This window comes from Rhinopithecus bieti, unplaced genomic scaffold (assembly GCF_001698545.2).
Source record: "Rhinopithecus bieti isolate Rb0 unplaced genomic scaffold, ASM169854v2 scaffold_19722, whole genome shotgun sequence".
In the NCBI taxonomy this organism is placed as follows: Eukaryota; Metazoa; Chordata; class Mammalia; order Primates; family Cercopithecidae; genus Rhinopithecus; species Rhinopithecus bieti.
The window spans coordinates 1,453,543-1,525,631 of record NW_016809905.1 but is presented as its reverse complement, the minus strand read 5'-3'; the positions used below and the strand labels follow the sequence as shown (position 1 = coordinate 1,525,631).

General features: G+C 41.3%; 2 protein-coding genes across 4 annotated transcripts in view; one reads left to right on the top strand and one right to left on the bottom strand.

Moving 5' to 3' along the window:
* GLYAT (glycine-N-acyltransferase) overlaps positions 1 to 9,906 on the bottom strand; it is a 24,937-nt gene extending 15,031 nt beyond the window's left edge. Inside the window, exons 1-3 of one of the 3 annotated variants that reach the window (XM_017890850.1) lie at positions 9,366 to 9,906; positions 8,169 to 8,307; positions 1,183 to 1,297 (exon numbers count right to left, since the gene is read on the bottom strand). In XM_017890850.1, the coding sequence (XP_017746339.1) occupies positions 1,183 to 1,260 (78 nt within the window). In that variant the 5' untranslated portion in view covers positions 1,261 to 1,297; positions 8,169 to 8,307; positions 9,366 to 9,906. Of the gene's footprint in view, positions 1 to 1,182; positions 1,298 to 1,678; positions 1,773 to 8,168; positions 8,308 to 9,365 lie in introns of those variants that run through there. The other 2 variants (XM_017890849.1, XM_017890851.1) reach the window with 2 other exon arrangements.
* A 26,765-nt stretch (positions 9,907 to 36,671) lies between these two features.
* Positions 36,672 to 52,201, top strand: LOC108541347 (glycine N-acyltransferase-like protein 1). Its single transcript, XM_017890848.1, has 6 exons — positions 36,672 to 36,840; positions 43,236 to 43,355; positions 44,041 to 44,148; positions 50,576 to 50,702; positions 50,980 to 51,157; positions 51,412 to 52,201. The coding sequence occupies exons 2-6, from the start codon at positions 43,278 to 43,280 to the stop codon at positions 51,827 to 51,829; spliced, it is 909 nt and encodes a 302-aa protein (XP_017746337.1). The 5' UTR covers positions 36,672 to 36,840; positions 43,236 to 43,277; the 3' UTR covers positions 51,830 to 52,201.
* Positions 52,202 to 72,089: the final 19,888 nt, after the last annotated feature.

The window sequence follows — 72,089 nt, the reverse complement described above, 5'->3', positions numbered from 1 at the left end:
CCTTCCAAGAAAAATATTCTGTCTCTCTGGGAGGTTGTTTGGATCGTAAAGATTGTCATGTGAAGGCACTTAAATATTAGGTAATTTTGATTAATGTTAGTAGGAGCTGAAAGGTGGGTAACTTTAGATTTGGATTAGTTTACTTGAAGCCATATTGTGTTGTTAATAAATAAAGAATAAGGCTTGTTGTCTCATTAATTCATCTCTAATGAATGAAAATCAAACTATATAATCACAAAAGAATACTAATATTTTCTCCTTTATACTGAAAAGGGAATAGCAAATCATTTAGGGAATGGGTAATTTGAATGTATTTATCTGAAATGTATGCACTATATAGGAATGTCTTCCAAAACAATACAAATGTAAAAATAATTGTCCACTAAAGAGATACACACACACATACACATGAACAATTGTACTTGAGTTCCATTGGAGTAAGCCATATCCATTTGGTTGCTAAATATATATATACACAGACAAGAATCTGACTCTGTCATTGGAACTGCTCTTGCATAGTTCTGGATGTAGGCATTTACATATATATAAAAAATATATGTAAAACATATATATATAACATAGATATGTTTTATTTAATTCTGAGACCTCTAATTATTAATACCAGGTTAAGAGGGATATTGGGAGCTAGCCCTAAAGTAACTCGACATGCCTTAAATTCAGAGCAATTGGGAAATTTACATTAAAATATAAATTGATCTGTTATTTCAAAGAAGACTCATTCTGGTTAACCTCTCACTGGCAAGTTTCCTTTTGTAATAAATAAGTTAAACATTAATATGCAGCCTCAGCCAACTTTGTAGAACTCTGAGCAAATTTCCAGTGTTATTATTAAATGCTTCTTGGACAGGAGCAAGGAAGTAATTTTTTGAGTCAGCACAGAGCAAAAGTAGTGTTTAGACTAAGGCATAACTATGTTCATATCATTGCATTGCAACTCAGTATTTGTGGTATACTGAGAAAATTCGTTAACTGTCTTCATTTTCTTATCAGCAACATGGACATGGTAGTAAACATCTTGTAGAGAGGTAAGGCAAACTAAATGAGAGAAAACATGAAATACTGCCTGGCTCAAAATAGGTGCATCATAAATGTCAATCCCTTTCCCTCCTCTTTCACGGCAAGTTTGTCTTCTTTACTCCTCTCAGAATTTTCCATTATCACCTTTAAGGATGCTGGGAGGCTCTTCCTCAAGGATTTCTCCAGCATCTGCAGCATCTGGGCACCTTGTAATGGTAACATCACGGAGTTACAGGAGTGAGAAGAGCTAGAGGAGATTCTGAAACAAGAGTAGCAAGTTCTGTATTAATGACCAGGTTTTTCTTTAGTGCCTTTCAACTGCGGTCCTCAGCAAATCCAAGAGAAGATGAGACTGGTGGAAAACTCAAGGATCTTTCTCTGAGTTTTTCAGGTCTTTTTTCTTACCCTTTGATGAATTCCAGCCATTAGTTTCACTTTAGGTTAAAAAGCACATTTTAAAATACACATAATATCTTTTGAATTTTAGTTGCTATCAGTGATTCTCCTGACTCCTCTGGGAATGAGTTGTGTAAACTTGGGAAAGTTATTTAGTCTCTCGGTACTTTGGTTTCCTCAAAGGTAGATGGGATAATAGCACTATATCACTCAGAATTTTTGTGAGGATTAAAGGAATGAATACCTGCAATGTGCTTAGTAGAGTGTCGGTCTTACAGTAAGCACTGAACATTTGTTATTTATTCGATTACTACCACCACTCCTCTTCTCCTCCTCTTCCTTTTCTTCTTTCTCTCCACTTGAACCAAAGTCCTATATATTGCATGATATTTTTATACAGGCATTTTAATAAAGGGCATTCTGACATGGTCTAAATATAAACAACCTTTCAAAAATTATTACTGGGTCATATTCAAAACTTGGACTCTCACCAAGCCTCACACTTTGAAGCTAATTCCATCTCTAAGCCTTAAACTAGGATCTGTGGTACATTTTGTAGAAATTACTAGGTAATATAAAATAGCATTTTACATATTTGACTAGCTGCGTCAAATTGGGATTACCTAAACATTCCAGAACATCACAACTACCTGAAAAATGAAGAAAGATGCTGTGTCACTGTGTTCTGTTTTAGAACTGCGATATTTGGAAGAGAGCAAAGTAGATTCCAAGTGAAGGTAGGGCTATGAGAGGGTGTTGCATTAAAACTGGTCTGGTGCGTGATTCTATAATCAGGTAACCTCGTGATTTTAGAACATCAGTGAAAAGACTGTTGCTGTTACTGGTGGTGCATCTGTACAGGTCTGCAGCAACCTCAATTCTTGTCTCCTCAACAGAAAGAATTTGACCGAGGGGCAGAAGGCAGAAAGAGAGACCAGGGCAAGTTTTGGAGCAGGAGTAAATGTTTATTAAAACGCATGAGAGCAGGAAGGAAAAGAAGTAAAGTGCATTTGGAAAGGGGCCAAGTGGACGAACTGAGAGATGAAGTGTGCAGTTGGACCTTTTGACTGGGTTTTATATGTAGGCATACTTCTGGAGTCTTGTGTCCATTCTGCCCCGATTCTTCCCATGGGGGTGGACTGTGCACATATGCAGAGGCCTGCTAGCATGTGAGAGGTGAGCATGTGTAGTGTGAGCATGGAGTTGTATGCATCCTAACTTGAGACATTCTCCCTTAGCAGTTGAATGTCCCTAGAAGTAAAACTCTGCTATTTTGCCTCTGCATGCACATGCTTAAGCCCACTTGCCCATCTCCTGAGGTCTTGTCAGGAAGCTGCTGATCACCGTTTTCAGGTTTTTTCTGTGTATCTGGAGACTGACTTTGGCTGGCACTTGCTGTCACCAATTTTTATTTTAGAGAGACAGTTAACCACTGGACCATCACCTGATGGTTGCCTGATATATCTGGGTGTGGGGTGTGGGATGTGGGGCCTTCTCCTGCCCTGTGTATGCCTGACTAGCTACCTAGTGTAACATTTCCCCCACCATGAGTTCAAGACCCCAATTCTTTGGGGAAAATAGACAAAAGTCAGTCTTCTATAACTGCTTCCTGCTGACAGAGGGGTAGCAGTGGTGGTTCTGTGGATTTGGCCTCTTGCTAGCCATCAGGGCAGTAGTATCCAGCCAGGTTCAAGGGGGACAGGGGCAGGATTTTGATTTTGTCATGTCTCACTGATGGGCAACCTAGGGGTCCCCTGTAGAAGGGTGACTCTTGAATATTGAGAGGACAATATCCTTGCCTCTGGTTCCTACATTTCTCCTTTTTCTTAGTCCTGTTCTCCTTATTCTGTTCTTGGTTATAAAAGACTGAGAAGGCTAATTTGAGAATTTCCTGCATAAGGGCACTGGGTTCCAAGACTGACTTTTGTAATTTTCTCTCATTTCATTTTAGGCCAAGTATTACAAAGAAAACTAGTTTTTTTGTTTTGTTTTGTTTTAAGGTTTTGGGGACTCAGACTTTTCCTAGTTTGGGGGTATATATCTGCGTGTCATAACCTGTTTTATGGAGATGATTACCCATCTATGAAGAGAAAACAGAAGAGAAAAAGAAAAGAAAAAGGGAAAGAATATGCCCCTTCTTACTTTCCTGTTATTCCTGAAAGGGGCATCCCCATCATCCTTAAGGTTCCAGATTAACTGGTCTTACCATGTACCCTTACCCTTGGTCCTATCTCGTTACGATTGCGCACTTGAGAACACAGGAGACACTGGAGTGTACAGTAGGCCTCCTGTTCATCCTTGGGGTTCTGGAAAGAACTGGTGTTACCCTGTACCTCTAACCTTATCTTTATCTCTGTTCTAATAGTAATCTGTTAGCCTGGGACCAACCTTCATCTCTGTCCTGTGGGTCTCTTGCACCTGCCGGGCTGGCCTATATCCTTGTCTCCATGACTTTATAGTGATTCTTGCTCAAAGCATTCAAGCCAAAAATAAAAATGATTATCTCTTTTCTCAGATTATCATTTTGTGTGTTCCTTAAGTAGAAGAGAAGCTTTTCAGTTAACTGCCATAAGAGGGCTGGACTTCCCTCCCTTTAAATATGACCTTGAAGGTCTTGATGCATATTGAGAAGGGAGTAGGAGTGATTAGAGAAATGGAGACTACAGGAGGAAGTAGGAGGAAGCGAGAAGAACACTCATGAAAAGCCTTCGTATGCTTACAGAAACAGCAACCCTTGGATTTGAGAGGGCAATGTTTTGTTGCCCTCAACACAAAGGAGGAACCTCTGGAGGACGTGGGACTTAGGGCAAGAACTTGCAAATGATAAAGGAAGAATTTTCCCTCCCCTAAAGAGGTGCTGACTTAAAAAAAAAAAAAGAAAAGTAAGTGAGATCCTTAAAGTGTCTGCCCTATGCAGGAAGGCAAACTGTTTCAAAACACCAGAAAACTTAGCTCTGGGTTGTAACAGGAACAAAAAGCATATGTTAAGTCATAAGGCACTGGCAGAACTGGGGTTTCAATTAGTGTCTCTTTTTTATTTTTGGCAATGTGCCAACAGATAGGGAGCGGGTTGGAGGTCATCCGAGCTTGTAGGATAAAAACATGTATAAATTTCAGGGGAGATCTGCAAGGGAGCTCATGCCTTTGCTGCTGCACGAATGCAGTAAGAGCCATGGGTGCATGAATAACAGGAAGTGTGTGTTTAAGAAGTCACGTGGCATGTGAAGTGAAAGAAGAGTCAGACTTGTCTTCAAGCCAGACAGTTTGGTAGGTGTGCAAGACAATTTCAGATCACACAGAGAAATCAGGAGATAGAGGGTGCAGCTTCTTGTGAAAGAGTCATTTTTAGTTGAAAAAGCAGAGGAAATCCCAGGCATTGCACTTTTAGGCTTTAGCCCTATCACTCTCACAAACCTCCTGTTCAGGAGGGCCATTAGTTCCTCACTTCTACTCAGTGCAGGCCCGAAGGTCCTTCCCACTCCCATGAGCCACCTATCAGGGTGAACCGAGAGATCAATCACGGGGAGCAGAGCCACTTGCGGCTGACAGGAATTGTTCCTGGGATTGGTTAGTAAGCAGGAGAGTGAAAAGGGAGAAGAAAATATCGTACAGGGGTTGAATGTCTCCATCTGAAGAAGGCGAGATGTAGAGGTGTCTTACCACTGGTGAACATATCCAAGTCATGCAGCACCAAAGTATGTTGGCAGCATAATGTACCCAAGTCATGAGGGCTCCACTCACCCCAAGAAATGTCAGGCAACCATCAGATGATGATCAGGTGGTTGTTAATTGACTTTCTAAAATAATAATTGGTTACAGCCAGTGCCAGCCAAAGGTAGTCTCTCAATAGATAGAGAACCTAAAACCGGTGATCAGCAGCTTCCTGATATCTCAGGATTTGGGCGAGTGGACTCAAGCATGTGCATTCAAGGATAAAATGGTGAAGTTTAATTGGTATGTGACCTTCTAGGGACATTTGATTGGTAAAGGAAGAACACCTTAAATGAGCACGCATACAGTTCCAGTAAACACACGGCACATGCTCACCTCGCAAGTGCTAGCAGGCCACTGCACATGTGGACAACCCACCACAAGGGAAGAATCAGGGGAGAATGGACCTAAGAGCCCAGAAATATGCCAACATGTAAAACTCCAAGGCAAAAGTTCAAACTACTCACCTGATCTCTCAGGTCACCCACTTTGCCCTCTTCCAAGTTCACTTTAGTTCTTTTCCTTCTTGCTCTAAAGCCTTTTTTTTTTTTTTTTTTTTTTTTTTTTTTTTTTTTTTTTTGAGATGGAGTCTCACTCTGTCACCCACACTGGAGTGCAGTGTGCAGTGGTGCAATCTCGGCTCACTGCAACCTCCAGTTCCCAGGTTCAAGCAAGTTTCCTGCCTCAGAGTAGCTGGGATTACAGGCACGCAACACCACACCTGGCTAATTTTTGTATTTTTAGTAGAGATGGGGTTTTACCATGTTTGTCAGGCTGGTCTCGAACCCCTGACCTCGTCATCCGCCCACCTCGGCCTCACAAAGTGCTGGGATTACAGGCGTGAGCCACCGCGCCCGGCTAAAGCTTTTTAAAAAATGTTCACTCTAGCTCTTAAAACTTGCCTTAGTCTCTCCTTCCACCTTATGCCCCTCAGCTGAATTCTTCTAAGGAGAGAATTGAGGTTGCTGCAGACCCATAAGAATTAACTACCAGTAACAGTGCTTTGCTTCCAGCCAAGAGAGGACAACAGAACTTGAATTTACCTGTCCACCTAAAACAATAACAATTTTCGTATGTTGAACATCAGGACATGCAGAAAGAACTATGATCTCTGAGAAAAGGAAAACAGAAAAGGTGAGTCCTAGAATTGCACCAGCTTATTATCTGATGGCAGTTTTCAGGTTGAAGTTTAGGAGATGGAATCTAATCAAAGCACAAGGACTCTCACTGATTGAGCTTACTGAGGTTTTGGAGCTTAAGGAGGCCAATGGGGAGCTTCATTGAGAGAGTAAACAGATGAGAGAGACAAAGAGAGAGCAAGAAAGAAAAAGAAAAAAAGGAAAGAAAGAGGAAAAGAAGAAGGAAGGAAGGAGAGAAGAAAAGAAAAGAAAAGTCCCTAGAGTCTGGCTAATTACCCATCTGAGCATATATAAAAAGAAACTACCTTAATACCTTAGCCCATGGATTCTCCCTTTACCGTCTGACTCTAGTCTACCCTTCTAGCCTCTTCTGTTGCTACTGTCCACCATGTAGGACCACAGTGCATTTCTTCAACACAGTGTCTGCTTAGCTCCTCTAGTCTCTCTACATTTATTCTCAGTTTGAAATTTCCTACTTCAGCTCTGCCTTCTAAATTAAGCTTCCACTTACCCCTTCAAGTTTACCTGTACAGCCTATTATCCCTAGTGCTCTTTTCACTGTCTCTTATGTCTGGCTGAATAAGTCACTCCCTTTTCTGTACTTTCATAAGTGTTTATGCATATTTCAATTATATAACTTGTTATTTGGGTTAAAGTTTTCTTCTTTCAATTGATAAATATCATATATATTTATGCTGTTCAATATGATGTTTTAAAGTCAAATTTCATTTTGTTTTCTAGATGTTGAATTCTTGTGAGGCAAGAAGCTCATATTACTTATTCTTTTATCAGTAATTCTTATCACAGTATTTGGCACATAGTAGGCCCTCAATACGTAAGTAACAAATGATTGAATACATGAAATGCTTGTATTAATTTGTCTGTCTAATCACTCCACTTTCCAAAAGTATAGAGACATTAATGTATTCATTCAGTAAACATATATATGTTAAATGCATAATATATCCTGGACATGAGAAAAGTTTCCAGCTATTTTGTACTACATTATATCTTAAAGAAAACTCCAGACCATATCTCTTATCTAAGGGTCTTAGGATGATAAAAGCATAACATTCCTAAAGGCTAATCTTGTCTTTTCTCTAGAGGCAACTCCTAAGGAAGTTATAAAGTAGAGTTAAAATAGAGTTTAATGCCAAGTCTGTGGGGTGTGATATTACAGTATTTTCTGAAGAGTAAAGTTTGGAACCGCCCTCTAAGGATGTACTTACAAACTAACAACCAAGTATGGCTCTCATGCTTGGTTGGGGCAAACTGAAAGCTACTGAGGCTGAGGTTCTTCCAGGAAATCTGACACAACCACGGCAGCTGGCAGCACTGGGCAATGAGTAGCATCCCTGGGCGTAAACTCCAGAATCTTTGATCCTGGTCCAGTTATTACAGAAGTGGAAATTCGTCCAAAGAAAACAATTTAAAAGAAGAAAACAACTCTAGGCTGAGCATGGTGGCTTATACCTGTCATTCCAGCACTTTCAGAGGCCAAGGAGGGAGGATTAATTGAGGGCAAAAGTTTGAGACCAGCCTGGTCAACACAGCAAGACCACAACCTCTACAAAAATAAAAATTACTTGGGTATGGTGGCACACACCTGTAGCCCTTAGCTACTCAGGAGGCTAAAGTGGGAAGATTCTAACAGCTTTCATCACTCCATGCAAGTAATTTGCTGTTTTGTGTAAGTAGGGAAAAAAATGTGTTCTGCAAATCAGACCTCATTCAGATCTTTCCCACTACCTTGCTTTTACTGCAGGTACTTGAATGGGAAGGAGAGTAAGAGAGTATTGCCTACATAATCTGACCACAGTCTCACAGGGTGAGTTTTGGTACAACTCTTCCAGAAATTTCTGAGTTGTAGCTTGTAATGCAGACCTTGTACTAAGTTGGCAAAAAATTCTGATGTCAGTTCCAGTGGAATCCAACCCTGGACTCAGTTGAGCCCACAGCAATTTCAATGTTCCAATGAGTTATGTTCATACTACTGCACTCCAGTCTGGGTAACAGAGGGTCTCTAAATACAAAACAAAACAAAAACTCTAAACAGAATTTTATAAAGTCACACAAACATAAGCAAGTCCTGAACAAAATCTCTATCTGCCTCAATAGGGGAAGATAGCATAAAATGATCCAACAGAGTGATGCAACCCTAAGACATTAACATAATGCATACAGACATAATATATAATACTTATAGACACATGGGAGAGTGTTCAAATAAAATGAGAAAATATAGGACACAAAACAGTTCACATACAACACATAAAGTTCAAATTTAAGAGAGAACAAAGGCAAATAGGAATCAATAAGTAAATGGTGGTAGTACAATTGTAGATTAAATCTTTAAAGTAAAATTTGTTTTCTGTATAATTTAAATAAATCTTGTCTGTGTTATTGTCTTATTGATCTACTTATTTCCTCTCTCACTTTCAGGGCAGCAACCTTCTCATCAGTAGTGTAAGGAAAAAACTGCCTCCCTTATAATGTGACCAGGATTAAATACAGTAATGTTTCCAGTGTCTCCACACACTCAGTATTCTGTTCATCTACCTGCTTTCAAGAAGCTCTCAAATCTTTCTTTATTCGTTTATTAGTTCAGAGCACAAACTTCTAAGGATTTTCATGGTAGCTAGCAAACTGCCTTTTACAAAATAGGTGTCAGATATGTGTTTCTTAAATGGAAGTTACTCCTTTTCCTTGAGCATAGTTGCCTGCGTATTTCTGAACATAACACAATATGCGCACTTTAATTTGCCTCACTTAAGTGAAAGAGGTGTCACAAAGCAATAATTACATTAAAAATAAATTTTATTGTGGATATTTAAAGTATATAATATGTTATGAGAACATATAGGTAGTGAAAACGTTACCGTTGTGAAGCAAATTGATATATCTATTACCTCACATAGTTACTTATTTTTGTTGTTTTTGTGGCAAGAGCAGCTATAACCCCACTCATGTAGCCTGAATCGCATATACAATGCAATTCTATTAACTATAGTTCTCATGCTGTACATTAGCTCTCTAGACTTGTTCATCCTATGTATCCGATACTTAGTAATGAGTCCTTACCTGAAAAGCAAGTCTCTGCAGATGTTTCCAGGAAGAAATGATGAGCCGCACGCACCCTTCTGGGAGATGAAATTTCTCCCTGATGCAGTCGGTTCAGCAGAGTCTCGCAGAGTAAGTTTTGATACACCTCCTCCAGAAATTTCTGAGCTTTGGTTTGTAATGTGGACCTTGTACTAGGCTGGCAAAAAATATCTGGTGTCAATTCTAGTGGAATTCAGCCCTGCACCTCAAAGGCCCGTGTTGAAGGAATTGGCTCTGCGTGGTTGAGAAGCTGGCTGTATGCCCCTGAGCTTCTCTTTTTAAAACATACAATGCTTTTTGTCCTCACAGGTCGTGGAATTACTATGAAAACCAAAGCTGTGTGAAACCAACAGGCCAGATACTGGAAGGAGGGTCAGATTATGTAGGCACTACCCTCACCTCTTTCCCATTCAAGTATCTGTAATAGAAGCAAGGCAGTGGGAAAGATATGAATGAGGTCTGATTTGCAGAATGCAATAAAACAGCAAATTACTTGCATGAAGTGACAAAAGCTGTTAGAATCTTCCCTTTGAAAGACAAGCTGTGTCCCCTCCCATGCCCATTTTGAAGCTGTAGCAAAACATTCTGACAATGATTCATTGTGGACACTTCTTAGTCTTACAGAGAAGGACCATTGAGCTCAGCATGGTTGAACTGGTTAGATGTTAAGCCCAGAGCTTTTGCACTCTGAAGTCCTCACTACTATACTTTCCACTTGCTCAGAAAAGAAGGGAGGGTTCATAGCAAAGATAATTTGAGTCTCAACTCCACTGTGTAAAACAGCCAACATGGGGAGTTTGACACTCTCCAGGTCCTTGTTCTCATCACCTCATTCCCAGGTTAGTCAATATCTTTATTGTAGAGGGAGGAACATACACGCTAATCAGAGGAGCAGGGACACAAGAGGCTAGGTTGAGATAGAGGGACGAAAATCGTGTGTGTTCCTTCATTCAATGGATCAGAACAGAGCAAGTTTGCACATATTTTTCTCTGTACTGTCTAGGAGCCCTGCCACTCTTAGAACATTAATTCTCCATCTTTTCTCCTGGGGTTGAAGTCATTATAGTCTTCCATTACTCTTTCTTCAAGGCCACTGAGACTGTTCTATCATTTATTAACCCAGTGGATCTCTTGACTCCAGTAGGGTTCATGTCTCACAAAGGATATATCTAACTGCAACAAAACACTCCTTTATTCCAAGCCCAGAAACCAGACCCCTCCTATTCTGTCTCCTTTAGCTCCTACACTCACACAGTCAGGCAACAGACCAGGATTCAGTGGTGTCTCTCATTCAGTCCATTTACATTTAAGGTTAATATTGTTATGTGTGAACTTGATCCTGCCATTATGATATTAACTGGTTATTTTGCTCGTTAGTTGATGCAGTTTCTTCCTAGCCTCGATGGTCTTTACATTTTGGCATGTTTTTGCAATGGCTGGTACCGGTTGTTCCTTTCCATGTTTAGGGCTTCCTTCAGGGTCTCTTGTAAGGCAGGCCTGGTGGTGACAAAATCTCTAAGCATTTGCTTATCTGTAAAGGATTTTATTTCTCCTTCACTTATGAAACTTAGTTTGGCTGGATATGAAATTCTGGGTTTAAAATTCTTTTCTTTAAGAACGTTGAATATTGGCCCCCACTCTCTTCTGGCTTGTAGAGTTTCTGCCGAGAGATCTGCTGTTAGTCTGATGGGCTTCCCTTTGTGGGTAACCCGACCTTTCTCTCTGGCTGCCCTTAAGATTTTTTCCTTCATTTCAACTTTGGTGAATCTGGCAATTATGTGTCTTGGAGTTGCTCTTCTGGAGGAGTATCTTTGTGGCGTTCTCTGTATTTCCTGAATTTGAATGTTGGCCTGCCCTACTAGGTTGGGGAAGTTCTCCTGGATGATATCCTGAAGAGTGTTTTCCAACTTGGTTCCATTTTCCCCCTCACTTTCAGGCACCCCAATCAGACGTAGATTTGGTCTTTTTACATAATCCCATACTTCTTGCAGGCTTTGTTCATTTCTTTTTCTTCTTTTTTCTTTTGGTTTCTCTTCTCGCTTCATTTCATTCATTTGATCCTCAATCGCTGATACTCTTTCTTCCAGTTGATCGAGTCGGTTACTGAAGCTTGTGCATTTGTCACGTATTTCTCGTGTCATGGTTTTCATCTCTGTCATTTCGTTTATGACCTTCTCTGCATTAATTAGTCTAGCTGTCAATTCTTCCACTCTTTTTTCAAGATTTTTAGTTTCTTTGTGCTGGGTACATAATTCCTCCTTTAGCTCTGAGAAGTTTGATGGACTGAAGCCTTCTTCTCTCATCTCGTCAAAGTCATTCTCCATCCAGCTATGATCATTTGCTGGCAATGAGCTGCGCTCCTTTGCAGGGGGAGATGCGCTCTTATTTTTTGAATTTCCAGCTTTTCTGCCCTGCTTTTTCCCCATCTTTGTGGTTTATCTGCCTCTGGTCTTTGATGATGGTGATGTACTGATGGGGTTTTGGTGTGGGTGTCCTTCCTGTTTGTTAGTTTTCCTTCTAACAGTCAGGACCCTCAGCTGTAGGTCTGTTAGAGATTGCTTGAGGTCCACTCCAGACCCTGTTTGCCTGGGTGTCAGTAGCAGAGGCTGCAGAAGATAGAATATTGCTGAACAGCGAGTGTACTTGTCTGATTCTTGCTTTGGAAGCTTCCTCTCAGGGGTGTACTCCACCCCTGAGGTGTGGGGTGTTGGTCTGCCCCTAGTGGGGGATGTCTCCCAGTTAGGCTACTCAGGGGTCAGGGACCCACTTGAGCAGGCAGTCTGTCCGTTCTCAGATCTCAACCTCCGTGTTGGGAGATCCACTGCTTTCTTCAAAGCTGTCAGACAGAATTGTTTGTGTCTGCAGAGGTTTCTGCTGCTCTGTTGTTGTTGTTTAGCTTTGCCCTGTCCCCAGTGGTGGAGTCTACAGAGACATGCAGGCCTCCTTGAGCTGCTATGAGCTCCACCCAGTTTGAGCTTCCCAGCAGCTTTGTTTACCTACTTAAGCCTCAGCAATGATGGGCGCCCCTCCTCCAGCCTCGCTGCTGCCTTGTTAGATCGCAGAGTGCTGTGCTAGCAATGAGGGAGGCTCCGTGGGTGTGGGACCCTCCCGGCCAGGTGTGGTATATAATCTCCTGGTGTGCCTGTTTGCTAAGACCCTTGGTAAAGCGCAGTATTGGGGTGGGAGTTACCCGATTTTCCAGGTGTTGTGTGTCTCAGTTCCCCTGGCTAGGAAAAGGGATTCCCTTCCCCTTGTGCTTCCCAGGTGAGGCGATGCCTCACCCTGCTTCAGCTCTCGCTGGTGGGGCTGCAGCAGCTGACCAGCACCGATTTTCCGGCACTCCCTAGTGAGATGAACCCAGTACCTCAGTTGAAAATGCAGAAATCACCTGTCTTCTGTGTCCCTCGCGCTGGGAGCTGGAGACTGGAGCTGTTCCTATTCGGCCATCTTGCTCCGCCCCCTCCAGTCTTAGTGTTCTAAGTGGTTTTCCTCTGGGATCTGAATTGAAGTGCTAGCAATGATGACAGAAGTAGCATAGCAGAGTGGCTTGCAGCAAGGATGACTGCTCCAAACTAATAGGCTGACATCTTGACTGTACGACTTACCTATTGTGTGACCTTGATCAAATGATTTCACCTTTTCTTGCCTCCGTTTCTATGTCAATAAAGGGAATTAAATAATTCCCCTTAGGAATCTTCGTAGGGTCTTGAAGAAAAATTAAGTGGTCCCCCTGTGTGCTTTCTTACCTAAGCAGGTCCTATACTTAATTGGAATTCAGGATACTTGATTATCCATGCCCTCAGATCCCTAATGAATTTCAGAACATGAATGATTTTGTAGTTTATTCAGATTTTTCTCATCACTAGTGTGGGAGCAATGCTTTTTCCAGCTTTGTAAATCCTAAGTAGAATCAGAACTAAGATTGTCTTTTCTTAATTTAGTTATGTATAGTTATAATTGCTTAGACAACTTCCCAATACATGGTAAGCACATAGAAATGCTTTACTTAATAAAGAATTATCTAATGCAGTGTATTATGCATATACACATGTGTGCATGAAATATTTAGTAAATATTTTTTCCCTAAGGTTCTAGGTCAAGTCAGTTTTCATAAGACTCACGACACAATGGAGAGACAAATTTCTATTGCAGAAATATATGTACGCTGCCCCACTGCCCCTTGCAAAAAGACTCTTAATAACTCCCTTAATTCATTACATGTCAAAAATCAATTTTGGACTTTTTAGACTAGTTTATTCTATATATTAGTGCACACATTCTTGCATCACAGTGTCGGATAAAGTTTGCCTCCATCTGGAACATCTGTCACTCAGAAATTATACCTGATAACACTATATTAAAATATAGTCAAATGAACCAGGCATGGTACAGTGGGGCATGCCTGTTAGTCCCAGCTACTCAGTATAGTAGGCAGAAGGATTGCTTGAGCCTGGGAGTTTGAGACCAGGCTGGGCAACATAGCAAGACCCTGTCTGTAAAAATAAAAAACAGGCCGGGCGCGGTGGCTCACGCCTGTAATCCCAGCACTTTGGGAGGCCGAGGTGGGCGGATCATGAGGTCAGGCGATCGAGACCATCCTGGCTAACACGTGAAACCCCATCTCTACTAAAAATACAAAAAAAAAAAAATTTGCTGGGCGTGGTGGCGGGTGCCTGTAGTCCCAGCTACTCGGGAGGCTGAGGCAGAAGAATGGCGTGAACCTGGGAGGCAGAGCTTGCAGTGAGCTGAGATGGCACCACTGCACTCCAGCCTGGGCGACAGAGTGAGACCGTGTCTCAAAAAAAAAAAAAACAACAACAAAAAATAAACATATAGCCACATAGCCAAATACTAATGCATAACTTGATAACTGATCAAAGGAATTGAAGTAAATCACCTCCATCTTCTCAGGAGCTGATTTTGGGGTGTAAAAGAAGAACTTCTGTTGTATGGGCCGGTAATCAACATGGAACTTTCAAGAGATGAGAAAATCCCACCAGACTTACTTCAAAATGTTCAAAAGTTGTACCCCTCTTACACTGGAGAGAAAGAGTTCTAAACTGTGAAAATAACAGCAATCCCAAAATACATTATTTCTTGAAGACTTGTTAAAGGAAGTGACTACAACTTAGTACCTAAAAGAGAAGCACATTACTTAGTGCTTTTCAGGCTGGTGGTGTGAAAGAAGGGAAAATTCTCTCTTGTCCTGGTTAAACAGGCCCTATATGCTTGAGGTGGGTCTTTCTAAGCATCCCTATTTCTCATCCCCATGAAAACCAATCTCAGCCTTGTCTCTATGGCAGATGTCACATAATAGTGTGTTATTTACCCATTTACACAATGCTTGTATAACCATTGCCTCTTGAACTAAATAATTTGTTTTTTGTTTCAAAAGTTCACAAACGGAAATAGCTTGCCTTGAATCTCAGATAAGACTTTAGATCTTTAGACTTTAGAGTTGGTTCTGGAACAAGTTAGGACTTTTGGAAACTATTGGGATGGAATGATTATATTTTGCAATGTGAAAAAGACATTTGACTTGGGAGGCCAGAGGAGGAATACTATGGATTAGATATGCTTTGTTTGTTCCTTCCAAATCTCACATTGAAATCTGATCCCCTTGTTGGAGGTGGGGCCTGGTGGGAGGTGTTTGATCGTGGAGCTGATCCTTCATGAATGGCTTGGTGCCATTTTTGTGGTAACAGGTGAGTTCTCACTCTATTAGTTCGCACGGAACTGATTGTTGAAAAGAGCCTGGCACCTCCCCCATCTCTCTCTTGCTTCCTCACTCCCATGTGATCTCTGCACACACCAATTCCCTTTCACCTTATGCCATATGTGGAAGTAGACTGATGCCCTCACCAGAAAAAAGGTGCTGGCACCATACTTCTTGTACAGACTGCATAACCATGAGACAAATAAATATCTTTTATTCCTAAATTATCCAGCCTCCAGCACTCCTTAATAGCAATGCAAATGGTCTAAGACACTACCATACCCCCAGTGGTAGCATACACTTACTAATGTTAGAATAGGATCCTGAGCTGAGGACAATTTCCTGCCCCTATAGAGGTAGAAAACCTTTATTTATTTTACCCATCTCTAGCAGTACTGGGTGTTTACTTGTGCCTTGAAGGTGGCAGGGTTTGTGGCCCATTCACCAGCAGATTAAGGGTTTTACCTTATAGGCGAAGAGAATCCAGGCAGGAGTTGGACTTCATGTCTTTTCCTCATGACATTCCCTCCAGAACCAAGGGAGGCACTTTCTGGTTTTCTGCTTGTCTCTAATATTTAACGTTGGCACCTGGGCACGGTCCATGCAAAAACACATGAGTAGGTGGAATTGCTCTTGTGTCTGAGGCTCCCAGAAGTTCTATATTGTCATAGTAGCTAAGATTTGGCCTTCAGCAATTGAGTACAATTTTAACTAATTTTTTAAATTAAATTGCATGGAAGCCACCTTATTCTTGTACTCTACCACAGTTGAGAAAGTACATGTATCTTTTCTTACCTCAGAAAATCCTGCCTTTTAAAAAAAAAAAAATTAGAAACTTGGTTACCCTGTACCTTCATATCCCTAAAGAGTTTCAGAATATGTGTGGTTTTTGTAGTTTGTCCAGCCTTGTCTTATCATTAGGGTGAAAACAATGCTTTTTTCCAGCTTTTAAATCCTAGGAGGAAACCGTATTAAGGCTGTATTTTCTTAATTGAGATATGCATTCTTCCGTCTTACTTGTGCCATTTATCCAGGTATGACATGAAGGATTAGCAACGATTGGAAAATATTGTTCAATTACTCGTAACTGGTTGGACTATATAATTTACACTGATTATTCTGATGGGTAAAATGGGTTATGGTCTTGGTTATTTATTTTGTCAACTAAATTAAAGGATAAAATTGCATGACCATCCTACATGGATGCTTTCTATGTGTAGGATCATTCTTTATCATGAATCCATTCTGCCAGGTATACTGCATACCTAAAGGTTTTTCACTTCTGGTTCTTTGTAAGGAGAAAAAAATCTACTAAGGATATTGAACAGCCAAACACTCAGAATGGTCTGAGATGCTCAGAGGACAAGTAGTCATTATCCATGATTGGCACAGAAGAGCCAGAGTCCCATGGTCGTAAAGAAGATCTCAGATGCTTCACAAGAGAGTAATCAACTTTGGTGGAGCTGCAAGATCATTTTCTCTGGGTTTTGATATGACCAACACTCTGTTATATCCCAGGATTATTTGTATCTCATTTTCTAGCACAAGAACGTTTCATGTACTTATATTGGTTACAAAAGGTGCATTGTTGGTAAGGTTAGTGTAATATACTATTGTCATAGTCTGTTCAGGCTGCTATGACAAAAATACTATCAACTGGGTGGCTTAGACAGCAAACATTTGTTTCTCACAGTTCTGGAAACTGAAAAGCTGAAAATCAAAAGGCCAGAATGTTGAGTGTCTGGTAAGGGCTTGCTTCCTGGTTCATAGACTGCCATCCTCTTGATGTGTTCTCCCTTGGCAGAAAGAGTGAGGGAGAGAGAGCTCTGGGGTCTCTTTAATAAGTCCACTAATTCCATTCACAAGGACTCCACCTTCATTACCTAATTACCTCCTAAAAGTCCCACCTCCTTATACCAGCTTATTGGGGTTTAGGATTACAACATATAAATTTTAAGAAAAACAAATATTCAGTCCATAACAGCCATTATTTCATTCTCAGGGTTTTCTATGCTTAATATGTTGCACTTCTGTTTATTTTGTTAAAATTATTAATGGTTCATATGTGTGAGTTTCTTCATTATTTGACTTACAGTATCTCTAAAAGAAAATATCATTAAAACTGATAAAATTTCTATTGAGGTTGAAGTGATTCATATGATGAAGTCGAGTCATGTAATTTGCATAAATAGAATTGTAGCAAAATACCCTAGATGTTTATCTATAGTTATATTAGGGCAGTTTTTGATTAGAATATTCTTAATCAAAATTTATTTTAGAAACATCAATGGCAAGTATGGCCATTAATTTTTTTTTCCCAATGTTGTCCTATTGAATAATTTTCTAAATTGGCTGTATTTGCAATAGTTTGGAATATCTAAATTATAGTCTGGTCATATTGAGGTTATTAATATTAGTATGTGTAACATTTTACAAAAAATGAAAATTGTATGACTTCAAATCAGTAAAAAGTTTAAAAGACTCAAGAAATTTAAAAAAAACAACAACAAAGTATGCAAAGGAGAGTGTGACAATCAGTGGTTCTGCACAACTGGGATAATCTGGTTCTGGGTGAAATCTGTCAGTTTCAATGAAGGTGTCTTTCTGCTGTTGGAAATCTTGGGTCTACAATAAATTTCTATTAACTATCCTCTTTCAGAAATTCTGTGGAGAACCTTATATTAAGATTTCTAGTTGATGTAACTTTCCAATTATTTTTCATTGAGGATAATGTCGTTTTAGTTGAGAAACATGTGTTTAGGGATTATTTAATTGCAGTTTAACAGCCACGCTTACAGAAAAAATTACCCTGATAAGGCCACTTCCATCAAAGCTCAAGGGCAGTCTTTTTCTAATGCATTTTCCACCTGGTTTCAGGTGATGTCAGGGCTAAATAAATGGTTAACAAGAAAATCCATCTCATACCTGTTGATGTTGGGGCTGAGTATATTGGACTAGTTATCTTACATCAGTTTATGTCATGGGAATTAAGTATGGTTAAAGATATTTCTAGATAAATTGGTTTCTGGTGACTAACTAATAGGTTGATACTATGTGACTTTGTGAAAGAGAGTAATGAAGTGCCATAGAGCTAAAGGTGGTAGTTTAGGTCAAGGAAATTTACAAATGTCTGATAGTTTAATTCCTGTTCTAATATTCGAGAATTCTAGATAAAATAATAATAGACCCCTAGCAACACATGAAATTATTTAATTAACATCATCAACATACAGATCCCAAGATATCAACAAATCTTAATCAGAATAAACACAAACCTAGAAATATGCTTTAATTAGCATGTTTATTTCTAAAAAACAAAGATAAAAGGAAAATCTTAATAACAGTCAGAGTTAGCAAGATAGCAGAATTAGATGCCTGGGTCCCCAACCCCATGGGTACCCAATGTCATAGCACCCAAATATGTGAAGTAAACACTGACAGAACTAAAGGGAGAAATAAATAGCAAAATAATAATAATGGGGGATTTCAATATCCCACTATCAATAATAAATAGAACATCCAGACAGAAGATTAATAAGAAAATGGAGAACTTCTGAAAACTCCTAGTTCCAAAATGGCAATGTAGAGGCAAGCTGACTTCTCTACCCTACACACACACACACACACACACACACACACACAAATATACAGCACCAGGAACTACACTAGCAACAACCTAGAGCTCAAGTATGAGGATGAGACCGTTCCTGGGGCAACAGAGAAGTAGAAAAACTTTGAGAAGATGTTAGGAGAATCAGACTTGCACATCTACAATGCCCCTCCCCACCATTCTGCCAGGCATGCAGAAAATCTCCTACCAACTCATGGTTTCAACACTGGAAAGATTAAAACTGAGATGGTAAACCAGCTTCCTCCCCTTCTTGGATTCCCTGGCAGCAGACCTGTCCTTGGCTTTAACCAACAAGTGGCACCATAACTTCCTGAAGGGAGAAATATCCATGAGGACAGGCAGAGATGAACAGGGGTTGTCTGGCCCTGGAAACTCTGATCTGTAAGTCAGCCAAAGGAGATGCCAAATCAGAGTGGCTGTAGGAGCTTTGTTCCACAAGTCTCCTGAGAGCAAAAGCCTAGCCAGCCTTCCCATACTGCCAGATAATCCCTTTGGAAGGTCTTCTATTTGGAACAGGCAGTGCTTGGGCCAGTTATTAATTCTAAGGCTGAGGTAAACCTGGACTTAAGGCACTATGTAGAGTTGAAAAGGAGGCAGAGACCTAGTAGTGGAGATTCTCTAAACAAATATATTCAATAAAAACCAAACCAAACTAGACAGAGAAAAACTAACAAATTACTAACCATTCAATGCAAAGACATAGACTTACAGCCACAATAAACAACAGCAAACAAGGAATCATGTGACTTTCCCAAAAGGGCAGAGCAAAAATCCAGTGACTGACTCTAAGAAAAACAGTGATTTGTGAACTCTTTGACCAAGAATTCAAAAGAGCAGTTTTAAAGAAACTCCGTGATCTCCAAGATAGTGATAGAGGCAGGAGGCAGACAAATGCCTAGGCAGATAAGCAGGGTTGCACAGAGAATCTCCAACCTGCCCCAAAAGTATTTACACGAGATGTTTTTGTGCAGATGAGGGAACCCGCACAGGGTCTTGCCTGAGCATTCCCACAAAGGACAGGAGGTCCATATGCAGTGGGGGAATGGGGTGGAGCCATCAGAAATTCACACCTTATGCAGAGGAGGAGCCTGGCTCCTTCAGCTGGTGTGTGATAGCCTGGTATTCAATTTGTGAGGTGGAAAGCTGCATGCAGGACCCCTCACTTTGCTGAGAGCTTTTCTTTCACTTCATTAATTCCACCCTCCTCACCTTTCAAGGTGTCCACATGCCTAATTTTTCCTAGTCATGAGACAGGAACCTGATTTTAGCTGAACTAATGAACAAAATCCTGCAACATTTTGTGGCCAGTACAGGAACACATCAGAAGGGTGAAAAAAATACAAACCCAAAATCTCTTTCACTTTGTTTTCTGAGCTTTCTTGTCATCAGACTTTTTCTGAGGGCAGGAGAAACTGCCCCCACCCCAACCTGTGGCTCTCAGGGTTCAGGAATGTCAGCCTCAGTGCAACCTAGTCTTTTCTAGGCATTTTCCTTCTCTTTTTTTCAGGACTTTAATGGCACCTATATTTTCTTTTACAATATTGGGAGCGTTCCACCCCAACCCCAATGGCTGCAGATGCACATGGGAAGGACTGGTAAATGGCAGCTTCCTGCCCCGCTTCCCTTCTGGCTGGGGCACATGGCCATGTCTGCTGAATGTGCATGTGACATCCAGCTGCTATGCAGGGCAGGACTGAGCCACAGCTGCTGCCAGGGCCCCAGAGTGGTCTCAGGGGCCAGAAGCCCTGAGCAACCAGCTGGCCATTATTCCCTGCCACATACCCACAGGAGTCTTCTCCTCCCTGGCTGAGGGGTCCAGCTCAGTTGAACTTTTAATTGAAAGCAATTAAAAGTTTCTCTCCCTGTGGAGAAATCCGTTTGCGTAAGAATAATAGGTTTCTTCCCCCAGGCATCTTATCTTTTCTCCAACCTATCAGCAGTTAACAGAACCCTGCATTTAAGATTTTTTCCTCCATTCTCTACCCTGCCAGCAGTTAACAGTTAACAGCCTTTTAATAAAGGTTTTTTTTTTTCTCCCTAGGGCAAGAGTTAATGTGGTGGTGTGAAGGTAGTTGCAGTTTTTGCCATTACTTAGAATGGTGGGGACCATGATTGCTTTTGCACCAACCTAGTAACAGAGCCCTGAGAGTACAGGGGTCTTCTCTATGCCAGTGGTTTTGTTTTGTTTTGTTTTTTGTTTGGAAGGTTTTTTACTAGGTGAGACCCCAATTCACAAGACACGCTTTTCTTTCCCTTGTTTGAGGAGGCACATTGCAGGTGAGCATGACTAATTTCTGCCAATTAAGCCAAGTTTCCTGTTTCATGGATAGAGGTCATGCTAGTATCCATGGCATAAATGAAGTCTAAGGACTCAAAGGCTATAGACAGCAAGGGGAAATGCAGTGCATGGGTAAGAGCCGATAATCCCACCTCCTAGGTTCCCTGTTAACATGGATGAAAGTCACATTGGCACCCATGAGTGGCATCCTGTCAAGCTCATGGGGACTTAGTATATAAGGATCAAAGACGGAAAGAGGACGCATTTTCCTTCTCTCCCTCACACACCCCAGGTATTTGCTAGGAACAGAAAAGAATTGGGGACACATGGCTCCCCTCTTTGTAGATGAGTAGCCATTTATCTTCTGTCTGCACCCCTTTCAAATGCATCCTGAATCCTGGGGCTCTTTTGAAAAACATGTCTTTTTTTTTTCCTTTTTCCCCCTTGGTCCTCTCTTCCCAGATGTGTAATCATGTTACTGTACTACAGGACAGTCCCCTTGAATGCATCTCCCAAACTGGGAAAAGTTAATTTCCCAAATCTTAAACTGGTTGGGTTAGAATTAAACTCAGAGGAAGGGACCTGGAAGCCTGACATGCCAGCGCAAGGGTAAAAGTTTTTTTACCAGTTGGAATTTTGGCCTGCCTCTTTCTGTGCAAACCAGTAAAAGGAACAGTAAGAATCACTGCTTATATTCTCTGTAAAGTTTTGATTAATAAAACCGGATTTATGAGGTTTGTCTTAAGCTGTAGCCAATCTGCTGTGCTTTGCATGTCCTTCTGTATAGTTCTGTCAGAAAGATGGGTATGTTAGGGTAAGATGTGGGCCTAGGACCCTATAAGCCCACTGTTCAAGTTAGCCTGGCAAACTGGTCAACAACAAATTTTGCTGCAAGCCTCCATCTTGTTTTACTTTCTTGGGAGCATGACCTGTAATGACATGACAGTACTTTGTTTTAGCCTCTGCCATTTTGCAATGGCAGCCTGCGTTCAATCCCAGCTTAGGGAATGAGTACTTATTAGTTAATACCTGTGTGACCTTTGCCATTTGCTGATTCTATTCCCCTCCATGAGCCATTTCCAGCTTCCTTTCTTGAATCTTTCCTTCTCTGAGCTACCTTTAAAGCTTCTAAATTTTGTAAAAAACTGCTTGCCACCTCTTTGAGACTGTCTTACACACTTTTTATCAGTTTTAATGATATTCCCCCACACTGTTTTTGTGATAGTGAGTGAATTCTTATGAGATCTGATGATTTTAGAAGTGACAGTTTTTTTCTTGCGTTCTCACTTCTCTCTCTGTCTTGCCTGCTGCCGTGTAAGACATGACTGCTTCCCCTTCTGCTATGATTGTAAGTTTTCTGAAGACTCCTCAGCCATGTGGAACTGTGAGTCAGTTAAACCTCCTTTGTTTATAAATTACCCAGTCATGAGTACAATCTGCATAGCAGTGTGAGAATGAACTAAGAGATCATATAATAATTTCACTAGCAGAGGAAATTGATTGAAAAGTACAAGATAGACAGCAGCTACAGACCCGAAGGAAAAGAAATCCCAACAGACATATAATTATAATTCCTAGTTTAAGACTCTCTCTATCCAGGTTTGTTTTGAGACACTTCCTGGAACCAAGCAGCTTCTTGTCTAATTTTATCTAGATGGGTCTCAACTTCTGCAGAAGTATTAATGTAAACACAGCATGATGTATTAGCCATAATACAAACACTTCCTTGTTCAGCCAGTGTATAATCTAGAGCAATTCAATTATCTAGTACTGCTTAAGCCAAAGAATCTATCACTCTCTGTTGAGCCACTATGACTAAGGCAGTCTCATTGGCAAACCTTCTTAGGATGATACAAAGGTTCCTAATCATATGTTCATGCATCGCAAGTCCCCACAAGATAATTCACCACAGGACAGGGTAATTCACCCAATGAAATATTCTACACCATCTGGTAAGCTGCCTGATAAATATTTATCTTGGAAAGGACTTCATATCAATCTTTTTGTTCTAGCAAAAGTTTTTTATTTTATTTTATTTTTTTATTTTATTATACTTCAAGTTCTAGGGTACATGTGCATAACGTGCAGGTTTGTTACATATGTATACTTGTGCCATGTTGGTGTGCTGCACCCAGCAAAAAGTTTTAAAAAGCTGGTTCATTGCCAGGCATCACTAGAGTTATGGACACAGAAATGAGCAACTAAATGCCCAAGCAAATGAGTACTCCCTATGCACCGGCTGTCTACGCATTTACAGGCTCATGGTTGGCCATTTGCCCCACAGACAAAGATGTATGCTAAGAGAGGACACAGAACACTGGACATGTTGTTAAAATTTGGGTTTTCTGACTCCAGGATCACAGAACATATACAGCTGGTAGATGCTAAATTGGTACAATACTGTTTTGAATCTGATTCGTAAATTATAATCTGGAAATCTTATAGCTTAGTTTGAATTTGTTGACTGCTCCTCTCACAGATACACTATGTAATAATCTTCACTTCATATTGCACCTGTCCTGATGTTTCATAACAAACATTTTAAGTAACATTTTTGGAATGTTTGACATATGCCAGGCATTGTTCTAAGTTTTTACTTATATTTTCTCATTCATTTGATCCTCTCAATAAATAATACTTCATTTTATACATAAAGAAGCTATGAGTACAATGATGTTAAATAATTTGCCCAACTTTATAGTTGATAAAAGGAAGATCTGGGATCTTCATCCAGGAAGTTTAGCTCCATACTAATCACTATAATATGCTGCCCTACCCCCTCAGTATTTATATCATATTACTGTTATGTTTTATTTTTATATTAATAGGTGATCACTAGAATGTAAGCCCTGCAAGTGATCTATATTTTGTTCAGTATGTGTCCAAAATGCCCAGAACAGTGCTTGGCAATCAGTAATATTTATTCCTGTTGTTGAAACAAGCAAATTGTTGAGAATTTGGTGCATCTGTTTGATGTTGCCAGCATGGAGAAAGGACATAAAAATTTCATGTCAATAAGCAGAATAATCATGGCTTATTTCAATGTCACTATTTCCAGTCCCTAGAATTTTCCTCAAGAAAATAAATTTTTAAAACAGAAATAACAGAGGAATGAATAAAAAGAAAGAAACATTATTGTATTTAACAATATTTTATTGCATAATTCAAAATAGCTAGAAGAGAGGCATTGTAATGTTCCCAGCACAAAGATGAATGTTTGAAGTGAGGGATATCCAAATTATTGTCATTTGATGATTTCACATTGTATACATTTATCAAATATCACATGTGCCCCCAAAATATATACAAGAATGATACATTGATGAAAAATGCAAAACAGAAAATCATTAAGAAAAGGTTGTATAAGTATGCTATATTCGCCTAATTGAATATTTGTCACTATATATATACATGTATTTCTCTATCTTCCCACTATCCCATCTCCATGCGCTCTGATGGACACTCTATCTTAACTTCCACAATCAAATGTAAGATTTCTTTATACTAAGGTGATCATGGGGGTGAAAATTCATCCAACTTTAGAAAGATAATACCATTCTCACTTTCATGGGGTGGTGGTGAGAAAAAATCCTACCAACAGTTAGTGTTTCTCTTAATAACCTCCTCAGGTGTCATATACACCTGATGTCACATATTTGTCATACATGTTAATGTGATTATCAAGCAGATCAAAGGGCTACCCATAAAATAATCACTTCAAAATACCTCTGAAAGACAAAGGACACACTTTGGCTACTAAATAAAGAGGTCATAGAAAAACACGGAAAAATTATACTACCCAAAAGATAATACCATATCTCATCAAAACTGGCAAAATCTACCCATTGGCAACAATCCACATGTAAGACACGAGTTCCAAGAGAGGGCAGCGTGCAGCTGAATAAAAAGTGTCACTGAGATCTAGAGGTATAGGAAACTGAACAAAATCAGAGACCACTACAAGAAGATCTGGCCATACCAGGTCTGCTAGATTGGAAGGGCAATTCAAGTGCAGGCACCAAGGCAGACCTATTGACCATCCACACTGATTCCCCAGAGCTCAAATATCATCCACTCCTTTCCTGTTTATTACAATCCATTCTTTCTCCCTGCCCACGATACAGTCCTCCACCCACATGCACATCCCACACTGTCTTATGTTCAGGGCTAGCTTCACATAGAAACACAATTCCATTGGTTCCAGTCACAGGGCATGAGAATATGATGCAGAGCATGACTTACACCCTGTACACATTTGTTGGTTCTGTCTGCATGGTAATATAGAGGGAAGCCAAGTTTGTCCAGAATCTGGAACTGGGACTAGATGAGATAGGACATGAGGCCCTGACCCCAGGACTCAGGCATGATGGCTGCTATCCACAGCTCTCCAGTATAGTCCATTATGAACCAGAACACAGGGGTCCTTTCAGGCCCTAGCAGACAGCAGAATGGGAGGTTATGAATACAGCACTCAATGAATCTCTGGTTCCTCTCATTGCCACCAAAATGCCAGAATTTATTCACCAAGGAAGCATGGGTGGTTTTCAGAGATGAGCGTTTAAACATCTCTTGGTCACTGTTGATAGAAAGGGAAAAGAAAAGCCCAAAATATCACGTGTACTGTGATGGATATTTGTATTCCTCTAAATTGTCTTGAAAGGCAAATAGGAACACAGGTAAGTCTGTCTCTGCAGCCAGACTGCCTGGGTTCATAATCTGACTAGCTGTGTGATCTTGAACAGGTAATTTAGTATCTCCCTGCCACCATTTCTTCTGTCATAAAGTGGAGCTATTAATAACAACTCCATCAAGGTCTGTTTCAAGATGGCCAAATAGGAACATCTCCAGTCTGCAGCTCCCAGTGTGATTGACGCACAAGATGGGTGATTTTGGCATTTCCAACTGAGGTACCTGGTTTATCTCACTGGGGCTGGTTGGACAGTGGGTGCAGCCCACAGAGGGTGAACTGAAGCTGGGCAGGGCATCGTCTCACCCTGGAAGCACAAGGGGTCAGGGGATTTCTCTTTCCTAGCCAAGGGAAGCCATGACAGACTCTACCCAGAAAAATGGGACACTCCTGCCCAAATACTGCACTTTTCCCACAGTCTTAGCAACTGTCCAACTGTCAGATTCTCTCCTGTGCCTGGCTTAGCAGTGAACCCACAGAGCCTTGTTCACTGCTAGCGCAGCAGTCTGAGATCAACCAGCGGGGCTGAAGCCTCGTGGGGAGAGGGGCATCCACCATTGCTGAGTCTTGAGTAGATAAAGCGGCCAAGAAGCTCAAACTGGGCAGAGCTCACCACAGCTCAGCAAGGCCTATGGCCTCTATCGACACCATCTCTGTAGGCAGGGCATAGCTGAACAAAAGGCAACAGGAACTTCTGCAGACTTATATGTCCCTGTCTGACAGCTTTGAAGAGAGTAGTGGTTCTCCCAGCATGGCATTTGAGCTCTGAGAATGGACAGATGGCCTCCTCAAGTGGGTCCCTGACCCCCATGTAGCCTAACTGTGAGACACCTCTCAGTCGGGGCTGACAGACACCTCATACAAGCAAGTGTCCCTCTGGGACAAAGCTTCCTGAGGAAGGATCAGGCAGCAATATTTGTTGTTCTGTAATATTTGCTGTTCTCCAGCCTCCGCTGGTGATACCCAGGCAAACAGGGTACAGAGTAGACCTCCAGCAAACTCCAACAGACCTGCAGCTGAGGGACCTGACTGTTAGAAGGAAAACACACAAAAAGGAATAGCATCAACATCAACAAAAAGGACATCCATCCCAAAACCCCATCTGTAACAGTTCACCAGTGATTTATTTACAAATGAAAATTGTATATATTTATTGAGTATAATGCTTTAAAGTATGTATACATTGTAAAATGGCACAGTAGAGCTAATTAATATATGCACTATCTTATATACTTTTAAGGTTTTGGTGAAAACACTTAAAATGTATTCATATAACTATTCTCATAAAATAGTATTTTTAAATATAATCACCATACTGTACAATAGATTTATTGGACTGCTCCTACTATCTAACTGAAATTTTGTATCCTGTGACCATCTCCCCAATCCCTACCACCTCCTCCAATGTCTGGTAACCACCATTATACTCTCTGCTTCTATGAATTTAACTTTTTCAGATTTCACATGTAAGTTACATAATGTGGTATTCATCTTTCTGTGCCCGGTTTATTTTACTTAACATAATGTACTCCAAGTTCATCTATGTGGTTTCAAATGACCAAATTTCCTTCTTTTTAAAAGCTGAATAGTAATCTATTGTGCATATATACCACATTTTTAATGTTCATTAATCTGTTGATAGACACTTAGGTTGACTCTATGTCTTGGCTATTGTGAATAATTCTATAATGTACACAAAAGTGCAGATATCTGTTTAACATACAGGCCTGCCTCAGAGATTTGGAAGGTTTAGTTCCAGACCACTGCAATAAAGTGAATATTTCAGTAAAGCAAGTCATATGAAGTTTATGGTTTCCCAGTGCATATAAAAGTTATGTTCACACCATACTGTTGTCTATTAGGTGTCCAACTGCATTATGTCTTTAAAACGTATCTATCTTAATTTTAAAATACTTTATTGCTAAAAAATGCTAAGGATAATCTGAGCTTTCAAGGAGTTGTAATCTTTTTTTTTTTGCTGGTGCAAGGTTTTATTTCAATGTTGATGACTGCTGACCAGGGTGGGACTTGCTAAAGGTTAAGGTAGCTAAGGCAATGTCTTAAAATAAGACAACAAATAAGTTTGCTGTATTGATTAACTCTTTCTTTTAAGGGAGGAGACCACCCCTCATATTGTCTTGTGCCCAATTTCTGCCTCCAAATAAAGAAGAAGTAAAAACTAAAAGGCAGAAATGAAATCCACAGGCAGACAGCCCGGCACTGTGCCCTGGGCCTGGTAGTTAAAGATCGACCCCTGACATAACTGGTTATGTTATCTATAGATTCCAGACATTGTATGGAAAAGCACTGTGAAAATCCCTGTCCTGTTCTGTTCCGATCTGATTACCGGTGCATGCAGCCCCCAGTCACATACCCCCTGCTTGCTCAATCGATCACGACCCTCTCATGTAGACCCCTTAGAGTTGTGAGCCCTTAAAAGGGACAGGAATTGCTCACTTGGGGAGCTCGGCTCTTGAGACAGGAGTCTTGCCGATGTTCCCGGTCGAATAAACCCCTTCCTTCTTTAACTCGGTGTCTGAGGAGTTTTATCTGTGGCTCGTCCTGCTACACTTTCAGAAAAGATTTGTCTGTAGTATGTAATGCTGTTTGGTAGCATTTTACCCACAGTAAAACTTCATTCAAAATTGGAATCAGTCCTTTTAACCCTTGCTACTGCTTTATCAAATAGGTTTACGTAACATTAGAAATCCTTTGTTATCATTTCAGCAATGTTCACAGAATCTTCACCAGGAGTAGTTTCTATTTTAAGAAGTCACTTTCTTTGCTCATCCGTAAGAAGCAATTTCTTTCATTCAGGTTTTATCATGAGATTGTAGCAATTCAGCCAGATCTTCAGGCTCTTCTTCTAATTTTAGTTCTCTTGTCATTTCCACCACATCTACAGTTACTTCCTCCATTTAAATCTTGAATGCTTCAAAGTTACCCGCAAGGAATGGAATCAACTTCTTCCAAATTCCTTTTGATGTTAATAGCTTGATCTCCTCCCATGAATCATGAATGTTTTTAATGGCATATGGAATGGAAAATCCTTCCAAGAGATTTTCAATTTACTTTGCCCTGATCCGTCAGAGAAATCACAATGTATTGCAGCTATAGCCTTAGAGAATGTATAAATAATAAGACTTGGAAAGTTGAAATTACTCCTTGATCTATGAGCTGCAGAGTGGATGTATGTTAGCAAGCATGAAAAAAAAATTAATGTCCTTGCCATCACAGCCTTTGAATGAATAGGTGTATTGTCAATGAGCAGTAATATTTTTATAAGAATATTTTTTTCCTGAGCAGTAAGTCTCAATTGTAGGCTTAAAATATTCAGTAAACAGTGCTGTAAATAGATGGTGCTGTAATCTAGGCTTTGTTCTTCCATTTATAGAGAATAGGCAAAGTATATTTAGCATAATTCTTAAGGGTCCCAGGATTTTTGGAATGGTAAGTGAGCATTGGCTTCAACTTAAAGTCACCAGCTGCATAAACTCCTAATGAGAAAGTCAGCCTGTCCTTTGCAGTTTTGAAGTTAGGCATTGACTTCACCTTTCTAGCTGTGAAAGTCCGTGATGGCATCTTCTTCCAATAGAAACCTGTGTCATCTACATGGGGAATTTGTTGTTTGGTGTAGCCACCTTCATCAATTATCTTAGGTAGATCTTCTGGATAACCTACTACAACTTCTACATCAGCACTTGCTGCTTCCCTTTGGACTTTTATGTTATAAAAATGGACCGGGCGTGGTGGCTCATGCCTGTAATCCCAGCACTTTGGGAGGCTGAGGTTGGTGGATCACCTGAGGTCAGGAGTTTGAGACCAGCCTGACCAACATGGTAAAACCCCATCCCTACTAAAAATACAAAAGAAGAAAGAAAAGAAAAGAAAAGAAAGAAATCAGCCAGGTGTGGTAGTGGGTGCCTGTAATCCCAGCTACTCGGGAGGCTGAGGGAGGAGAATCGCTGGAGCCCAGGAGACAGAGGTTGGAGTGAGCCCTGATCGCTGCACGACTACATTCCAGCCTGAGCAACAGAGTGAAACTCTGTCTAAAAGACAAAAAAAAAAAAAAGAAAAAAGAAAAGGGCTTCTTTCCTTAAACCTCATGAACCAACCTCTGCTAGCTTCCAACTTTTTTTCTGCAGCTTCCTCACCTCTCTTAGCCTTCAAATAACTTAAAAGAGAGTCTTGTTCAGGATTAAAGTTTGGTTTATGAATGTTGTGGCTAGTTTAATTTTCTATCCAGAGCACTAAAACTTGCTCCAAACAGCAATAAGGCTATTTTGCTTTCTTATCATTTAAGCGTTCACTGGATTAGCATTTTAATTTCCTTCGAAGATTTTTCTTTGCATTCACAACCTGGCTAACTGTTTGGTGCAAAAGACCTAGCTTTTAGACTATCTTGGATTTTGACCTGCCTTCCTCAATATGCTTAATCATTTTTCACTTTTTGCTTAAAATGTAAGACTCATGACTCTTCCCTTCACATGCATACTTATAGATCATTGTATGGTTTATAATTGGCATAATTTAAATGTTGTGTCTCAGGGAATAGGAGGCTGGAGGAGAGGGAGAGAGACTGGGAACGCTCAGTCAGTGATACAGTCAGAACACACAACAGTTATCAATTAAGTTTGCTGTCTTGTATGGGTGCAATTTGTGGTGCTCCAGAACAGCTAAAATAGCACCATCAAAAATCACTGATCACAGATCACCTTAACAGACACAATAATACAGAAAAAGTCTGAATATTGTGGGAATGACCAAATGGTAACACAGACAGGAAGGGAGCACATTTGTTGGAAAAATGGTGCCAGTAGACTTGCTTCATTCAGGGTTGACACAAACCTTTTATATTTGTAAAACTACAGTACCTGTGAAGTACGATAAAGTGAAGTGCAATAAAATGAGGTGTGCCTGTACTGATTTCATTTCCTTTAAACATGTATGCAGTAGGGATTGCTGGATCATATGATAGCTCTATTTTTAACTTTTTGAGGAACCTCTGTATTGTTTTGCATAAGGCTGCACTAGTTTACATTCCCACCAACAGTGCACAAGAATTCTCATTTCCTCACATCCTCTCCAACAGTTATCTTTCATCTTCTTGATAATAGCAATTCTAAAAGGTGTGAGGTGATATTGTGATTTTAATTGCTTTTGCTTGATAATGAGTACTGTTGAGCATTAACAACAACAACAAAAAAAACCCATTAGTTATTTTTATGTCTTCTTTTGAGAAATGTCTATTCATGATGGCGGTGGGGAGATAGCGGCAGCCGGCTGGGGAGGGGGTGTCCACACACCACAAAGAGCTTCCCTGGGTGAATTCTGGGACCTGGAACAGCCTCCTCCTCTTCCCACTGCCTAGACCTGGGGAAGCCTTTTCTCATCCTTCTCACCCATCCCCTTGTGGCGGGGCGAGTGGGCTGAGCTGCTCCATGCTTGCGGAGCCCAGAGCTCAAACGCTTACCATGAGCGCTGCAGAGTGAACTTCACTTCCTTTCCAGGGCGCACACGTGAGCCACTACCCCAGGTTGTGTTGATGTTTTATTGGTATTTCTGCAAACAGTAATAAGGCCATTTGGCTCTTTCATCATTCATGTTTTCACTGGACTAGCACTTCTAATTTCCTTCCAAGTTTTTTTCTTGCACTAAAATCTGTCTTTGTATTGACATCCTGATTCCAGACTCCCTTTTCCAAATCTAGATAAGCACAGTGACCATTCAGCATAACCAAGATCCCTTTCTCACTGTTGCCTCTCTCCTAACTTATCTGCTGCCCTTATTTAAACAAACAAACAAAGAGCAAAACAAACAAAAAATACCTCACTCAAGGAATTAGGTAGGTAAGGAATGATGGATCACTTTGGAGTTTGGAAAACACACACAAAAAGAAAAAAGTTAAAATGCACTTGTTTTCTCTACACTGGCTAAGAATATTGTTCTACAGTATAAATTTTAATGTCATGTGTCTGTGTGAATGTAGTTTGGGTTTGAATAGCATTGAGTATGAGTGACTCCACAAGTACCTTCAAGTGCAGCCCCTCAGTTTAAAGAAGAAAGCGGAGGAAAATATTCCACAAAGCTTTAAGTTCCTTGAGTGCTTCCTTTTCCTACTGAGCATGGTTCTAAGAACTGGAGATGAGCCTACTTTGGAAACAGCCCCTCTTGCCCCGTGTTTATTCTTAGGGCACCCCTTCATCCATGCCATGACCAATGGTCTCATTCCCAAGTGATGATAAGTTAGCTAGAATTTAACACTTTTCTGTGACTGTAAACTTAGATTATGCTTTGTTATAAATTTTTACACCACTCTTCTGTTAAAGATGCAGAATTGGGCTTTTTTTTTTAAAAAAAAAAAGTATTGGATCAGATAAGCCCTTTCCTTTCCACTTGTCTCTGGGCAATGTGAGCTGATGGTTCTTCAGATGTTGAGTTTTGTTTAGTACCCACTGCTCTTTAGCCAGGAATTCTCTAGTGATCTGATGAAATGTGACTGAAAACCAGTTTTTAAATTACGTGTTGACAAGTTGCCTTATATTTTAAAAGGAGAAAAATTACCTGATTTATATTATGCCAGGTGACAGCAACATGAAGTCCTAATTTATTGTTCTTGGTTCTTTTCCCGCCTAATGTGAACTTCCGTGTCCCGGAGCCCTCAGGAATGCCTACAGCTTCTGGTGCAATGTCTTCTCCCAAAGTGTTGGCCACCATTTCACCCAAGACCCTCTTTCAATCCTTGCTTTTCTGAGTCAGACTTAGAGAGCACCACTGTCTCCCCTTATCCCTTACTTGATCTCCAAACCAGATATTCTTGCTATACTTTTCTTTTCAGTACCTCTGCCTGAATGGTGAGCTGCCATTTTAGGAAATTGGGTCAGATACCAATTCGGGAGCTTTTAAGTCAAAAACCTCTAACCCATTTCTTCCTGTGAAGGAGTGCAAGTCTCTGAAGCTCTCACTCACCTCTGTAGTCTGTGTAGAAAATGTACTGTAATCCCCCTGGCCCCCAACTGCCATTGCCTTTGGTGTGAGATGTTCCCTATTTCCTAGTTCAACTTGAGTCCATCTCTCCTCTGCTATGCAACCCCCATCCAGCAATAAGGATCCAAGCCACAGCCTCCTATTCACAGTCCCTGCCTCCATTCCACACTACCCTAGGGAATCCCTGGATTCCCCACTCTGTCCACATGCTGTAGCATTCATTCTCTATCTCTCTCATCCTCTTACCTGTGGTGGTTTATGGGTGTGATAGAGTTTTCAAGAATATTATAAACTAGTAAAAGAAAAAAAAAAAAACAGAGAGAGAGAAAGATCTATTCAGGGTATCTGTACATTTGATAAACAGGAAAGTTATTCTAGTCTTTGTATACTGGCTTTGTCTGGAAAAACCCTTTCCCAGTCATCCAGCAATTCTTGGCAGGGTTTCTGTTGTGGTCTGCAGGTGAACTTGTTGCTGAAGTCTTCAGGCAGCCTAGCCTGGTGCTCGTGTCAGCAAGTGGTAGGCCTGGTTCCTGGATCTGTAGAGTTGGGCCTAAATCCTGGATCCACTGGGGTGGATATTTTCACTGGGTATGCGGGCATGAACATAAAGCCCATGTCTACAAGGCAGGCATAGAGCCTGTACCTATAGGGGCTGGACTGAAGTGTGGGTCCACAGGGACTGACATGGCTCTGATGTGGGCATTGAGCCTCTGTCTGCAGGCACTTGCTAGGTTCTGGAATGGGCCTAGTGTCTGCGTCTACTGGGATAAACATGGAATCTGAGTCCATGGGGACTGGCCTGGTACTGGTGCAGGATTAGAGCCTGAATATGGAGAAATGGACCTAGGATCTTGGTAGATGGAGGCTTACCTAGAGCCTTGGTCCATGATGTCCAGCCTAGCATCAGTGAGAGGTGACAATGTGCTAACAGCCCTCACTCACAGCGCCTCCTCAGCCTCCCGCCTCGGCGTCCACTCTGGCGGCACTTGAGGAGCCCTTCAGCCCGCCACAGCACCGTGGGAGCCCCTCTCTGGGCTGACTGAGGCCAGAGCCTCCTCCCTCTGCTTGTGGGGAGGTGTGGAAGGAGAGGGGTGGGTGGGAACCGGGGCTGTGCTCCCGGGCCAGCGTGAGTTCCTACGGGCCGAGCTGGGGCTCGGTGGGCCCCGCACACGGTGTGGCCAGCCAGCGCTGCTGGCCCAGGGCAGTGAGGGGCTTAGCACCCAGGCCAGCAGCTGCAGAGGTTGCCCGGGGTCCCCCAGCAGTGCCCACCAGCCCGCCCTGCACTCAAATTCTCGCGGGGCCTTAGCTGCCTCCCCGCGGGGCAGGGCTTGGGACCTGCAGCCCCCAATGTCTGAGCTCCCGGCCCTGTGGTGGGCTCCAGAGCAGCCTCAGCCTCCTGGACGGGTGCCGCCCCCTGCTCCATGGCGCCCGGTCCCATCGACAGCCCAAGGGCTGAGGAGTGCAGGCCCGGCTTGGGACCGGCAGGCAGGTCTGCCTGCAGCCCGGGTGCACGATCCACTGGGTGAAGCCAGCTGGGCTCCTGAACTGGATGGGGACTTGGAGAACTTTTATATCTAACTGGAGGATTGTATGTGCACCAATCAGCACTGTGTATCTAGCTAACCTAGTGGGTACTTGGAAAACTTTTGTATCTAGCTCAAGGATTGTAACTGCACCAATCAGCACTCTGTCAAAACGGACCAATAAGTTCTCTGTAAAGCGGACCAATCAGCTCTCTGTAAAATGGAGCAATCAGCAGGATGTGGGTGGGGCCAGATAAGGGAATAAAAGCAGACTGCATGAGCCAGCCAGAGGCAACCCATTAGGGTCCCCTTACACAGTATGGGAACTTTGTTGTTTTGTTCTTTGCAATAAATCTTACTGCTGCTCACTATTTGGGTCCAAGCTGCCTTTATGAGCTGTAGCACTCACTGCGAAGGTCTGTGGGTTCACTCCTGAAGCCAGGGATTCACTCCTGAAGCCAGCTATTCACTTCTGAAGCCAGCGAGACCACTAACCCACGGGGGAGAGCAAACAACTCCAGAAGCGCTGCCTTTAAGAGCTGTAACAATCACCATGAAGGTCTGCAGCTTCACTCCTGACAGCGAGACCACGAACCCACCAGAAGGAAGAAACTCCAGACACATCTGAACGTCTGAAGGAACAAACTCCAGACACACCGTCTTTAAGAACTGTAACGCTCACCGTGAGAGTCCGCGGCTTCATTCTTGAAGTCATTGAGACCAAGAGCCCGTCAATTCCGGACACATCAGGATCTACTGAACCCAGCCTGTACACTGGGCTTGCTAGAGCACAGCTGGGCCCTGAGCTTATTGGATCCTGGGTCACAAAAACCAGCCTGAAGCCTGAAGCTGGCCTAGGACTGGGGTAGGGTGGGGCCAGTGTAGAGCCTGAGACCACGATTTTGAACCACAGACTAGATACATCAGAGAAGTGGACTTGGAGAATCCCCTGCTGGAGTGCTGCAGAGTAACCACTCTGTCAGATAGCATGTGTTTCTGGGAGGAAAGCATAGGGGCCTAGTTCCAGCCTTACCCCATTGCATCCCATAAGCACAGGCTGACTTTGGGAGACACTCCAGAGCTGGTCTGAAAGGCTGATGCAAAGAAGCCTCCTTGGGAACTGAAGTGGTCGAAGAAGCTCAGCAAGCTCAGCAAACCCTACAGATGGGAGAGGAACCCACAGATGGGAGAGGAAGCTATTGTCCTGGCCAAAGTCTTGATACAGAGTTTGTCAGAAACACAGGCAGACGTGAGGCAGATTGCAGCTAGCACTGGCACTGGAATTGAAACCTCCTTTGTAGTCCCATAGATAGATTTTTGTGTAAACATAGAAATTGGCCCTCTGGTCTTAAAGCTTGAAACTTTCATTTGTTTTATATGAATTTCATTCTTAGTAAAGGACCCCTAGGTACCTCAAAAAGTATCAAAGAACTGAAACTCGCCAGATGAGCCCATCCAGACAATGGACACCAGGCTTTTCATAAATCATGATTGCTTCCTTAGGTCTCCTGAGTTCCTGTTTTCCTACACATTGTTACATTTCTTCCCTGGTATGTAAACTCATAATTTAGTTGGTCAGGCAGATGGATTTGAGACTGAGCTTGCATCTCCTCTGCTACAGCATCCAATTCAGCCTTCTTCCTTGGCAATAATTGGTGACATTGATTGGTTTTCTGTGCAGTGAAGAGCAGGACCTAGACCACACCCCTGGCATTTAGTAATGGATTTTTGTTCCCCGACCCGGAACGCTTTGGATTGGCAGCCATGAGTCTGGAGTCCCAAAGCCCTCCTAAGCAGCTGCTTACCCAATTTTGACTGGAGATGAGTTCCCTCTCTCTGGGGCCAGCCACAGCTGGCCTCAATCATGTTCTTGATTACCTTGGAAGAACTGCTTTTGAAATTTGACATCTGCATCCAGATAGGTGACTGTCTTTTGTGGGCCCAGACAGAAGGATCTGCTCCTCTCAGTTTGGGAAATTTTTAAAGGAATTTCCACTTGCAGATTGAATAAGCCCTACTGATGAAAAGAGGGAAGTACCCTGATTGTTCCAGTATGGACACCCTTGGGGGCTTGTTTGTCATTGTGTGTGTCCAGGCAGTTGAGTGTCTTTTGTGGTTACCAGACAGTGGGATGAGTTCCTCTCCACTGGAGAAATTCTGAAGGAATTTTGATTTGCAGATTGATTGAACCCAACCAATGGAGAGAGGAATCACCCCAACTCGTTCAGTTTGTAGACTTTTGGGGCTTGTTTGATCCTGCAGCAGTTGGATTGTTTTAGTGACTGTTTGCATGTATCTGATGTAGTCATGGGAAATTAGAATTTAATAAATTGACACTCTTTTATAACACTGTTTGACCCCAGTATAGTTTGGAATCTGGTATTTGCTCTTGAATGGGAAAGTGGGTTGGATTTCCATGTATCCAGGCTTTTGTGCTGCTGTTGGGCCAAGGTAATATGTGATGTTCTCCTGTGGTGCTGTTTGATCCCAGTGTTCTTTGGAGTCTGGAGAGGTTTGGACTTTAAAAATTAAACTGCCACGGAAAGTGTTTTGCCGAAAATTTTGGTTCACAGCATTCACTGGATTATTGATCAAGGCTAACAAAGTTCAGCCATGTGAAGTTTGCAGACTGGTGAGTTTGTATTTCAATAGCTAGACTTCCAAGGTAAACGCTATTGGATCTTTTTGTGTATGTATATCTAGATGTGTTTATATGTAGGCATTTGTATTACGTTAAATGTTGTGACTATCCAATTGGCTTATAAATAAAAGAATGCTCATAGATAAAGTAAATAAGTCCAAAGTATTTTTCATGTTCATGTTAAGTAAATCTTTAGCAAGCTAGTATTAAAAGTCTTGTAAAATAAAAATAGAAATGTCATAATTGTCAGCATACATTTTTGTCTGGGTTTTATATTTGTCTCTGCTAGGTATTTTGAGGTATCAGAGTTTGACGCAGAAGTTTATAAAATTGTAACCAGAGTTTGAGATGAACCTGGGAAACAAAGACCCCCTCCCCCATCTCTATAAAATAAAAATAAAAAATTAGCCAAGCACAGGGATTCATACCTGTAGTCCCAGCTATGCAAGAGACTGAGGTTGGAGGATTGCTTGAGCCTGAAAGGTCAAGGCTGCAGTGAGTCTTGATCCAGCCACTGCACTGGTGAAAGAGCAAGACCCTTCAAAAAAACAAATAGAGGCAGAGAATAACAATGGGGCACAGAAGCATTGCAGAGTGACTAGGGGAGGAGCTGTAATTTTTAATAGGATGGCCAAAGGAGGCCTTATTGAGCAGGTGGCTTTTAGGTGAAGACTTAAAAAAGGTAACAGAGTCTTCTATACGTCTAGTGAGAAAATAATGCAGGCAGAAGAAGAAGGACAGCCAAGTGCCTGAAGCAGAGAAGCCAAAAGAGTGAGGTCTAGGACCTGACTGGACAGATATCAGGGAGGTGACTGGACTCTAACTTAGAGAACTGTTATAAGCAATTTGTATCTCTTTCTGTAAATGAGATTGGGAGTTACTGCAGGAGTTGCACAAAGGAATGATAAAATCTGGCTTTTGTTTTAAAAGGGGCATCCAGGTTTGTTACTGATGGAAGACTAAAGACATTCTCCATCCAGAAAAGACTGCTAAGAACTGTGAAGCATATAAAAGTTAACCCTACTTGGGGCAAAGTTTCATGAATGCTGGCAGATGACACAAGCTTCTTAGGTCAAAGACAGGGTTTTATGACTCACTCAACAGAGAGAATGATTTTTGTGTTTGTGTCAGTCATCCTTGCTCCACAAGTCCTACAGAGGAAATACAGAAAGGCAGTTGAATGTTGCAAATGCAACAGATGTGTGTTGCGGCCAAGCAGCCCTGAATTTAGGGAACCTGGATGTTTTATAATGAACTGCAAGCAAACCTGTCTGAACTTTGCTCCAGAGGGAGACATTATCTTTCTTATACTGATCAGTAAGCAGACCTGCCCTCTGCTTCAGAAGAAAGCAATATATCTAGCTTCCAAGATGTTGTCTTTACAAACATCCTTGAAAAGATAGTCAGGAGTGAAGGCTATCGATGTCTCTGCTCATAAGACATACAGAAATGTGAGAGGTCATGAAGAATTTTCTCCCAACCAGAATTAGCAGGATGTCATAATGAATTGGATGTACAGTGGGAGGGGAAAAGATACTTAAGAATAACTCCAAGAAGTTTTATTTGAACAGGGGAAAAAATGGAGTTGCCATCAACTAAGTTGAGAAAGACTACAGGTGAAGTAGGCTGGGTGAAGAGGGTGGATAAGGAGTTCGATCTGAGACATAATGAGTCTGAGATGGCTATTGGATGGAATCCAAGAAATGTCAAACAGGCCATTAGATACATATGTCTTGAGTTTGAAAAAAAGTTTGAGTAATAATTTAAATGTATTAGTCATTGGCAGGTACATTTATTTTAAAGCCATGGGACCAGATGAGATCACCAGGAACTTTGAAGTGATCCAAAATTAAGAAATTGGGGAGAAAATAAGGGTCCACCGAGGAGACTGAGAAGAAGTAACCTTTAGTAAAGTTAAAGGAAAACCAAGAGAGTGTGTTGTCTTGGAAACCAAGTGAAAGAAGTTCATTAAAGGATGATCTATTAAGACGAGAAGCAATAATTGACCATTGGATTTAATAACACAGAGATCACTGATGGCATTAAAAAGTGTTTCAGTAGAATAGTAGCAGCAAAACCCAATTTAGGAGGGGATTGGCCGGGCGGGCAGTGCTCAAGCCCCTGTAAGCCGCAGCAGCTTTGGGGAGGCACGAGACGGGGGCCGGATCCACGAGGTCAGGAGAGTCGAGAACCATTCCCTGCTAACATGGTGAAACCTCCCGTCTCTACCCTGAAAAAAATACAAAAAAAAAAACTAGCGCCGGGCGAGGTGGCGGGCGCTGTAGTCCCAGCTAGCTCGGGAGGCTGAGGCAGGAGAATGGCCGTAAACCCCAGGAGAGCGGAGCTTGCAGTGAGGCTGAGCATCCGGCCACCCTGCACTCAGGCCTGGGCGACAGAGGAGAGATCCCCGTCTCAAAAAAAAAAAAAAAAAAAAAAAAAAAAAAAAAGATTGGGAGGCGGATTAGAAATTAGCCATGTATACGATAATCTTTCATAAAGTTTGCCACAGAGTGTTAAAACAAACTAATTATGGCCTGAGAAGGACTCTGTACTTCTACATTTGAGTCCTGTGGGTAAACTTACCTACTTTAATAGTCAGACAAGATTGAAAACCTTATTTAGTAGTGTGCACCTGTAACAATACTTGAGTGTTGGCCAATCCCAGCAGCCATACTTCAATCACTCATAGACTGCTGAATGTTCAAACTGTGTTCAAATAAGGCAAATCCCCAGTTGTAACTAATCTCACTGTTTCTGTACCTCATTTCTGGTTCTTGTACTTCACTTTACCTTTTTTTGTCTATAAATTCGTTTTGACCACAAGGCACCCCCGGAGCCTCTGTGAATCTGTTGTGATTCTGAAGGCTACCGGATTCACAGATTGTTTATTGTTTAATTAAACTCCTTTAAACTTAAGTCAGCTGAAGTTTTTATCAGATGGTGTCAGAAGCAGGATCTGAAGTGGAGCTTCTAGTATCCCCAGGAGCACTAAGTGAACACAGAAGGTACCTGCAGGATCCAGTTGCATCCACTGATCTCTCAGAGAGGCTGAGGATAATATGTATACTCCCTCTCGCAGTTTGGAGGTTCACACATTTGTGTTTTGAGCTCTTTGAGTTGCTTGGAGCAAATTTCTGATCCAAACTGTGTTTGGAGTCATTACAGGAAATAGACTGGGTCTAGGAACAGATTTGATCTTGGAATTGATTGACTTGGATCCAGTTAGAGGCCTCTTACATCTCACTGGGTCAGAAAGGAACTGGTAGTAAGCAGTAACGTTGCAGGAGTTATAAAATGTGGCTTTTGAAAATTCACAGGGATATTTGTGTTCTACCCCTTTGTTTCTTTCTTTCTTTTCTTTTATTTTCTTTTCTTTTTTTTTTTTTTTTTTTTTTTTTTTTTTTTTTTTTTTTTTTTTTTTTTTTTTTTTTTTGTGCACCTAGGTAGGAAAAAATTCATTGGCTTATCAAGAGAACCAAAGAGTAAAGCCAATATTTTAGGTAAAAATTGGATCCTTAATTTCTGGAAAACTGAGTTCCTTCTGGCTTATACATTAGGACTGGGAGGCAGTTAAGTCTTAACAGAAATGGCAAAATGTTACTAAAGATAACTTAGAGTGGAACATTCCAAATGAACGGCAATGCCAATGCATTTAAACAATGCCAAGTACATTTGAAAATGAGAGCTCTCAGAAAAGTCCCTTTTGACTAAAAACAGTTTTGGCACTATGGGATGTCAACTGCTATTCTCTTTGGAATAATCTGCCTTGCACTTGTTGTTGACCGCTGTGGGTGACAGGATGAGGCACGTACAGAATCGTGGGACCTGGGGAGCTTTTTCCTTCTCCCTACGAAAAAAGAAACTTGATAGCTGATGGGACCGTGGGGAAAAAAGACAAAAATACATAGCGTTTATTCTGTTTCTATAATTCTCATCTTTAACTATGGTTCAAGTGCCTTCCATGTTTTTTTCAATCTAGCCTAAAATAAAAACATGTCAATGGTACAAAATGAAATTCTTAAATAAGAAATAAATCACACATACTTTCGTCACCCAAAAACAATTTTCATGTTTGTTTATTCCCTTCAAGTCCTTGTCCATGTGCAAACATAATTTGGGTACATATGTAAAAGTTATATATTTTTATTTTTTTACCCATTATTCGTTATAATTGCTTTTTTATAGTCTTCACAGTGACCACTGACTGTTTGCTACTCATATTTACTAACTGTCATTCACAAATTTATAATTTCTCTTTAGTGGACTTTAAACTTATTTTCCATATATTATGAAAAATTATTTTAGTTAAGGAATGAAATTCTGATACATAATACAACATAGGTGAACCTTGAAAACATTATGCTAAGTGAAATAAGCCAGACCCAGATGGACCAATATCATAGGATATATAGGAGCCAGGGACTAGGGAGACAGGGAATGAGTAATTGTGGTTTAATGGGTATAGTTGCCATTTAGGATGACAAAAACGTTCTGGAAATGGATAATGGATAAGCATTTTGAATGTACATAATGCTGCTGCATTCTATGCTTAAAAATGGTTAAATGGTTAAGTTCTTTGTTATGTATACTTTACAAAAATTTTTTAAAGAAGGTGGGGAGGGGTCTCTCCAGGTTTTAGCAGCTTCCTGATTTAGAAAAGAAATGTTAATGGTAGGAATACAGGTAGAGAACATTTTTGTTTGGGTAGATGTTAGAAGCTGAGGCCAGGGTGGGGTCTAAGAGCAATATTAAGTATGAGGTGGAAGAGGCCCTCAACTAAGGTCATTGCAAGGGGATGGAGCAGGGAATGGATAGGAGAGGTGTTTTGGACAAAGATGTGGCAGCTGATAGGTGTGGGGATTGTTCTCATGTATCAGCCCAGGCTATAGTGTTCCCGGGGCAAACGGAACACAAGTTTTTTTGCGGGGAGTGATATAGCATGGCAGATCTTGAATTAAAACTTTAAAATCTTGACCAAAAGCTCAAAGGAGAAGACAATAGTGAAACACACAGGTATGGGCAATTTTAGTTAAGTCAGGTGAGAAACAGAGCAGATAAATCACTTGGAGATGGAAAAAAACACCAGTGTTTTTTGACAGCTACAAGAATAGCAGAGTCAGACAGGGGATAGGCTTATGCCAGAGATCCAGTTTTATTTACTAAAAGTTCCTTGAGTATTCAAACATTCTGAAATTCTGAGATCTTGCAAAAGGATGCCTTTGTTTAAACATTGCTTCACCTAGCTACAGAACATAGTTTAACTTTGAGACCTTTGACCCCAGACAAGGCAAAATATGTTCCACCTTGCCTATTACTCAACACACATTTGTTAACTATTTAACCTTCATGGATAAAAAATTTCCAACATCTGTATTAACTAATTTGCAAATGATTGTTTCAAATATCTGATCCATTAATTACATTAATTAAGCTTGTCATAAGTTCTTTACATTTCTAATTATTATATTATTTGATATAATTGCTGAATCTCTATGTGACATGTTGATTAATATAAAGTCAATTAAAAAAACCAACATGTTAAATATTGTTCTTACTTTATTCCAGGTATAATGCTATGCATTTTATATGTATTGCACTGTGTAATCTAGTTCCTCTGGAAAACATGCATTCTAATTTCCAGTTCCAAAGTGGCGAGAAAACACTTTGAGGTTCTGATTGGTTAAGCAACTTACCACAGAAGTAGGAGATAGAACTAAAATTTGAAAGCAGCCTAAGCTTTGAACCTATGAGTTGTGATGATAACCTTCTCCAAGTTATTGTTAAATTACTGGCACATTTCTGAGAATTCTGAATGACCTTTCAACAGAAGTTTACAGATACGTGTCAAAATTTTTTTATCTTTTTAAAATTTTTGTAATGAAACTGGGACAAGTTCCAAAATGGCCATAGGTCTGAAATATTTGGCCCTGAGAAACTAAAGAAAATCTGTGCCAACTCCTGCTCTAAGTTTTTTAGTCATACTTGTTCTTAGAGGGCTGATATTTTCTATTCCGGATGAAAGAAGAATTCTCAGGCATCTGATGACCAAAATACGGAAAAAAATTTGTGATGGCGGTGGTGGAGTGTCTGCTACAGGCATTTGGGAAGCTCACAGAACTCTTAATATTCACTTTTAATTCATTCCACCAGGGAGGAAGGGCATGGGTTTCAGAGCCATTCATATATGGTTTCAAAATCTGACTTTGGCATTTATCTCTGTAAGAACTTCAGAAATTTACTTAGTCTCTCTGAGCTTTGGTGTGTTCAGAATGAAGATGATACTAACAGTACCTACATCATGAGTGTTACTTGAATGGAGTTGTATAAAGTGCATTTTAAATTCATTTGGTTCCTTAACATGTTCCATTCACTTCTTATCTTTTCAGAGTTTCTTCTTGAAGGTCTCAAGGTCTGAAGCATCCCACAGAATGATCCTACTGAATAACTCCCATAAGCTACTGGCCCTATACAAATCCTTGGCCAGGAGCATCCCTGAGTCCCTGAAGGTGAGGGAACCGTGGGAGGTCAGGGTGTGGGAGCAGGGGTGTTGAGAATGAGAAAATAGCAAGCTTGTGATTCTAGTCCTTCCTGACTTTTGGCAAAGGGTTCGAGCTGGGAAACAGGATGGGGTTGGGGGCGCAAGAGGCATATCAAGAGCTGCTGCTTCTCTTCGGGAAGAGGCAGCTAGGCCTGCTCAGCAGGTTTTGTCGCTCATTTGGAGAGGCGGTGGAGAATGGTTGCTACGAACATGGTTTGGAGCCAGTCCGAATGGATATGCATTCCAAGTGTGCCATTTTCTAGTCGTACGGCTTTGTGGGCGTTTCTTTCCCTTTCTCTGACTTTATGTTTGGTCTTTTCTTCAATGAACTAGGAATACGATTAGCATCTACCTCTTAAAGTTGCTGTGGGCACTGAATAAATCTATACAATATAAGTGCTAAGAGCATTGCCAAGTGCCCAGCTAGTGCACAGTAGCTCTTTGGTATCACAGGGACACCTACCTATGAGTTCTGCCTGCTTGCTGGTGTCTTCACGTCCATCAGTATGGTCCTGGAGACGCTGCTCATCTCACCATCATTGATGTGGTCCCAGTACCTTCTCTTAAACTCCATTTTTCTCTTCCTCTTCACATCCAGATCCCCATCTCTGGGGATCTCTACCTCTCCTATTCCCTTTCATTCCCTCCTTCAGGTGTACGGCTCTGTGTATCACATCAATCACGGGAACCCCTTCAACATGGAGGTGTTGGTGGACTCCTGGCCCGAGTACCAGATGGTTATTATCCGGCCTCAAAAACAGGTAGGCACACAGACAGGAACTGGTGGAGCCAGGCAGGTCAAAAGGGCCTGAGGAACTGACCAGTTCAGACACCAGGGCTGCTTTTATAGGGTGAAAGGAAAAGTGAGTATTTTAAAACACTCCTTCAGTACTTGGCACCTTGCATGAGTGCCACGCGTTCCCACCCTTTCTGTAAAGCCTAGGACTCTTCTGGGAAAGGGGGTGGAGGGTGGAGGTGAGGAAAAGGGGAAGGCTGACATTCACAGATTAAGGGCCCTTTGAGGTGGCAGGGGTCACCTGCAGGGGCTGAAAACAGGCCAATTTACAGGGAAAGTTGGGTGTCTGAGATGTCAGAACAGTGACTTAGAAACAAAAACCAAAGCAGAAGTCTACCAGTAAAATTACCTCTCAGGGCCAGGCATTGTGTCTTCTACCTGTAATCCCAGCACTTGGGGAGTCCAAGACAAGAGTATCGCTTAAGCCCAGGAGTTTGAGACCAGCCTGTGCAGCATAGTGAGACCTCATCTCTACAGAAAATAAACAAAATTAGCAGGGCATGGTGGTGCATGTTTATACTCCTAGCTACTCAGGAGGCTGCAGTGGGATGATGGCTTGAGCCCCAGAAGGTGGAGGCTGCAGTGAGCCAAGATCACACCACTGTACTGAAGCCTGGGCAATAAAGTGAGTTGTTTTTTGTTTGGTTTTGTTTTGTTTTTAAAAAGTTACTTCTTAGGAGCCAGGGAAGGGGCTCATAATTACTGTGTGTCAGCTATGTGAATGCACATCTTTTGTTAGTGAATGTTATCATCAGAACAATCTTATGAAGTGAGCATTAATATCTCCAATTTAGAGATAAGGAAACGACACTGAGAAATATTAAGTCGTGTAACTGCTGGATTCCTGATGTTAAGGCATTGCCCAATCTGAATTCAAGTTCAGTGGACTCTGCCACTTTTACTCGCTATATAACCATAGGCCCTTCTCTGAGTTTCATTATCTGTTAAAATGGGGAAAATAAAAGGACCTTCTTCAGAGGATTACACAAGGTTTAAATGAGATACTGTATGTCAAACACTTAGTACATGGCACATAAATGTAAATAGTGTTTACCGTAAATAGCTGTTATTGGCTGAGGACACGTAAGGAATAAATGAGCTGAAATAATAACACAAACCTAGGTGTATTTTTTTCCTACATACTTCCCCTTTGTGTATGTGTGTTTCATACACATCTGGTTAGTGAACTGAAGCCTCATTGCCAGCCCAGCTTCATGTGGGCATAAACCCTGGGCCTCCAAATAATAATAAGCCACACCAGGGCAACACTAGTTTGCAAACTGGGTCAGGATTGGGATGCAGAAAGTGACAAAGTGACCCTAGCTTGAGGAACGAAGGGGTAAAGGGGATGGGAGCCAGGCTGAGCCTAACACCTTCCTTAGGGATGTTCTTTTGATCTCCTGGCTTCCTGACAATTTGGGATCAAAGATTAATGTTTAGTTTATTTAATCCATGGTCCAATTTCTTCAAAGTGTGATATGCTAAATAACCTAAATAACTGTGGGAAGTCAAATAGTTCTTTTTACTTCAGTAACTTTGTAGTTATTATATGTATTTTAGCAATGCAACAATAGCATCAAATCATAACTTCACATATGCATTGCTTTGAACAAAGATAGATTTATAAAATGAGTCAATGAACAAAAATATGAAAATATAAAAGTTCCACACCACACATACAAGACCAAAAAGAAAGGAAAGAATGAAATATGCTGCAATTTACTTGGAAATACATTCACCTAGTCTGATTCCATAGCATACCATGTTTCTTTCAGTATTGAAAGTCAATCTGGTTTTGAATAATAGCTTTTCAGGGTGGGATGCAGGAGAATTTATCTAGAAAAAAATTAATTTTTTCATTGCCGGTTTTTAATCACAAAGAAAATCTATGCTGATTATACAAGTAGAAAAATCCCACATGATTTAAAAAAGTTAATAACCTCTCACCTCCCCTTCTGTCCTCTCCTCCTTTCCTACCCCTTGGTATAATCAGTGTCCTTGCCCATATTAACACACAGAGGGCTATTCACTGATGATCTTTTGTCATCACTTTTTAATTTGTCTTTAACATATGGACATCACTTTGGGTGAATTAATACAGCACTAACGTATTTGTTTTAACAACCATGGCATTTCATACAGTCAATGCAATGGTATTTAGTCAATCATTCTCATGCTATTGGGTTCAAATTGTTCACACTTCTTTGTCACTACAAACAAGCTTCAATAAACATCTTCATATACATATCTTTACATCCTGGAAATTTTTCTCAATACAATTGATTTCCAAAAGGGATATCTCCAAGTTAGAGTTTATCTTGTTCTAAGCAGGCAATGCCAGATTACCTTCCCAAAGGATTCCACAATTTTATTTTTATTAGCAATGTGTGGAAGAATTGTTTCCTCACATTCTCACCAGCACTGAATGTTATCCCTCTTTTTATGTATCCCAAACTGGTGGGTGATAAATGGCATCTTATTGTAGATTTAATTTGCATTTCCCTAACTAGTGATATTGAACAAATTATATTTTCATGTTTGCCAGTCATTTGGTATTTACTCTTGACCTGTTTATATTCTTTGACCATTTTTACACTGGGGTTTTGTGTCATTCTTAAAATTTTGTAAGTGTTTTAGATACTAGGGATACTAAAAAAAGGTGTATGCTACAAATTTGTTGCCCAATTTAGAATTAATTGACTATAAGAAATTTTTTATTGTCATGTAATCAAATATATTATCTTTTTCAGTATGACTTCTGAGGTTTTGGGTTTTCTAAGTTAATAATTAGGAAGATTTTTCCTACTCCAAGATCATGCAAATATTTTCTTATTTTGTCTTGCAGTGAGTTAATTTTTACTTTTGACATTGCAAACTTCATTCTATTTGGAATATATTTTTGAATAGCATGAATTAACATTCTTTTATATTAATCTTCCTGGCTGGCTGATTATGTTAGTACTATTTATTAAATAAGTCATTCCCTACTGAAACATAAATATCTGTTTTGTTGTATAATATGTTATATATTTTTGTATCTTTCTGTATTTTTTTCTAGTCTTTTCTCATGCTATTCCGTTGTTTTTTGGATAAATTTTAATATCTAATAAAGCAAATCACCCTTCACCAATCTTTTTTTGCTTTCCTGTTTCTTATAAACTTAATAGCTATATGAACATAAACTAATTTTTCCAGTTCCCCGCCAACTACCCCAAATAACTATTGCAATTGTGATTGGTATTGGAGGAGCATTTTTTGACAATTTTGGAAGGATTAATAATTTCGTGATACTAAATTTTTTCATCAGGAAATATGGTCTTTTGTCACTTTTTTCAGTTTGTATTCTATGCTATCTGGTAAAATGTTAGTGTTTTCCAGTGGAAAACTAAGTGATTTTTCCACTAAGTTTACCCTTAGGTATTTTATACTATTTGTTAAGATTATTAAATTATTTTTCCTGTGATATTTCTGAGCATTATTATTTTGTTATTGCTTTGTTTTTGCATTCTTGATTTCCAAATATGTCACACTATTCTTTAAAACCCTGTTTGTGTGGGGCATTATTTGTTTTGTTTTTTGTCAAAGTCTCTTGGATTTTCTAAATGTGTAATACTCTGATCTACAAACAAAGTAATTTGCAGCTTCTTTGCCAATATTTGTATGGGTTTTTAGTTTCTTGCCTTATTGCATAATATACAACCTAAGAAAACAATTCCAACTAACAATAATAGTATTTCTATACTTGTCTCATTCCTGATTTTAATGAAATAGCTATAAAAGCTTATATTTGGAATTACATTTGATTGTGTATTTACAAGTTTAGAACATTTTTCTGTTGTTCCTACTTTCATAGAACTTATATTTAGAGTGGAGGGTAAATTTTATGTTATTTAATTTTTGTCTTTTCTATTTGGCAATATATACACTCATGTAATTTTTTCTCCTTTAATTTATTACACTAAAAGATCTTCCAATTAAAGCCATTCTGGCCTTTCTAAAACCAACTGCTCATGTTCACATTCTTTTGTATATGCTATTGAATATTCATAATTTTTGTATCTGCATACCTAAGGGAATATGGTCATAACTCTCTTTTTGTTATGTCTTTACCAGATTTGGCATTAGGATCTTTTCATCTGTTACCAAAGTCTACTATTAAAATCATGTGTTTGTTTTTGACTTATGTAGAACTTAAATGTAAAATAATCTGATTTTGGCTATATTTTATTTTTTAATTTCAACATTCTTTTTAGATACAGGGGATACATGTGCAGATTTGTTGATAGGAATAATGCATGATACTGAGTCTTGGAGTACTGACAGATCCCATCACCCTGGTATTGAGCATAGTACCCAATAGGCAGTTTTCTAACTCAGCCCCTTTTCCTCCACCCTCTAGTAGTCCACAGTGCCATTGTTCCTACATTTATGTCCATGTATGGTCAATGCTTACCTCCCAGTTATGAGTGACAGCATGTGATATTTGATTTTCTATTACAGCTTAGGATTATTGAACTGTGGAAAGCAGTCTGGAAATTTCTTAGAGAACTTAAAACAGAGTTGCCATCTGACCCAGCAATGCCTTTACTGGGTAAATACTGAAAAGAAAATGAATCATCCTACCAACATGACACATGCACTTGTATGTTCATTGCTACACTGATCACAATAGCAAAGACATGGAATCAACCCAGGTGCTCATCAAAGGTAGATTGGATAAAAAAAAAAATTTGGTACATATATTTTTATGGAATCCTACACAGCAATAGAAAAGAATAAATTCATGTTCTTTGTAGCAACATGGATGGCACTGGAGGCTGTGACTCTTGTCTACTTTTAAAAGGTAGATGTTTAATTTAATTTTGATATTTTCTATTAGTTTGTTGAGGATTTCTATTTTTTTGAAAGTTAATTTTGATAGCTTATTTTTGAGGGATAACATCCATTTCTTTTATCAGTAAATATGTTGCCCTGGGGTAGTATGTAATCTTCTATTAGAAGTCTTTTGTTCTTTTCTCTGTTTCTTCTGTTTCTGTTCTCATAGCTTATAGTCTATTTTCTTTCTTTTTTCTATTTCTCTTGTATTTCTTTTAATAAATGCCTTACCAGAAGTTTCTCTCTCTCTTTCTTCTTTCTTTTGCCATTTAAAATGAGCTTTTGACATATATATTCTTTGCACTATGTCTTATTCTCCATTTCATTATTTATAGCTTTCATTTTTATAAATTGTTCCATTTGTTATTTTCTAATTTACTTGGATGTTCTTTTATATAATTCCTTGAATATTTACTTGGCTATTTTTGGTCATTCTTTGAAAATCAGGTCTTTTAAAACATCTACTCTTTTAAATTCACTGAAGTGTTGGTTTTGGCCATATTCAGGAACTTGCATTTATAAAAGTACCCTCAGGTTCTTGATGGTTTCTTTAAATTAATTACACTATTTTCTCTTTTACTCTTTAACAGTACAATTTCCAACATAATGTTAATACTTTCACTGGTAAAACTCTCACACTTACTGTTTATATTTTCCCTGAGAAACAAATCCTCATCTTCAAATGAAGTTTGTGGCTAGCCAGAGTGGGACCACGAGTCTCTTTCTTTCAAACCCATGAGTCTAACACCACATTAATTACCCAGAGAGCTACTAAAAATTCAGTTATGTCATTCTATTTTGTGGACTTCTTGGTGTAAAGCCAGTGTCACTCTTTGAATAGGCTGATATCCTGTAGCCTTGGGAAAAGGCAATGTCTCCTTAATGTTTATATTCACTAAAGTATCTTGCTCAAGCCCTGGACACTGTAGGTTCTAGGACACTATAGATTCTAGGTGTCTAGTGAAACAGTAGACAATAAAACTTAGAGAAATCACAGTTAAATTTATTTAGAGCCAAGTTTAAGGACTTAATTCTAACAACACAGACTCAGTACAACCCAGAACGTGTCCCACAGGAGGTTATGCGGGGGCACAGTTTATATAACAGGAGTATCCTTTTGGCACAGGTGGTAAGAGAAGAAATTGTTGCATTTTTTTATTCTGTTGGGTGCTCGGTGATGCCATATATAAAATAAGGTAAGTGTGTAGTTGAGCGGGTAGGGAGAAAGGTGAGGCATCTTAAGGCCTGCTGGAGAGTGATTTTGTCCTGTCTTTGTTCTGTATGTGATAAGGAGGTTTATAACCAATACTTGTCAGTGTTAAATATTTCCGGTTACACAGGTAAGAGGTCAGCAGTAGCTTATAGGCCTAGGTTTTATTATCCATGTGCCCAACTGCAGCCATCATGGGCCAGTGTTAAAATTTTCTTTTGAATTTTCATTTTTCTGATAATTGCAATCAGTGAGAGGTGAAGAAATAGTTCAAGGGAATGACCTGAACTTACACCATCCTATACAGGAGATGACTGACGACATGGATTCATACACAAACGTATATCATATGTTCTCCAAAGAGCCTCAAAAATCACAAGAAGTTTTGGAAAATTGTGAGATCATCAACTGGAAACAGAGACTCCAAATCCAAGGTAAGGAGTCTGAAGAAATGGGAAAGCAGCAGTGCTTCTCAAATTGTGTCTTCAACTAACAGCATTAGCATCACCTGAGAGCTCATTAGAAATGTAAATTCATGGGAACTCTGGGAGCTGGGAGAGGTAGAGCAATCTGGTGTGACAAGGACTCCAGCAGGTTGTGGCGTAAACTCAAGTCTGAGAACTACTAAGCACTGAGGTATTAATCAGGTGGGAGCAGTGTAAGTAGAGAACTCCATGTCTGACAAGATTGCTTTCTTGCCTTTCTTCCCAGGCCTTCAGGAAAGTTTAGGTGAGGGGATAAGAGCAGCTGCATTGTCAAAGTCAGTGAAGGTAGAGCATTCGACAGCAGTCCTCTTGGTTACGGAAGATATTCTGAAGCTCAATGCCTCCAGTAAAAGCAAGTTTGGAAGCTGGGCTGAGACAGGCCACCCAGATGATGACTTTGAAAGGTAGAAAAACATATGCTAATCATTTATAATTGCTATTCCTTGTACATTTTTGTAATCCACAGAAATCAGTTTTGGAAAGAAGAGAGGATGAATTCATTCTTTCGGATGAATCAAGATTGTCAAAGGTCAAAATATGCAACTTTACAATGGTGTCTTTAAACAAGAAGAGGGCCTGGCATCTCTAGATTGGGATGACACCCAGAAATTACAGGGGTGAGGATGAAAGTTGTTATCTTTCTTTTTGTTTTCTACAGTGAAACTCCCAACTTTAAGTATGCCCAGCTGGCTGTCTCTTATTCTGGGCTGGTAAATGACAACTGGAAGCGAGGGCAGAATGAGAGGAGCCTGCGTTTCATCAAGCGCTGCATAGAAGACCTGCCAGCAGCCTGTATGCTCGGCCCAGAGGGAGTCCCAGTCTCATGGGTAACCATGGACCCTTCTTGTGAAGTAGGAATGGCCTACAGCATGGAAAAATACCGAAGGGCAGGCAACATGGCACGAGTGATGGTGCGATACATGAAATATCTGCGTCAGAAGAATATTCCATTTTACCTCTCTGTGCGGGAAGAAAATGAATACTCCCGCAGATTTGTGGGGCAGTTAGGTTTCTTTGAGGCCTCCTGTGAGTGGCACCAATGGATTTGCTATCCACAGAATCTAGTTCCATTTTAGACAATGAAGCTGCTTAGTAATTTCTGGCAAGCCATCTCTTAATATTAAAACAGACACCACAGAATAGATTTCTTCACTTACAAACGCATATTGTGCATTTATAAGATTGCAGGAACTCTTCTCACATGGAACCTTGATGTTAAAAGACACAGCCGTGCTCTTCAGGAGCTCACAATTAGGCTGGAGACAGGGGAGGGTATAGTCTTTATGCTTAAGCGTTGTAGGGAAGGACGGGGTTACCAGTAAACATGTAACTAGAAAGCCAGGCTCAGTTCTTACCTCTGGGAATCAGAACTCTTTATGAAACTTGGTTAATAGAATCTACTATCTGGAAGATAAATGAAGGATTTTAATAAAATTGTCAATAGAATATACCTAATCTATATGGATACTTTATTGGAAATGAATACCTGTGCTATTTATGGATTTATGAGGCAATGGTACACTAAAGAATGAAATCAGTCTCTTAGTTCAGTGAGTAGAAATGTATCAAAGGTGAAGCCTGAGAAGAACAGCTTTCCCAGGCTATCTTTCATCATTGTTATGCAGAAAAGGAAACCACAGAATCAAGTGGGCTGGCCTTGGGCCCTCTGTTATGGAAATGACATTTGTTGTGTCTCCTTTCTCCTACTCTTTCTCACATCCTCATCATGATTGAAGCGTGGCACAGGACACGGTGTTGCCTGTGAGTCTGGTTATAAGTTCATTCTTTGGTGTTTGCAGCACTGCTATCATAAGGGGTCAGGGGCATTCTGGGGAGAAGTGACCACTAAGGTGAGGATTGCAAAGTGCCCTTCCCTGAATGCAAGCCAGCTTCCCTTATATCTAGCCCATCATGGCCCTGTTAAGATAGGGATTCCTAAACCTTAACCTGCACTTGGATTAAAAAAACAAGAAAGCATGGGAAAGAAGAAGGAGGATTTCTTAAATGTGGCACAAATAAGTTCAAAATTATCAGTAAACACAATACAAATGAATGGGGTAATTTTTTTATTAAAACATATGTTTTTCATATTGAATTAAAAATAAAGTCCAAGAAGCATGTATTAATCTGCTCTGGCTGCCATAACAAAATTTCATAGACTGAGTGGCTTACACAACAGAAATTGATTTCTCACTCTTTTGGAAACTGGGAAGGGATATGGCAAGGTTCTGGTGAGGTAGGTTTCATTCTCAGTCCTCTTCTCTCAGCTTGTTGATGGCTGCTATCTCTCTGTGCCCTCACATGGTGTAGAGCAGGACTCAGACTCTCTTCCTTTCCTTAGAAGGACTTAATTTCATCATTGGGGCTCCACCCTCATGACATCATCTAAACTCAATTACTTCTGAAAGGCCCACCTCCAAATACTTTGGGAGTTGCGACTTCAACATATGAATTTGGGGCTCACTGTCAGTACATAAGAAAGCGCATCTGAAATAAAAAACACAAGGGTTAAAAGAAAGGAAAAAGATATATTAAATGAATTTGAAACTGAAAAAGCAAAGTAATAACATCAATACTAGGCAAAATATAACTTAAGATGAAAATCTGCTAAATACAGAATTCTCCCACAAGATAGGTCATGACTCTTTCTCACACACAACTACAAAATACATATAGCAAAAGCAGACAGACATACAAAAAGAAATAGGCAAATCCACAGTCTCAGTAGGAGAACTCAAAATACTTCCCTCAGAAAGCAACAGATGATGCAGATAACAAAGACAATTTGACAAAATGCCATTACAACTTCATATTTTGGTGATACTGGGCTTATCTGCTTATTGTGTATTTGAGAACTTCTGTTCATCTGTTTGTCAAACTGACCAGCAGGGGGTGCTGGGGAGGGAAAAACTCCATCCAGTGAGTGCAGGCAACTTGTCTCTAACTCTAGAGGCTCCTTGTCCCCCACGATCATCATCTATCAGGGGCAAGCACTGCTGATACAGGAGCTAAAAACATAAATTATTTAGCAGTTAGTGTGGGTAAGGGAGTCCTCGGTAAGGTTTTCCTTTTAATATAAAAGCAGCCCCCATCTAATTTTCTTTCTTTTTTTTCTAACAACAATCAGCCTGAAAAATCAAGCTGCATGCATAGATAAGCAAGCTAAAAGCTTGCACAGGGCACAGTTGAATGCCAGCACCTATGCCAATAGAAAAGGAATACTTGGAAGTCAGGCATATTCAACATTGAGGCTTCCTCTTCCTTTTTTTTTTTTTTTTTTTTTTATAAGACAGTGTCTCGCTCTGTTGCCCATGCTGGAGTGGAGTGGTGCGATGTCGGCTCACTGCAACCTCTCCCTCCCAGGTTCAAGCAACTCTCTGCCTCAGCCTCCTGAGTAACTGGGATTTCAGGTGCCCACCAACAGGCCCAGTTAATTTTTTTTTTTTTTTTTTTGTATTTTTTTTAGTGGAGACGAAGTTTCACCATCTTGGCCAAGCTGGTCTTGAACTCCTGACCTCGTGATCCACCCTTATCGCCCTCCGAAAGTGCTGTCATTACATGAGTGAGCTACCGTGCCTTGCCGCCTCTTCCCATTTCTTTGTCTTCAAGTGTTCAGGCGACATGGCGCTGGCCAGGTAGAGACCCCATCTGCATAATAAAAGATTAGGGTGGGATGGCCAGCCTCTTCATGCATCACATAAATGGCACACCTGGTCCAACCAATCCTCTGAGCCCTATGTAAATCAGACACTGCCTCATCAAGCTCATCTATAAAACCTACCATAACTCACCCAAAACTTAGAAACCCGCTCAGGCATCCTTCCAATGCACAGGGAACTCCCTCTGCTTTCTTTTGCCTATTAACCTTCCACTCTTTTTTTTTTTTTTTTTTTTGAGGCGGAGTCTCACTCTGTCGCCCGGACTGGAGTGCAGTGGCCGGATCTCAGCTCACTGCAAGCTCCGCCTCCCGGGTTTACACCATTCTCCTGCCTCAGCCTCCCGAGTAGCTGGGACTACAGGCGCCCGCCACCTCTCCCGGCTAGTTTTTGTATTTTTAGTAGAGACGGGGTTTCACCGTGTTAGCCAGGATGGTCTCGATCTCCTGACCTCGTGATCCGCCCGTCTCGGCCTCCCAAAGTGCTAGGATTACAGGCTTGAGCCACCGCGCCCGGCCTAACCTTCCACTCTTAAACCCACTCCTTTTGTGTCTACATCTTCAATTTCCGTATTGTGAGACAAAAAACCTGGTATTTACCCAATGATTCTGCGTCACTGCTATCTCTAGCACAAGTGCCGAAAATGACCACTTTAGCCTGATGAGTGCCACGGTGGCTACCATGGCTTAGGACAAGCAAGGATAAGAAGATGGAGTCGGGAATGGTTTATCAGAGAGGCCGCAGTAAAAGCATGTCCCAGGCAACTTTCCACTTCTTAACTTCTGTCATTTTCAAACTTAAAGGTGTTTTTGTGTGTTTGTTGTTGTTCTTTTTGTTGTTTTCAATAGTTTCTATCAAAGACTTCTCATGGTTTTCCTGCTATGACATATTTATCGTTTCTCCTAAGGTCCTTTCCAACATTTCCTACAGGAACTTAAAAGACATGTGTTTGGTTCACACCTTGATCCCCTCTCCATCTAAAATTCTTTTGACTTTCTCCCAGGAAGATACCACCCCTCCTATTCTGCCAGTTCCCTCATATTTGCCTCAAACGGTTGCCCTTGTAGGCAGATGAACCTGGGCCGGTTCTACTTTACTATGAACACCAACTCCTCTGAAATAACATCTGAGTCTTGGGATTTGCAATATGAAACTTCCCTTGACGCAGCAAACAGTCTTTCCTTTTACCTTCACTAAAGGCATCCACTTGGGAGAATAGACAGCACTAAAGTTCCACAGATTTCAAAACCAAACGTACTGTGCCTTTCTAGAGATCTTGGAATGAAGATGAGAAAGTAGGTTAGAAGGGATAATTTCCTCCTTCCTTCGTCAATGTGAAGGACCTCCTGTTTTTAAAGGGAAAAATTGGGGACAGTCCAAAAGAAACTCTTGCAAATCAAGCCTTGCCATGCCACCACGACAAGGGTAACCTGTGTGCCCAAGGGTGAAATTTCTAAATTTTTGTAATGGTGTTCAGGGTCATCCCTATGGATAACAAAAATATTTAAACAGGCAATCTCCAAAGGCTCCCATCTGCCCCAGCCAACACACACACACACACCCCATGGATAACAAAAATATTTAAACAGGCAATCTCCAAAGGCTCCCATCTGCCTCAACACACACACACACCCACACACACCCATCCACCCCTCTATTCTGGTAGGCTGGTTCTCTCTCGCCATCTGCTGGCCGGACTCGGGAATATACCAAACGCATAAAAGCGCCTTCGCCTGCCCTCAGTACCTGCAAACCTAGGGCTGGGCACAGTTTTTAAGGGCTTGGCTAGCGTGCCCGGGGCGATGCTAAAAGGGGGCTGCCTGTGCCAATCTCATTTCCACAAGATGCAAGTACAGAAGCAGCGCGGACGCCCGGAAAGGGTCACAGAGAGGCAGGCAGGGCGGTTGACCAGCCTACTGGCCTCACTTCTGAGAAATGCAAATTACCCAGCCACAGTCCAACCAACGGCATCAAAACAGAATCTCTATAGATGGAGCTCAGCGAAGCTGAATCTCAACCCCACCCTGGAGAACTTAAATATATTGGGGGTACCCAGAATCCCCATTTTAAAAAACCTATCCGAGTGATACGTTTGAATGTTAAAGTACAGAGAATCACAAACTGGCAGAACTCTTTAACTTACAAGTAGGGAATGAAGACCCCTCCCCCAAGAGGAAAAGGAATTCACCCAATGTCTCCCTGCAACATCCTAAGAAAACGTGAGACTCTAAGGTTAAAATTCTAACTGACAACCATTCCCTCCCCCAACTGGTCCTCTGACCTCTAGCAAACTATCCTGTCCTAATCTGTGAAATAGGAGCAACAGCCACACCTACCCCAGCGGGTGGCTGCGAATATCAAATGGATCAAAATGAGTCAACTACCAAGGACCGCCCGACTGGAAGTATGAGGTTGAACTGAATCTTGATCGCCCTACCCCATTCATCTCTCAGTACCACTGTATGAGGATGGAAATGAAGCCATCCAGCCACACATTGGTCCCAAACCATGTCCACCTGCACCCGCAGTTCAGTGAATATTTCTTTTCTTGAAGACAGAGAGAGGCTCCTTGGAGCCTCTGGAGTCTGAAGGTGGATGTTACCTTCCTCAAGAGTGCGTTGTCCTCCTAAGATAGGATGGACAACAGGGTCTATATGGAAAGTATTGGCTGCCAGGGCTTCAAGGCTGGCTCCTAAGCAGTTGCTGGAGGGTTAGAGACCCCACTCCAGCTCTCTGTAAAATCAGGGCAGCTTGGTAGCAAGAGTGAGTGAGGTGAGCCCACTATGAACCCATGGGAGGAGAGAAAAAGAGCATCCCGTCTAAGCTTTTACATACCCCATTGCAAGCTCCAGAATGTGGTGCCCAGTCCCTTATCTCGAACCCATCCCCAGAAGCCAATTCTCCTTAGCCCTTCCTGCCACTTCTGCCATTGTACATCCAGATGGTTCTCTTCTTCTCTCCTATCAAACTCCTACTCATCTCTCATTCATCAAGTCCAAATATAAGTCTTTCTCTGTGATATGCTCTCAAGTTAGAGGCCATGGTGCCTCCCTCTGTATTCCCAGAATATGTTGTTTGCAACTCTAAATACAGACATCAGCCTACCGTTAGAGTTCAGGAGCATCTTTTAGGGGTTCATGGAGAAATCACTTTCCATAAATGCTGGCCTTATTCCCTAACTTCACCAGACCTGACCTTAGTGCTTGATCCATTCCCACCTCTCCTGACCATGTAAGAGATCTTTTCTTCTTTATGGATTTGAGAAACACAAAATGTCAAAACCACCAGTTACTTGGCCAAAAGTCTTCTTGTCACATTTATAATAACATCCAGCCAACAAGATGCCCTGTGCCAAAGGGATGTTCCTTTTCAGGGCAAACACTCTGTCCCCAGGGATGTGAGACAACGTCCACGGCCCCATATAAGTATTAGCTGGACGTGAGGCTTCCTTGGTGGCTCAACAGATTCCCTGAGCATCCCTACTCTGTCACTCATGTCAAACTGTAGTGGGATTGCATCAAATCTCTCAGAGCACAGCTGCAAAGAGAAAAGCAAAGCTGGAGCTCTACTCTCTGAACCCATAGCTCTAGGCAGTTAGTTTCTCTGTGAGGGTCTCTTTTATACATAAGGAAGAAATGGAAGATTGCTACCAAAAATGACATCATGTTACTTATTCCAATCTGTGGTTCAGTTGCTACTCCAGTGATGAGTGAATAAAGAGGAATTAGAAGCATGGCTATTCCTAGGCTCAAGGGGCAGGGAAGCTCTGGAATTGGGTTTGTGGCAGTGCTGCTTGGAGCGCCATTACAAAGGGACAAGAGTGGTTCACTGGGCGGTAACATACAGGCCACCTAAGAGACAAGGGGTCTGGGAAACAAGGCAGACTTTTGTATTTATCATTTGCTGTAAATCTCTCCATGAACTTTCTTCTCCCTTTTAATTTTCTCTGTACTTTAATTACGTTTCTTGTTGGGGACAGGCCCCCAAATCTGGCCATAAACTGGCCCCCAAACTGGCCATAAACAAAATCTCTGCAGCACTGTGACATGTTCGTGATGGCCATGACACCCATGCTGAAGGTTGAGGGTTTACTGGAATGAGGGCAAGGAACACCGGGCCCACCCAGGGCGGAAAACTGCTTAAAGGCATTCCTAAGCCACAAGCAATAGCATAAGCCATCTGTGCTTAAGGACATGTTCCTGCTGCAGATAACTAGCCAGAGCCCATCCCTTTGTTTTGGCCCATTCCTTTGTTTCCCATAAGGAATACTTTTAGTTAATCTATAATCTATAGAGACAATGCTTATCACTGGCTTGCTGTCATTAAATATGTGGGTAAATCTCTGTTCGAGGCTCTCAGCTCTGAAGGCTGTGGGACCCCTGATTTCCCACCCTACACGCTATATTTGTGTGTGTGTGTCTTTAATTCCTCTAGCACTGCTGGGTTAGGGTCTCCACGTCCGAGCTGTTCTCAGCAATTTCTCAGGCCTGGCATGGTGGCTCACATCTGTAATCCCACCACTTTGGGAGGCTGAGGCGAGCAGAGCACCTGAAGTCAGGATTTCGACCCTAGACCCATCCCTACTAACAATACAAAAATTAGTCGGGCGTAGTGGCAGGCACCTGTAATACTAGCTGCTCAGGAGGTTGAGGCATGAGAATTGCTTGAACCCAGGAGGTGGAAGATCGTCCTCCTGCACTCCAGCCTGGGTAATAGAGCAAGACTCTGTCTCAAAAAAAAAAAAAATTCTCAGTTAATGGCTAACATTGTTACCATCATAAGTCCTAGCTTCCCTCTCTTTCTCCCTCCGTGTGTCTTTTATTTTGATCTATGTTCTTCTCTCCCAGATTCAGCCCCTGGCCCCTTCTTAAGGCTCCCTGGCCATTCACCCTCATGTGTTGAATGTCCACTTCCCTCCTTATTTTTTAGTTGGCGTGGATTAGCATCTCCAAGTCAACATGTCAAAAGTTGAATTACACACACACACACCCCAATCCTGGCATACACAGCATCTCCTTCCTCAGTCTTCCCCATATCAGTTAATGGAGATTTTATCTTTCTAGTTGCTCAAGTCAAAAGCCTAGGAATCATCACTGAGCCCTCTTTTTCTCTTATTTATAGAATATCCATAAGCAAATTCCATGTGCTGGCCTTTCAAAATATACGTGGAATCCAGCCATTTCTAACACCTCCACCATTACCACCTGAGGTAGGGCTCTGAAATCTTTGCAATCCTGGGACAGACTCTTAGTCGCCTTCTCCCTTCCACATCTACTCTTGTCCTCCCAGAGTTTGTCCCCTGCACAGCTGCCAGAGTGATTTTTTAAAATATGTCAGGGTATAACTTCTCCCTTGCTTCAAATCCTCCATTTGAATAAATTTCACATTTAAACCAAAATCCAGACTTCTTCATATGGCCGACCAGGTGCTTTATGCTAATGGAATGTGCAGATGCTTCTCCCTAAGAAGTGCTTTTTTCCAGGGTAAATTATCTCCAGTGACGTCAGGCAATTTCGACAACAGCCTTCTCTACCACCTCTTGCTTTTCATAGCTTTTTTTCCTCCAGATTCTGCAATGAAAAGAAAATTAAGTCTCTTTGTGCAATGATTTACTCTCTGATATATATTGCTGCCAGTCACGTGTACTGCTTTCAGATGATTCAAGAATAACAGCAATTTGAGAAACCTGTCGTTAAGTTTTCTCTTCTCTTTTTCTGTATAAAATTATTTTTACAATTATACTTCCGAAGTGTTCTCTTTCCAAACACCACAAGGCCCGTGTAATTTAAGCAGTGATTTTAGGGGTCTCTGGATATTTTACATTAAGTTCAGAAACATGCTCATGATTATTCCACCCAAACTATCAACTTTTACATAAACATCTGTCGCTCTATAAGTTATAAAATAATTGTCACCATCCCGCCTTAATCAACCATCTTTTCCCCTTCTTTGACCAACTTTTCAAACACCCAATACTGAAGGCATCTCCTTCTATTCAGGTTCTGAGATAGTAAGACGTTCTGTTCTTCAACAGTAAGATGTTTTCTCAAGCCCCATGCAAAGCATTTCTTTGATCCTCACTTTGGGGATGCCCAACTCTGGCATCTTCATCTGAAGGGTAAACTTCCGCACTCAGCAAAGCGCGTCGTGGGAAGCCGCCTAAGCAGTGCTGGCCGCTTTCTTGTCCAGGTTGGCGTTGTCTGTGTTCGCGAGGCCCTCCGCGAAGTTGGATCATTTGTGGAGCAGGCCGACTCCCTCTAGAGCTCACGCTGACCGGGGTGCAGCCTGCTCTGGGACTGGCAGTCGGGCTGGAGGCTGGGCTTCTGCGTCATCAGGGTGGAGCTGTCTCCGCTGCTGCCGCCGGATGCCGCCTGGATGCTGCCTGGATGCTCGTGCCGCCACCGCCGCTCACCCTACAGCGGCAGAATGGCAGCAAGTGCCACACACCAAAGCACCGGGGCGGGCTATTTGCCCTGCAGCTCCCGCCAGCGCGCTACTCCTGCGCAATCAAAAGGCGTGGAAAGCGCGAAACCACCAGGCGCCTCCCACCCCCACAGCTGTGCACAGTTCCTCCTTGGCCTCCATTCGGAGACAGGGGACGCTGACGACCCGAAAGCAGCAGGGCATTGATTGCTTAGTTTATCCTGGGACGCGGGAGCTGGCCATGGACTAAGTGGTGCATGTGGGCGGGTGGGGTGGGGGTCGCCGGGAAACGCTAGGACCCGGATGGACCATCCGGACAAATAGGGAGGGTGGGCCGGTGGGTGCGCAGACTCCACACGGCCTCCCGACCCACCTGAGCAAGGCACAGGTGTGCGCTCTTACACCTTAGCATCCCTGCAATCACTGTCTCCAGAGATGTTAATTGGCTTCCAAAGTAGATGAGAGATGAGTCATTTTCATCAAATGAGAGAAAACAGCCTCCAGAGACTCTTTGTCTGTTGGCCAGCGAGAAGGTCAATTCCCAGGATCTTCCCTCTCAGGGACTTGATCTTCCAGGCGAGAAAAGTTCAGCTGAAGAGCTACAAGAGAGCAGTCTTCGCAGCACCTGCGAATCCAGAGCTGCGGGCACCGGCACGTGCACTGTGTGGACAGACTCTCTGGTTCTGTGAGTGTTTTTTCTGGTCCTGGGTTGGACCTGGAGTTCTTAGCGGGATGGCTGGCAAAGCCAGTATGCAGAAGGATCTCAGCCCAAAGTCAAGGAGGTTTTGGATGGAGAGCTGGGCCCCGCGCCGGTTGTGGTAATTCCCTTCCCGCCCCTCAGCGTCAAAGGCCAAGAGTTTTACTCCTGAAAAGATACTTGGAGATTGTCTGGGTGTTCCTGAATCTCAAGAGAGTCGCTGGACACTAGTGGGTCCTTTCCCTGCCCGGTGCCTTCACACACTTAGCATGAGAGGTTCAATTAAGCAGAACAGAAACTTTATTCACTGATCAAGGAATGGAGAAGGGAAGTTCCTGCTCAAGATGTGTGGAGTGTAGTGAGGTGGTGCTTTTTCAAGGTCTTTTAGGGCTTGTAGGTGGAGACTGAAGGCAAGGGTTCCTGGAAAGAGGTGGGGCTTTCCAGGAAGAGTTGACTGTGGCAGTCTTATACTTTCTGTTGCCCCTCAGCATTACATGTGCCTAGCAAGGTGCATTTTCCCCCGGGGGGGCCAGAGATTTAGGTATGGTAATTAGCAAGGATTCAGGTTAGGGTAGCAATTCTGACTTCGTTTCCCATCTTGTAGCGCGGTGGTTGCTGACATCCAGCTTTTGTTTCTGTAAGCAAGCAGAGCTGCAAACACAGGTTACCTTTGTAGGTTCTGGGGCATTAGGAAAGAATTTAGGTCATGCGGGGGTGACATAGACAGTTGTTTAAACAACGTGGTGCGCATTTGAGGTGGGGGTTGTAGGGCGAGGCAGATAAAAGTGCAGATTTCATAGCCACACCCGGACATACTGAATCAGAGTCTATGAGGGTAGGATCTGGAGTCCTTTTTAAAAAGCTCATAGGAACCAATTCACAGGAACAATGAAAGTTTGATCTGAGCCAAACTCCTTAATTTAGAAATGAGGAAACAGGGATCCTTAAAAGGGATACAGGGAGAGGGCTGGAGGATAGTTACAATATAATAGTTTTAGGATGGTTGTTTCCTGGCGTTGGGAAGTTTTCTCAGCCACTGCTCTGATCAGTACACAGTTGAATACTTTAGGGGAACCTTCCCCATATATCCTGAGTTCTCTCTCACTGCAGGTCTCCCGCCAGGTCTGTTGCCTGTGATCTCTTGTCACCTTGGTCTTTCAGCTTTTTCTCCTTAAATCTTGAAACCCAACTAGCTTTGCCTTGCTGCCCTTCCTTGAGACACTGGCCTGGAATCCTTCAAGGTATCTGCTTATTCTTGAGCTTTCTTCTAGTCCGATGTTATTTTACATGGGAACAATTTTGTACTTTCAAAGCTTGCATTTATTTGTTAGGTAGGACCAGAATTAGGGTTAATTTTGTCCCACTATGGAAGCTATACTTTCTGAGTACTCTCCCTGACACTTCATGAATTACGAAGTTTTCTAGTCGGATTTGGGGAACTGAAACTATTCCTAGTCCCGTATGAACCTCAGAAATTGTTACATCTGCTCATTTTGGGTAGTTGTTTTCCTGTTCCATTTCAACAGGGTAAAACAGGAGGATTTTATTGAGTGCATTCAGACCCAGAAGATTAACAGCCAAACACTGGTCCCAGAACAAAGACAGCACCTGACTTTTATACACAGTTCTAAGGTGGGCTACCTTGAAACAAGCTTACAGCAGTGTGAAGCGTAGTAGCATGAAAGCAAGGATACAGAGGCAGAAGAAAGGCAGTCAATCAAATTGTGACAGGTGCATAACTCAGGATTACATGTGACTCTTGTTATGCGGCCCAGATGGCTGTTATCTAGGCTTACTCTAGTGCCTTACAAGGGCTTATCTCATAACCTTCGCTATGGCACCTAGATAGCTGCAGTCCAGGCCTGCTCAGGCATCTCATGACCTTTCCTGTGCTGCTTAGATAAAAACAGAATACTTGAAGTTACTAGTTACAGAAAACAGAAAGCTATAAACTCCTAAGCTTATCTAAGGATATCAGGAATATTGGATTAGGGGCCTATACTACTACTAACTTTAACTAAGTGTATCAACAAGAACTGTATGTCCAAATAAGGTCACATTTTGAGGTACTAGGGTTTAGGACTGTAACATGAATTATGAGGGGACACAGTTCAACCCATAACAATCTTATGTGGCAAAACTGGCAGTACAGATCAGTGGAGAAAAAATGAACAATTCAGTCAGCACCGCTGGAGCAGTTTGTTATCCATATGCAAAAAATAAAAAGTGATACCTACTTCAAGCTATATACAAAAAATTATTCCAGATTATGAACTTGAATGGTAAGAGCAAACCTTTACAATTTTTAGAAAAAGAAACAATATATCCTATGAAAGATGTTCTAATGACATAAAAAGGTTAATAAACTTGACAACATGAAAATTAACGTCTCCTGTATGACAACAGAGAATGAAAAATCAAGAAGAAACTTAGCATACATGTTTAATACATGTGATGAATAAGGAATTTATGTCTACAGTATTAAAATACTTGTACAATCAATACTAAAAAGAATAACAGTTCAGTAGAAAAATGAACAAAACACTTTGGGTGGCAGAGGCTGGCGAATCAGGAGGTCAGAAGTTCCAGACCAGCGTGTCCAATATGGTGAAACCCTGTCTCTACTAAAAAAAAAATACAAAAATTAGCCAGGTGTGGTGGTGTGTGCCTGTAGTCTTAGCTACTCAGGAGGCTGAGGTAGGAGAATTGCTTGAACCTGGGAGATCAAGGTTGCTGTGGGCCAACATCATACCACTGTATTGTGGGTGACATAGGAGACTCCGTCACAAAAAAACAACAACAACAACAACAACAAAAAAAAACAAGAAAAAAGAAAGAAAAAGAAAAATGAGCAAAAGACATAAACAACAATTTTAGAGCCTGAAGCATGAAATTACTAATTACTCAATCCCATGAGTAATTAGGAAACTACTGTTGAAACCTTCTATAAGATGTCCTTTGTCACCCACACGATTGACAAATGTTAAAATATGGATAATACCCAGCTTTGATGAAGACGTGGTATAATGAGAACTCTCATTTCTCACTGGTGGAAGTGCAAGGTGGTACAACAATTTTTAAAAATAATATGGCAGTATCTATTATAATATATTCATAGCAAAACTGTCCAGTTTTAGTAGAAAACCCTGGAATGTGCATAAGCATTTGATTTCTTCAGTGAATTCTCTCTAACTGTAAAAGTAGATGGAGAATTTCATCTACTAGAATGAACCTCAAAAAAGTAGTGCAAATCACAGAACACATTCAGCTGGATGTGTTGATGTAAAATCAAAACAAGCAAAATGAAACAGTGTACTATTTATACTTTTACTACATATGTATATGTCACTAAATAAGTGTAAGACAATGATAATTTTAAAACAAATTCAGACTTAGCGGTTGTCCATGAGAATGAGAAAGGGAGATAAGATGAAGGATGAACACTCTGTATGCCTCTAATAATTTGTAGTGTGCAATTTCTTAAGTTGCAAAGGAGATACATGGATATTTATTATATGAAATATAGGGTGCCACGAACTGCTTTTGCATGTAGAATATGTTTCATAGTTTTTTAAAAACACAATATATAAGAGATAAAGAAGCTGAGGAGTATCCATAGGATACTAGCTTGGGTAGTCAAATGGGTAATGACACCATTGTCAGATTCAGGAACACAGGAAGAGGGGCACAATTAAATTTTATGACTCTGGTTTTAAAGGCGTTAAGAGTGAAATGCCTCTGACATATCCAAGAGTAGATGTCAAAGACACAACACAATATTAATATCTGGAGCTTAGATGAGAGTTCAGTGCTGTGGAGATAGATTTGGGCAATAAATATTTGAAAACATGAACTGATGGGAGAGCACCAAGATAAAAAGGAATTAACTATTCCTAAAACCTCAGCTCATTAAATTGGACCTACCTACTAAATGATCTAAGCCCAGCTGTGCCTCCTGACTTTACTCACTCCAGGCTTACTCCTCTGTTTGTGTAGACTACATGCAATACTTCAGGCTTCACAATAATTTCCTTCTAAGTTATGTTCATGTATTATTTTCTGATTCTTTTAGTCATCTATCTGTGTTCTCTTGTAGCTCACTGACCTTTTAAAGACAATTATTTTAAATTCATTGACAGACAGTTTATAAACCTTGTATCTTTAGGGTAAGCTATTGGTTAAGATTTTTTTCCCTTTGGTAGTATCATTTTTCCCTGATTGTTCTTGATCTTGATTTTAGGCAGTGCCTTCACGTCTGCACATTTGAAAACAAGAAACTTATTCTAGTCCTTGCATACTGGCTTTTCTGCAAAAACGCTTTCCCAGTCATCCAATAACTTTTGGTAGGGTGTCTATTGTGGTCTGTAGGTAAACTTTTTGTGGAAGTCCTCAGGCAGGACTTCCAGCAGCAGAAGCTGCTACTAAATATTTCCTCATACAATCCACCGCATCTATAATTCTTATAATAGCAATCATTTCCAATAACCTACTCTCCGGACATTGAACCATAATAAGCAACACCAGTCAACTCTCATCTCTAATTATAACAATAGCCCTCATTATAAAACTAGGAATAGCCCCCTTCCACTTTTGAGTTCCAGAAGTCACCCAAGGAACACCCTTAATTTCTGGCCTACTTCTCCTCACATGACAAAAACTAGCTCCTATCTCAATCATAAATCAAATCCACCCATCAATTAATCTATATGTTCTCCTAACCCTCTCAACCTTATCTATTATAGTAGGCAGCTGAGGAGGCCTCAACCAAACACAACTATGTAAAATTCTGGCATACTCTTCAATCACACATAGGCTGAATAATAATAACATTAGTGTACAACCCAGATATCACAATCTTCTATCTAACTGTATATATTATTCTAACAACCACTATATTCTTAGCCCTAAACCTAAACTGAAATACCACAACCCTCATACTATCTCGCGCCTGAAACAAATTAACTTGATTAATACCACTAACATCATCTACCCTCCTATCCATGGGAGGCTTACCCCCATTAACCGGCTTCCTACCCAAATGAATTACCATCCGAGAACTTACAAAAAACAACAACTTCATCATCCCTATCATCATAGTTATTATAACCCTACTCAACCTATATTTCTATGTACGCCTAATCTACACCACCTCCAGAACAATATTTCCCACATCTAATAATACAAAAATAATATGACAATTCAAAAACACAAAACCTACACTCCTAATCCCCCCGCTCATTATTCTCACCACCTTCCTCCTACCAATCTCCCCACTAGCCCTAACTATTCCCTAGAAATTTAGGTTAAATAAGAACAAGAGCCTTCAAAGCTCTTAGTAAGTTAAACCATACTTAATGTCTGAAATATATAAGGACTGAAAAATTCTATTCTGCATCAACTGAATGCAAGTCAATTACTTTAATTAAGCTAAGCCCTTACTAGATCAATGGGACTCAAACCCACAAAAATTTAGTTCACAGCTAAATACCCTAATCAACTGGCTTCAATCTACTTCTCCCGCCACAGGGAGAAACGGCGGGAGAAGCCCTGGCAGAAGTTAAAGCTGCTCTTTTGAATTTGCAGTTCAACATGAAAATCACCTCGGGGCTGGCAAAAAGAGGGCTTGACCTCTGTCCTTAGATTTACAGCCTAATGCTTACTCAGCCATTTTACCTTTCCTCTCTTTTTCCCACCCATGCTCGTTAACCGTTGGTTATTCTAGACAAACCACAAAGATATTGGAACTCTATACCTACTATTCGGCACATGAGCTGGAATCATAGGCATAGCCCTAAGCCTTCTTATTCGAGCTGAACTAGGTCAACCCAGCTATCTATTAGGCAATGACCACATTTATAACGTTGTTACAGCTCATGCGTTTGTTCTAATTTTCTTTATAGTTAAATCCATCATAATTGGAGGCTTCAGGAACTGATTAGTACCCCTAATAATCGGCGCTCCCGATATAGCATTTCCCCGCTTGAATAATATAAGCTTCTGACTTCTTCCTCCATCCCTTCTAATTCTACTCGCATCCGCCATAGTAAAAGCTGGTGCTGGAACAGGCTGAACAGTTTACCCTCCTTTAACAGGAAACTTCTCTCACTCAGGAGCCTCTGTTGACCTAACTATCTTCTCACTCCACCTAGCAGGCATTTCCTCTATTTTGGGGGCCATCAATTTCATCACGACTATTATTAATATAAACCCCCCTGCAATATCTCAATATCAAACTCCCCTATTTATTTGATCAGTCTTCATCACAGCAGTCCTACTACTCCTTTCTCTACCAATATTAGCTGCCGGCATCACAATGCTACTAATAGACCATAATCTTAACACTACTTTCTTTGATCCTGTCGGAGGAGGAGATCCCATCTTATACCAACACTTATTTTGATTTTTTGGTCACCCTGAAGTTTATATTCTTATCTTACCTGGGTTTGGAATAATTTCTCATATTGTGACATACTATTCCGGAAAAAAAGAACCATTTGGGTATATAGGTATAGTTTGAGCTATAATATCAATTGGGTTCTTAGGCTTTATTGTGTGAGCCCATCACATATTTACAGTAGGCATAGACGTAGATACACGGGCCTACTTCACCTCCGCCACTATAATTATTGCAATTCCCACTGGTGTAAAAGTCTTTAGCTGACTTGCCACACTCCACGGAGGCAATATCAAGTGATCCCTGCAATACTTTGAGCCTTAGGTTTTATTTTTCTCTTTACCATGGGAGGCTTAACTGGTATTGTATTAGGAAACTCATCACTAGATATTGTACTACACGACACATACTATGTTGTAGCCCACTTCCACTACGTCTTGTCAATAGGAGCTGTATTTGCTATCATAGGAGGGTTCATCCACTGATTTCCCCTATTTTCAGGCTACACACTAAATCAAGCTTGCGCCAAAGCCCACTTCACCATTACATTTGTAGGTGTAAATTTAACTTTCCTTCCACAGCACTTTCTCGGCTTATCCGGAATACCTCGATGCTATTCTGATTACCCCGATGCTTATACCACATGAAATATTATATCATCCATAGGCTCCTTCATTTCCCCAGTAGCAGTAATATTAATAATCTACATAACCTGAGAGGCCTTTGCCTCAAAGCTTAAAGTTCTATTAATCGAGCAACCCTCTACTAACCTAGAGTGGCCACATGGCTTTGTGCCTGTGTCAGCAGATGGCCTGGTTCCTGGGTCTGTACAGTTGGGCCTGAAGCCTGGATCCACTGGAGTGGATCTTTTCATTGGATATGTGGGGATGAACACAAAGTTTATGTCTATAAGGGCTACAAGGATCCTGTACCAATAGGTGCTGGACTGAATCCTGGCTCCACAAGGGCTAACATGGCTCTCAGGTGGGCACTGAGCCTGTGTCTGCAGGGGCTGGCTGGGTTTTAGAATGAGCCTAGTGTCTGAGTCTGCTGGGAAGAGCCTGAAAACTGAGTCCATGGGGACTGTCCTGGTACTGGTGCTGGATTGTAGCCTGAATCTGGGAAAATGGGCCTGGGATCTTGGTAGACGGGGGCTAACCTGGAGCCTGAGTCTTCAGAGATGGTCATAGAGTCTTGGTCCATGATGGTCAGCCTGGCATCATGGTCAGGTGAATTCGGCCTGTACCCTGGGTCTGCTAGAGCACAGCTGAGCCCTGAGTTTATTGATCCTGGGTCACGAAAATCAGCCTGCAACCTGAAGCTGGCTTAGGGCTGGGGTGGGACGGGTCCAGTTTAGAGCCTGAGACCATAGGTGCTAGACTGGTGCCTGTAGCCACAGGGGCTGGCCAAAACCTGTGGAATGGCCTGGAGGCTGGGTGTGTGAGATCTGGCCTAGAACTAAGGTCTTCAGAAGCTGGCTTGGGCACTAGGGCCACAAAGCCTGGCCTGGGCACTAGGGATGTAGGAACTATACTGAAACCTAGGTCCACAGAGGCAGTCCTAGATACTGGGTCTGTAGGAACCATCCCCGTACTGGAGTCAACTGTGATGGACCTGGACCCTGGGTTTGCTGGAGCATGAGACCATAGGAACTGACCTGGAGAGTGGGGTGGCAAAAGCAAGCATAGCCCTAGGCAGGCCTGGGGCCTGAGTCTGCAGATTCTTGCCAGATACCTGGCTAAGGACTAGGGCTATAGCTGCCATCCTGGAACTGGGTTGGGCCTGGATTCGGTGGTGAACGCAGTATAGTATCTGGCGGCCTGGTCTGGAACCTAGGGTGGACTTGGGGTGGTGTGAACCAGGGCTAACCTGGCACTAGGCAGTCCCTAGGAGCTGTATCCACAGGGGCCAGCCTGGATGTTGAATATATGGACATTGGCGCTGGTGACTACAGTTACTAGGGCCAGCCTCATCCTGGGCTGGGCTGAAACCTGGAGTTGTGAAAGCCAGCCTGGTCCTGTGAGTAGTCTGGAGGCTGGAGTCACTTGGCCTGGACTAATCCCAGGGACAGTCTGACAGCTAAGGCACTGGGGTAGACCTGGCATTAGGATATACCCAGAAACCAAGTCCACCAGGCAAGCCTGGAGCCTGGGCTGTAGGATCTGGTCTGGCTCAGTCTGAAGGTACCAGCCTGGAGATTGGGGCCACAGGAGCATACCTACTACTGGATTTCACTGAATCAGGCTCTGTGTTGGGTTCCAAGGCAAAGCTCAGTGACCACTTACTTTTCTTCTTCCACGCAAAGATTGCCTATCTCTGTACTCTGCTGCCTGGTGTTGTGGGAGGGGTGACACAGGTAATGTAAAATTGTTCTTCCTATGCTCTTCAATTCATCTTTTCTTATTTCTCTGTTACACACAGATTCTGTAATCCTTCACCTGGTTTCCTAAGCTCTCATGAAGGTATTTTTGTGCACAGATAGTTGTTTAAATTGATGTTTCTGTGTGACGATAAGTGCTAGAAAATCCCATTCTGACATTTTGCTGATGTCCAGTTTTATGGCATCCAATCAGATTTCTATGTAATGGTTTTCAAAGTGCCTCAGCTGCATCAGAGATGGTTTTCCTACTAATTTGGAAAGAAAGATGGCAGATCTGATATTAAATGATCTTATCAAACACACATATATACCCACAATAATAAGAGAGCAGACAAAAATTTGGTGGTGATGAATATGTTTATGTTATAGGTTGTAGTGATGGGTATGTATTCATCTGTATATTGTATGTATTCATCTCTGTGTTCATCAGGATGTACATACTAAACATATACAGCTTTTGTATGTCAGTTATACCTCAATAAAGCAGTTATACGCAAACACAGATAAACACAATAGAGGAAAAATATTATTGGCATCTTTCTCCATGAAGTATGACTTGTATTTCAGATTTCTGATCATTGCTGAACTTCCAGACTTTCTGATGATAAGTATAATAAGAGAAATAATATGTTGGCCTAGAAAAGATAAAAATACATATTTGAAGATGGATTAATCAAATTTACTTGTTGTTCAAGATATTCAAGCCAGTACCAGGCTAGATGGAGAGACAAGTTTCCAGATCAAATATTTTTTATAAACTAATTCAACTAAAGTCTCAAGAGGAAGAGACTCATGATGAGATACCTCATTGTGCCATGATGAGGCACAATCTGCAAAATTCATCACAAAGTGGAAACCAGCATCTTACAAAACAAAGAACAATGACTTGGGATTCAGAACGTTTGGGTTGTGATCTCAGTTTTGCACGTGCAATCATGTGTCCACTTTCTAGGACTTAGTTTCTTGAGACTAGACAATCACTAATGAACCTCCTATCTGATTTTCCTCTCTTTCAGCAAGTTAGGCAGGTGCTCAGATCAACTTTTTGGTCACAAAGGATGAAGGAAGAAGGCTTTGGGTGTCTTTCTTAACCACAGTTTTAGGACATGGATTTAGAGAAGGCACTAGCAGGAACTAAGCAAATAATGTAAGCTGAATTAGGGGTAGAAAAATGGGGAACAAGAGATGAAAGAATTGGAAAGAAAATATTTAGGAGCAATGGAGAGAGTCCCCTTTCATTTCCTAGTACATCCAGAGTTTCTGTTTTTCTCTTCTTTAAAGTTTAAGAGAACTAGAAGGCATCAGAGAGCTTTAAAATGTTCTAGGATACCCCAAACCAAGAAAGCATGTCCTGTGGATCCCACACTTTCCCAATTCCCTGATCTAGCTAAAACCATATACCACATCCTGGTATCTCTGGAGGCATGGAAACCTCATCACCAACCCAGAACAGTTTGGCATGACTTGTCCTCTCCAGGAAGTCCCTAAACATCCCCTTTCTTCCTCTGGAAAAGCTTCAGGATGCCACTTCATGATCAAGTTTTTCTACAGAGGCAGATTGTCATTTATATCAAACTCCAGAGACCCTTATCCATTTCTGGGATCCATTTAAATTGGTGCTATGAGGCTTTTTGACCCTAAAGAACTTGTGTGTACTTGACTCTTCTATGCCTTCCCACCAGCCACCAGTCAGTTAAAACAGCTTTCTTTTGCTACATAGAAGTGCAACCATCAGTTCAAGGTCCTCTGACTGGATGAACAACTCCTCCCTGAGTGTCCAGATGTG

What these genes read in the sequence shown, in the direction of transcription:
- LOC108541347 (XM_017890848.1), top strand. Translation starts at nt 43,278, where the DNA reads ATGATCCTACTGAATAACTCCCATAAGCTACTGGCCCTATACAAATCC. An exon ending in TTATCCGGCCTCAAAAACAG is followed by an intron (nt 44,149 to 50,575) that starts GTAGGCACACAG and finishes CATCCTATACAG; the next exon opens with GAGATGACTGACGACATGGA. An exon ending in CCAGATGATGACTTTGAAAG is followed by an intron (nt 51,158 to 51,411) that starts GTAGAAAAACAT and finishes TGTTTTCTACAG; the next exon opens with TGAAACTCCCAACTTTAAGT.